This window comes from Bolinopsis microptera, chromosome 1 (genome assembly GCF_026151205.1).
Source record: "Bolinopsis microptera isolate Bmic1 chromosome 1, MBARI_Bmic_1.0, whole genome shotgun sequence".
Lineage (NCBI taxonomy): Eukaryota > Metazoa > Ctenophora > Tentaculata > Lobata > Bolinopsidae > Bolinopsis > Bolinopsis microptera.
The window spans coordinates 13,035,161-13,096,108 of record NC_087072.1 but is presented as its reverse complement, the minus strand read 5'-3'; the positions used below and the strand labels follow the sequence as shown (position 1 = coordinate 13,096,108).

At 38.4% G+C, this 60,948-nt stretch overlaps 4 protein-coding genes and 1 long non-coding RNA gene across 6 annotated transcripts; 2 read left to right on the top strand and 3 right to left on the bottom strand.

Annotated features, from left to right (window-relative positions):
* Positions 1 to 4,508: 4,508 nt before the first annotated feature.
* On the bottom strand, positions 4,509 to 34,455 carry LOC134826112 (dynein axonemal heavy chain 7-like). 2 transcript variants are annotated; one of them, XM_063838387.1, is made up of 50 exons: positions 34,236 to 34,449; positions 33,869 to 34,016; positions 33,566 to 33,656; positions 33,156 to 33,412; positions 31,356 to 31,481; positions 31,052 to 31,171; positions 30,739 to 30,910; positions 30,418 to 30,597; positions 30,120 to 30,275; positions 29,661 to 29,902; positions 29,449 to 29,527; positions 29,096 to 29,320; positions 28,829 to 28,975; positions 28,584 to 28,720; positions 28,308 to 28,443; positions 28,150 to 28,185; positions 27,683 to 27,811; positions 27,416 to 27,550; positions 27,174 to 27,254; positions 26,904 to 27,052; positions 26,656 to 26,787; positions 25,230 to 25,478; positions 24,999 to 25,098; positions 24,764 to 24,862; positions 24,198 to 24,495; positions 23,925 to 24,090; positions 23,543 to 23,814; positions 19,871 to 20,310; positions 19,498 to 19,632; positions 19,168 to 19,281; positions 18,774 to 18,923; positions 18,443 to 18,625; positions 17,985 to 18,296; positions 17,656 to 17,877; positions 17,276 to 17,473; positions 17,006 to 17,161; positions 15,854 to 16,683; positions 15,564 to 15,705; positions 15,192 to 15,424; positions 13,282 to 15,052; positions 12,135 to 12,927; positions 11,862 to 11,983; positions 8,420 to 8,758; positions 8,039 to 8,235; positions 7,390 to 7,717; positions 6,832 to 7,161; positions 6,463 to 6,690; positions 6,093 to 6,318; positions 5,847 to 5,954; positions 4,509 to 5,480 (listed from the first exon to the last, which is right to left on the bottom strand). In XM_063838387.1, the coding sequence occupies exons 1-50, from the start codon at positions 34,423 to 34,425 to the stop codon at positions 5,170 to 5,172; spliced, it is 12,120 nt and encodes a 4,039-aa protein (XP_063694457.1). In that variant the 5' UTR covers positions 34,426 to 34,449; the 3' UTR covers positions 4,509 to 5,169. The 2 variants fall into 2 exon arrangements, with proteins under 2 accessions (XP_063694457.1, XP_063694458.1); XM_063838388.1 differs by lacking the exon at positions 27,174 to 27,254 and having other exon boundaries at positions 34,236 to 34,455.
* Positions 34,456 to 34,781: 326 nt separating this feature from the next.
* Positions 34,782 to 35,988, bottom strand: LOC134826114 (ubiquitin-conjugating enzyme E2 U-like). Its single transcript, XM_063838390.1, has one exon. The coding sequence runs from the start codon at positions 35,888 to 35,890 to the stop codon at positions 34,880 to 34,882; it is 1,011 nt and encodes a 336-aa protein (XP_063694460.1). The 5' UTR covers positions 35,891 to 35,988; the 3' UTR covers positions 34,782 to 34,879.
* A 1,576-nt stretch (positions 35,989 to 37,564) lies between these two features.
* Positions 37,565 to 39,541, top strand: LOC134826113 (basal body-orientation factor 1-like). Its single transcript, XM_063838389.1, has one exon. The coding sequence runs from the start codon at positions 37,626 to 37,628 to the stop codon at positions 39,183 to 39,185; it is 1,560 nt and encodes a 519-aa protein (XP_063694459.1). The 5' UTR covers positions 37,565 to 37,625; the 3' UTR covers positions 39,186 to 39,541.
* Positions 39,542 to 39,656: 115 nt separating this feature from the next.
* LOC134826115 (enkurin-like) lies at positions 39,657 to 48,204 on the top strand. Its single transcript, XM_063838391.1, has 7 exons — positions 39,657 to 39,742; positions 39,845 to 39,914; positions 40,075 to 40,150; positions 46,743 to 46,936; positions 47,167 to 47,333; positions 47,505 to 47,603; positions 47,721 to 48,204. Exons 1-7 carry the CDS (start codon positions 39,678 to 39,680, stop codon positions 47,812 to 47,814), a joined length of 765 nt encoding a protein of 254 aa, XP_063694461.1. The 5' UTR covers positions 39,657 to 39,677; the 3' UTR covers positions 47,815 to 48,204.
* Positions 48,205 to 50,714: 2,510 nt separating this feature from the next.
* On the bottom strand, positions 50,715 to 51,565 carry LOC134821556 (uncharacterized). Its single transcript, XR_010161026.1, has 2 exons — positions 51,410 to 51,565; positions 50,715 to 50,988 (listed from the first exon to the last, which is right to left on the bottom strand). It is a non-coding gene; the product is annotated as an uncharacterized LOC134821556 (long non-coding RNA).
* Positions 51,566 to 60,948: the final 9,383 nt, after the last annotated feature.

Here is a 60,948-nt window from a genome sequence, read left to right as displayed (position 1 = left end):
CGAGTTACTTGTTTTAAAATACAGCAAATCCATCTTCTCTACGAACTGGGCCCAAGTTACTTGTTTTAAAATACAGCAAATCCATCTTCTCTACGAACTGGGGCCGAGTTACTTGTTTTAAAATACAGCAAATCCATCTTCTCTACGAACTGGGCCCGAGTTACTTGTTTTAAAATACAGCAAATCCATCTTCTCTACGAACTGGGCCCGAGTTACTTGTTTTAAAATACAGCAAATCCATCTTCTCTACGAACTGGGCCCGAGTTACTTGTTTTAAAATACAGCAAATCCATCTTCTCTACGAACTGGGCCCGAGTTACTTGTTTTAAAATACAGCAAATCCATCTTCTCTACGAACTGGGCCCGAGTTACTTGTTTTAAAATACAGCAAATCCATCTTCTCTACGAACTGGGCCCAAGTTACTTGTTTTAAAATACAGCAAATCCATCTTCTCTACGAACTGGGCCCGAGTTACTTGTTTTAAAATACAGCAAATCCATCTTCTCTACGAACTGGGCCCGAGTTACTTGTTTTAAAATACAGCAAATCCATCTTCTCTACGAACTGGGCCCGAGTTACTTGTTTTAAAATACAGCAAATCCATCTTCTCTACGAACTGGGCCCGAGTTACTTGTTTTAAAATACAGCAAATCCATCTTCTCTACGAACTGGGCCCGAGTTACTTGTTTTAAAATACAGCAAATCCATCTTCTCTACGAACTGGGCCCGAGTTACTTGTTTTAAAATACAGCAAATCCATCTTCTCTACGAACTGGGCCCAAGTTACTTGTTTTAAAATACAGCAAATCCATCTTCTCTACGAACTGGGGCCGAGTTACTTGTTTTAAAATACAGCAAATCCATCTTCTCTACGAACTGGGCCCGAGTTACTTGTTTTAAAATACAGCAAATCCATCTTCTCTACGAACTGGGCCCGAGTTACTTGTTTTAAAATACAGCAAATCCATCTTCTCTACGAACTGGGCCCGAGTTACTTGTTTTAAAATACAGCAAATCCATCTTCTCTACGAACTGGGCCCGAGTTACTTGTTTTAAAATACAGCAAATCCATCTTCTCTACGAACTGGGCCCGAGTTACTTGTTTTAAAATACAGCAAATCCATCTTCTCTACGAACTGGGCCCAAGTTACTTGTTTTAAAATACAGCAAATCCATCTTCTCTACGAACTGGGCCCGAGTTACTTGTTTTAAAATACAGCAAATCCATCTTCTCTACGAACTGGGCCCGAGTTACTTGTTTTAAAATACGACAAAGTTAACTGCTGAATGTTCCCGGTCAAAAATTAATTATAGTTTATATTAAAATATTGTCTATTGTCTATGTTTTACTATAATGCTGGGAGCCTTGTTGTAAATAATAGGGTACATACCATTCCTTGAAAGTCGTTATTTCGGAGTGAGCAATCATTTTGTTGACTAGCGAATCTAAATTGAAATAGTCGAATATCACTCAATTTCAGTTGCAGGTCGACATCCTTAAAATTAGAGAGCAAATAATTTTATTTTGTACTCTACTTCAGTCAATATAAATAGAAATTACAGCAATTTGAAGTAACAGCATATCAAGCTATATCATACATAATTATGAAAGCCTCGCAGAGATCTCGATTAAATCTGTAAACGTACATTTAACGGTAAGATATATATATAGATAGCGCGCAATATATATGCGCACGCATAAAACCAATATGGCTGCCACACAAAGCTACAAACTGGAACAAGAAATGAAAATTGTGAATTCAACAAGCTTGGATACTATTATCCAACGCGACATTGGTTTAAGCGCATTATCGACACGTTTTAAATGCGCGGAATATTTTTGTGCGCGGCACTAGCATTTTAAATTTTCAAAATTCAAATCATAGCCAGAGTTATGGTTATTTTTCAAGACAAATTTTGAGGCAAATTTTACGTGTAAATTATTCATTTTTCATTCATGATCACTCATAATTTGAACAATTTACCTTGGATTGAATTGAACTCTTCAGTATTCGATGATTAAAACAATTGTTTTAAGAACAGAGTAGTTTTAAAGCTAAACATTCGCAATTTGTCTTAACAGGAGTCTTGGGAGAATTATAAAAATGAAATTTAAACGTTTTAGCGGCGCATGAAGCCCGCGGCGTTCGCTGGGGTGCTTACTAGATCGTACTGGATCGGCAAAATGCGCTACTAGGCCTCGCCTTAAATTACTGGGCCGCGCTCAGCCTGTCATTCCGCCGAATCTCTATTCTTCTATGTTTATGAACATAATAGCCTGAGGTCCCCCTGTCCCCAGGTAAAATTTTCGGAGTGATTTAGTACAGCGAGTGATTTAGTTCAGCGAATTTTCGGATTCGTTACTGGTTACTGTCTAGACTCGTAGTCGTCAGTATATAGTTAACAATTTTTGTGTTTTTCCATTTTTGTCTACATTAAGAGAAATCAAACAAAAAATATTGCTATAATGAAAAGTTCTATGCATGATAATTTGATGTCAAAAAATGTTTAATATTCCACAAAAAATTAAGCGAGCAAAAAAGCTAAAATCTAATTTACTATTTTTATAGTCACTACTAGTGTTAGGGGGTGCACCATAAAAATAAACATGCTCGGATTTTAAAAATTTTTGTACCATTGTTTTCTAGAGACTGTGAGAATTTTCACAATACCAAATTTGTCATACCTTTTTGGAAAGATCAGTGAGTTTCGCCTAGGTGCCAAATTTGATGGTGCGCGGCTTTTGGAGCAAAATTAGCTGTGAAAGTCGCGTAATTTGACCAAATTTGACCAAATTCGTTGATTTTTGTCGTGTTATTTGGATATATCTTCAGTTCCTTGAATGAGATCATTCTGAAAATTGGCGACGACCTTTCAATAGGGCTTTCACATCTGTCCGAAAAATTTGGTGGATATCGGAGTTGGTATAGTGATCAAAATGGGGCAAAATACGCTGCTTTTAGCTGTAACATAATGTCTGATGGTTGGATATGCTTTAAACTTTTCGGACACTTTCCTTGTAAGTCTATGAGTAAGCATACTAATTTTTGTTGCAATCGGAGGTCGGGAAGGATACTTAATATCTATTTGTTTGAAGAAAATTGTGCTGGCCGAAATTAGCGCTAAAAACCATCCTACAGTCGGCACGCGCGGCTCACTGTCGATGGCGCACTACCTACTAGTGTTAGATTAATTATCGGCGCTAACATGGCATTAAGCTTTCCTGCAACAACAAAAGCGATAGTAATAATTATCGGTGTCGTCATTTTTGAACACGTCACCTCCTCCCGCCTTCACCTCGTCAAACATCACGTTCGTGTTCCCAGGAGTTCCACACCCGTAGTTGTAGAAGTGTCCCAGTCTCTGCGAGTAAGACAGAGCTTGTCCAATGTAACCACTGATGGAGATGTCAGCGTCACACGCGGTATCTCCACAGACTTGATCACAGCTTTTCGTGTTTTCCTTTGCCAAGACAATGTTTGCATGTGGTCCAGAACCTCCAGTAGGAGTGCTTCCTCTGCAAGCAGCAGCTGCTGCCATGTGGAGAGCTTGCCAGGCGTGTGCTTGATCCAGTTCCACTCGTTCTGCCTCCATTGTGTTCATTCGGGCTGTTACTGAGGAGAAAGCGCTTTTAATTTCAGACTTGCAATCTCATCTTTAAGTTTCGATAGCTTGCCTTTGCCTCCTGCAGTCACCGCGCTGAGAAGTACCACGAAGAAAACTACGCTGAAGACCTTCATCGTTCAAGAAATTAAATTGGGAAATAATTATGAAAAGTGAAGAGAGCTCACTTCGTTTCGGACAGGAAAAATATAAATGACTTGTTTTGATGTTTCCAACTCTTATCCTTTGCTATAATTCTTATCCACAATCCAGATGACAATAAAACTTGTGACGTCAAACTTAGGAACGTTTTTTCATGTTGCGTTAATGTAAGTTGTTTAACACCTTCTCTTATATGCAATTGTTGTTCGCATAAAATTTACTGGGCGTCGCTCAGCCTGCCATTCCGCTGAATGTTTAACTTTATGGACATTATAGCCTGAGGTCCCCAGGTAATATTTGTCACCGCGCGTCTCCCCCCTGTATCGTTGAAACTCTACTATAGTGAAACGACGATGGGGGTCACGGCGTGATACAAGGTAACATAAGATCAGAACCTCATCAAGTTACTCACTAAACACTACATGTATCGACTACTGCAGTAAACGATTGATATTTAAAACTTAGAGGAGCTGGAGAAGACAATGAACTTTGACAATATTGCTCCTCAAAACTTAAGTAATTTACTGAAAGTTAGTTTTTGAGCTTAATTTTTCAACGGCTGTACACAACGATAATAATATATTACATATAAGATGTGTTTATGTTAATGATAATGGTATATTAAAGTATCATAATGACACTCACTGCACACATATCATTTACAAATTAACTCAATTAATATCGGTTCTGAATCTAATGTTAAAATTAGTATGATTTGATTTTAAAGAAGCAAGACAAGGAGTTAGAAATCACAATGATAAAGTTGTTAACTCATAACAAATCTTAATCGTATTTATATAAATCCGTTGAAATCTTTTCAATTCCGCCTCAGACATGCATTTATACATAGAATTTTCATACTTGCACCAAAAAGTTAGCGATTTACTTACTCTAAATTTAACATAAAATCGAAATCTTTAAGTGATCTGTGGTTAGCTATTATCTCTCATAGAAATCTGAGTATCATGTGACATGTCCATGTAGCGATGTTTAGCATCAAAGTCACAAGCAAACCATTTTGTTAAAAGTTGTGTTCATAAGTAGGATATAAATTAGTATTGCAAACTGCAAACTGCAAGAAATGTGATCTTTTTAGTTCTGATTCTAAGGGTCAAATCAATCGCACCAAGCGATCTTCCGAACAAAAGATCACAATGAATCTTGGAGGGCATTAAGATTTAAGGCCTGTCGATCACAAATTGTTAATTTATTGGCGCAGAAAAACTTTTGTACTAACAACTAATGGGTTGAAAGTTTTCAATCCGAATCATTTAGATAAAAACTATAGAACGAGTTTTATGTACACGCATGCGAGACTTTTTAAATGATATTTACAAAACTCAACAAATATACAACCGGCCATCACTGATTTTAATGAATAGAAGTCCTATTATGAAAGGTTATTAATCATCAAGCTGGCACAACAGAGCCAGTCCTCTCAACACCCAATGCATTTCAGGCATGTCCGAGCTGATCCTCATATCGATAACGAAGTTGGTGGAATGACCCGTGGTTGATAACACTCCTCGCCTCTCGCTCGTCTTATACACAGGACACCAGTATATCGGGCGATCGGGGATATCCAGTTTTTTCATCGGCTTCATTTGGATCATCGGCATCGTGTCGAACAGCACCTTTGGAGTCGACTCCGCGAAAACGTTTTTGGCTCTGTCCCAGCGGGCACCATCCACAAAGAGACCATTCACGTACGCACCTGCAAGAAAAGTTGTTAGTGAGTTTCGGATTTGATACAATACCAGATTAAAGGGTGCCTTACTTTAAAAGAAATTAACGTATATTGGTAAAATGTAAATAAATAAAAGCAAAAATGTACGCATTTCAATAATCTTACATTTTCCAGAAAAATCAGTTTTGCTAACAATGGCAAGCTTAGTATGTATGCTAGATGAATGAGACAATGAAATTTGTAAGCAGAAAAACGAACGCCGATGCAGCCGCTCTAAAAATTGATATGCATAGTGTGAATTCGTGAGCCGTGTGCTTGATATCTGTATCACAATTTAACAAATTCTGCAAACTAAAATCAAACTAAACCGAAAATTCACGAATGAATACATACCGTCATCAGGAGGTTTTGAAGTGTCGCAATCTTCAGCCATAACGTCATAGTCAAATGCGAGGGTATCAATGGGTATGGTGTACTTTCTCGCAAAGTTCTGTTTCACACCTATAAAACAGAAAATAATGCATAACTTATAAGTAGAATATAACAAACTAATATGGATATCATATTCATGGATATTGGCATAGTAATAACTAACTGTTCGATAAAATTGTTAAATTGAAATGATATGACCATACGTACCAGTGATGAAAGCTTGGGTGAAGTAGAAGCCAGAAACCCAAAAGACATTAGGAACGCCATCATCATACCAGTCTTGTAGGAACGTAAGACGTTGTATCAGATCGTTGACATACGATCCCATAGGTTTTAGGGAGGGGTAAGATTTTCCCATCCACAGTTCGGGAATTTTACCGTTCATAACAGCAGAAGCCACCTCCTCGAGCTCTTGTGACATCACCACCAATCCCTGGAGACAGTTGATTGATTACTTTCTTAACATTTTGTGTCAAAATATAAAATAGATTCACCATTATAATTAAGAAGATCGGGAGGTATTTTGTTCATCAATCTGATCACGAAGAACTAAAATCAACGATTAAATTTATCCTACCTTGATGGCTTTTTGTAAGTTAATCAGAGAAGATCTGACACACTCTGTAAGGACGTTAAACCTTCCCATCTCTTGGACTAGCACAGTGTTCATGCTCTGTTTGTAGGCTGTCGGGTATTTTCGTAACGCTGCCTCCGTGTCAAAGTTTTTGGGTAGTTTAGCTATGATTCCACCAGAAACCTCGCACAACATTTCATCCTTGTCAACACCTCCACCACCTCCTCCACCCTGGGTGTTATGTTTAATGTTTATAAATTGCACATACCTCCTCTAGTCCTCTCCATATAATACAGGGCATATAAATTAGAACATTTTTCATTAATTTTCAGGGCTTCTTAAAAAACAAAGCTATAGGATCAGCGAACTTACAGTTCCTTCAGTTAGCAAAATGCTATCGAATAGCTGATTTGTTTCCTTCTGATCCTTGGTGATATCTGCGTTGGAGTGCATGTTGAACACTTCCGGTTTGGTCAGAATTGGCAAACTCTTGATGTACTCCAGATACGAATCATAGTCGCCATCCTTGGGGGCATAATATTTGCCACTTTCAGAGAACTTGTAGTCAGGATCGTTTACAATCTCATGGTTGTAAAACTTCTCCAGGATTCCGATGATGACACGTCTGTCGTGACTGTCCGTTACTCTGCCGCCGTAGTTACACTCGCCAGTTAGGTAGCTGATGGCATCGACAGGCAGTTCCTGTAAAAAAGACGGAGATTGGTTAGTGCTTTTGACATTTTATTAAAAAGGTTGTTTTATTTGTTGTTTTACTTTAATATAGCTAATATATTATATATATTTATATATATTTAAGCTATAATGCGAAGAAAAGTAGCGAAGCATTAAATTGAACAATTATAAAAGCAATATATATTCGCTACCTCGCTTGCAGAAAGGGAAGGTTATATGATGACCTATTAAATTTACCTCGTATTGGTTGAGGAACATGCTAAGCTGCTGGACACTGATACGAAGATCAGTTTCGTTGAACTCATATGGAATATTCCATCCTAATGGACCAAATTGTCTCCTCTCTTGAACGGTGGCATGGAAGAAACACAGTCCGAACAATAGCTTCCTGAACGCTTGGGGTTGCTTGCAAGAGGTGAAGAACTCAGTATCACATATCGGATCAGCCAAGTAAGATCGGACCAGATTCATCTTGAGACCTTTAGGAGGTTCGTTGGTCATCTTAACACCGTTTTGTAGGATTGGCACGGGGAAATGAGGTGATGGATAACTTGTTAACCACAACCTGAACAAATTTGGGTCGTAGAAATAGATCTGTGGTTCATTTGCTTATTAATGTCAAAATACATGGACGAAACTTCTCAGAATTTGTAATCTAACTTTTAAACTAAATAAATAATAATGACGCTGTAACCACAGAGAAATCTATCAATTAAAATTTCTCAAGTCATTTCTCCAACTACTTGGATCTCACTAACGTATAATTATATCATACCCGACGCAATATGGTCGAAGAATGTTTAAATTGAAAATATTATAAATTTTTGTTAAGAATAAACCAGATATAATTATAAGAACGATAGAATGTTAAGAATTGAATCTGAACCTGAAATCAGAATGAGTGCTATCGGGAAGAAGATCGGAAGTAATTTTCTCAAGCGTTGGCATCCACGAGACAGATAAATGGCAGTTCTGTAGGACCACCCATGTTCCTTGTTTGACAGCATTCTCCAACATTTTCACAGCAATAGGTCCTTGACCTTGACCCAGTGAGAGTGATGCCATTTTTGATCCTCCAAAACCCTGACGAGATTTATTTGATGGAGATGTACACATGAAAGCAAAATTGTTGTGAAACTAACTAAAATGACACACTATCATGTTATAAGCAATCGATGATTTTGATACATGATGCAATGATTTCCTACAATTCACGGCACAACAAATAAATTGTGCTTGCCAATAGTTGCTATGACTACGAACTAACTTGATCTTCCGCAAACTTCATCAGAGCCACCAGAGGATCCGCACCGGGGGACAACACAAAGATGAGTGGTGTTACATTAGTGGAATCATTGTACGATCCGGGAAGATCAAACGGTGGAGGCTCAACGTACACCTGTCCTAGGTTATTCTTAACGAAACTCTGAACGAAGGGAGTTATCTTATCGGGTCGGAGACATCTTCCAAGGACCATCTTCTGGAACTCTGACAGATGGTCCTCCCATTTGTCGGGAAGTGGCACTTCCATAGGGTCGGAACTATCGTACAGCTTCTTCCATCCTTCTTCGTGTGCTGCTACATGTTGTCGCAACCCATCAAATGCCTGAAATGAATTGATATCAAATAAAATTGTATTCTGAAATCCGTCATTTAAAGGATGCAGGCCGTTTGCGCCAATATTTTTAGCTACCAAAAATGTTTGCCACTCTATCGCACGCAGTACCATTATACTGAATAATTTATTGTGAATAGATTTGACCTATAAGATCACAGTGGACCAGAATAGGGGCCGGCAATAGGCAGACTATATATGAGACATGTTAGTACCATCCAAATATGCTGAAAATTTGCTGAAAATTGGGTTAAAAATCAGGTGCATGTAAAAAACCTGCTAAATTAGATAAGATAGTAAGTATTTTCTATTAATAAAGCTTAGAGAGTTGTTTATAAATGCATACGACTCAGTTTAAGACATATTGAATTATAGATGCGGAATAAGTGCCGTTTTCATTGTCAAAAAGCAAAACATTGGGAACTTCGTCGCCGCGCCACGGTTGTACAGTATGAATTTTATATTTTAGTTCTTTGCATCCTGTGTTGAACAACTTTTCCTGTCAAATCATTTTAAACAGATATAAAACTGGGGAACTCAAGTTTGAGCCTAAGATAGCCTGGTGACACACTATGAAGATGGAGTCCACACAATTTTGCGGGGAGCTGCAATCAGGTCGTTTCTTCGTAAATGCATCGCACTACTATGTCGGATGCATCACAATAGATTCGAATACAAAAGGTTTTCGCGGAACCTTAGATTCAATTCCCTTTTAAAGATGGCTACATTGATTCTTGAGTCATTAAAAATAGCTTGAAAAGTTGCAGTGAGTTTCAATTGGCGAATATTTTCTACCACATCAATATTCATTGCCAATCCATTATAATGTCATGTGATCACCGTCTGAGAGGGGAGTGAGTAAGTAGGACCACTCGGGAGAGAGGTTTCATTTTTGTAGTCTCCAATATTCTCCGTTATCTGAGCCACTATTTGGAACCAACACATGTGTGGACTTCAAACTAACGTATGGCCCGAACTTTATAGATCACTAGGTTTTATCCAAACTGTGTTTAGTCGTCACAGACGATGATTTTCAATCATATCTTCCTTGTTTTAATAAATCATTTTTACCGCATTAAAGGAATAAGTTTTACAAAAAAATATGTTATAGATGTGGAGAGAGTGTCTTACAAAAGACTAACAGAAGGAACATCCCGGTTTGATCTTTCTGAACTATGCATCTTATATCGGTATAGTATTGTTTTCTATTTATTACATATTGTTACTTTTCTATCTTTGCTAGTTAATCAGGTTTTTGGGTGCCGGGCCATCCTGGTTACCCTGCTATGGGCCGTTCCCCTGGCTTATGCAGGTCCAGTTTACCCATATATATACACGATATAGTATTTGGTGAACAAATCTGATATTCAATTGCTTGATTTGGACATCAAAACTATAAATATAAACACATAAAATTATAAAAACTGTCATGGAAATCTGTTATGGGGGAGAGAGCGAGAGTGGGAGAAAACGTGAGACACTTTAGTATCACATTTGGGTCACAAAATGATCAGTTAAACCACTTACTACCGACCGATTTAAAACAAAACCTTAATCATTTGGCTTCGTCAGAGTTTTTCGGCACTATACCGAAAAAAACAGTCCCACATCTCTTACCGTTTTCTTGATTTAACGATTCGTAAATTACAAACACATACATTTATTGAGATTATTAGTATAGATAATACAGATTCGTGGTAAGATTGCTGCCCAAATTATGTGGCACAAGTATTTGATGACAGACTTGACAGTCCGTCGATAAATTTGTCGCGTCGGCGATAAAGTTCATGCTATTAATCCCTTATCTTGATAAAGTTTTCGTATGTGCGCGGAAACAAATGTTACATGGCTTCCAGCTTCGAATGATAATAAATATTTCGAACATTTTCGTCATGATAATGGATCTTTGTGATACGATAATTAGGCCTATTATGGGTATCACTATTTTTATAAAAGAATGACTAACGCGAAGGGTGAAAGTGGCACGTACCCGCGTATTATGGTGAAATTTTGTCTGAATTTGTCTGAATCTTTGTTCGAAGCCGGAAGCAGTACATTTGTTTCTGCGCACAAACTCTATCAAGACTCTGATTGCCTCACTCAACCGTTTTGGGACCAACACACGATGTGCAATGTTAGTGAGCACTGAGAAGTTTCAAACTAACATATGGCTGCTTCTTTTAGATTACTAGGTTTTACCCAGGCCATGTTTACTGTTTACTGTTTACTGTTTAGTTGTCACAGAAGAAGACTTAAGATCACATATGGCTCGTTTTCACTTTTCATAAATGGTTTTTACTGCACCGAGAGGCAGAAGTGTGCGAAAAATGGGCATACATTTTGTTGATAAAGAGTAAGACGTGAGCGTTGAGATTTGGTATGAAGTTCGGGGTGAAAAAATCTGATGTTTGAAACTTGCTAGCACCGAACCGATACGTCTGATATTCGGTCATTTAGTGGCAGTCTGAGTCAGTTGATGAAATGGTCGTAGTCTGTGATTCGGTAAATTTCAGTACTTTCGGACGTAAAGAAATACAAATTTGACGAGTCTGAATCATTATTTCATAGGATTTTTGTGCCAAGGCCCAAGATAAGTTATTTCGGATACGGCAATAACGCCCGAAATGGGCAAAGAAAGAAAATATTTAAATAATATATATTAAATAATAATAAAGAAAATATATCAAATAATTCTAAATGATGAGTATATAATAATAAGTTATTCTTGTATTTTTAATACGACAATTTTGCCAAAAATGGATAAGACTGTGAAGTGTAAGCGATGTTTCTAATATATATTAAATCCGTTTAATAGTACATATATTATATTTATAGGTTGGCTTTGGGTCAGTGGTCTATTCATGAAATGGCATTGCTGCGAAAGTTTTTGTGACTTCGCTCATGAAGACTTTCGCGTTTCCCGAGATTGTCCTTTTATACCATTTCATTTTAATTGTTTTTAACATATCTAATTCAAAGTTTGACAAGGTATTGATTTGTCGAACACTGCCAATTAACAACTAGCTATTTTTCCAACGCACAAAGAACGGGGAACATAGAGTTAGAATGCTGTGTCCTATCAATTCATGCTAACCTTGATATCAGAAAGTCGAGTAATCTCGTCCCAAGCCTTGATAGGCATCCAAGAATAAGGTTTCTTGTGAGGATTGTCCAGTCCAACACCTCCAGTCAGGAGGAACCTCCATTCTTCGTCATCTGAAATAAGGGGTCATCAATTTTTAGGTGAACTAATCATATCTTATCTATTAGCAAGGTCATGTTATTTGAATAAGTTTATTAGTTATAACGGTTGTTTTTCCTAACAAAAAAGGTTTAGAAAACAAAAAAATGTACATATCACACATACTCATGTTTCCTTTGTTCTTCATGATGTTGCAGCACATAAGGAAGGAGAAGAGCAGCTTGTCCTTCTCAAAGAGAGATCTGCAGATGTTTCTGTAGAGCAGCTCAGTAAAGTAATCAGTCAAGATCACCAAACGTTTTGCAATGTCATCGTTAGGCTCCGAGTTGTCGATAGCGTTAATAAACAAGTTAATGTACCAGGGAAGGGAGTACTGGTACATGGGGTCTATCGCTGCCAGGTCTGAGATGGTGAAGAATAGTACCGAAGAGTGGATGGCGATTGGTAGGTACTCTTGACGAGTCTCGTTGATCTTTTTCTCGGTCTCAGCAGCAATTTCTTGCTTTTCAGATATCTCATTAGACAGCACTTTAGACGAACTCAGAACTTGGATGGCAGTTTCATCCTCAAGGATGTTTCCCTCAGAACTGGACAACACCTCCAAGATCTTGTCCTCAATTTCTTTCAGCTGTTTCTGGTTGTTTGCCGATTGAACGATCAGCTCGTTTCTCTCTTCCTCGAGCTCCGGCTTCTCTCTTGCTACCACAATACCCAGCAGCTGATCTTCCAAACCTTCAGGAGTGATCATGAAGTTGAGAAGAGTGACTTTAACTGAAGTCTCTGGGAGGTAATGAGGATTCCTTAGTTTTGTAGTAACGTAAAACCTGAAGTCCTTTGAGTACTCTATGGTGGCATCGCCAAGTCTGATGCAGATAGCACCTCCTTGTTTGAAGGTCTGCTTTAGTAAAATGGGTTCCAGAAGTGGATCCAGTTCTTCACCAACATCTTCTAGCAGAACCTAAGAGGTTTTAAGGTGAGCAAATGCTAGAGAGAATATGCTAAAAGTATTCATAAATGTTAAAACTTAAAAGTATTTATATATTCGTGTCTGATCGACGTATGTTACTCTATTCGAAAAACACTTAGCAAATTTATGGTAAAATATTTTTTTTCTTAGCATAAATGGATGACTAGCAACAGGTAAATGTTACTTTAGAAACAGTATTTGCAGTTCATAAATCTCTGTTACGCATTTGCCATTCATCCATTTATGTTAAGGAAAGAAACATCGTACAGCAAAATAAAATATGTTAATGAACGTAAACATAATGCTTGTAAGAGAGCATACAGCAATTACAAATTATGTATTTACCGGGGTACCGAATTGGATGCAGTTCTCAAGAGTTCTGACATAGTCAGAATCTGAAAGTTTGATGGTGTGGAGGTTTGATGCCTTCTCCATATTCTTGATCCACTTGTTGGCTTGACCTTGAGGATCGATCATGAGTGGCCACCGTCGTGAATTTGTGATGACGATTGCATTTTCCACTGAGAAGTTATCAGTTGGTAGAGCAAATATGTTCCAAGATCGGATCTGTACAGGATCTCCAAGTGTGTTGATAACGGAGAAATCATCACCACACGGTAGGTTGATTTTCTTGCACGATTCCAACCATTCTTGAACCTGAACCTCTCTGTAAACAGAAGTAAAAGCTCCAAGGTAAGCGACAACACCGGAAGACACCAGAACATCACCAGTCAGATTGATGTACTGTGCAGCCAGTACCTTTGCAGCTGTCTGCCAACGATCCTGCTCACCTCCCAAACCGCCGATAAGTTTTTCAGCACGATTTAATTTCTTGGTACACATGTCTACTTGGACCTCTAGATCCTCCTTCTTTTTAGTGTTCTCTTCAAATTTGTCTCTTAAACTCTGTAGCTTGTCCTGGACGTCCTTCAGCATGGCACGTTTAGCGTTCAGTGATTTCTGAGCCTCAGCAAACTTACTCTCGGCAATGGCAAGAGCAGCTTTCTTTGGTGCAACAACCTTAGCCACCCTGTCGTAAGCTTCAATAGCACACACCCACTTACACAAGCCCTCTGCAGCATTTGAAGCCTGTCTGATCTTATCGGGTACAAAGTCAGGGTTGGGAATGTAGGTATTCCTGATCTTTTTGATGATTGGAGGCGATACATTGTCCTTATCGTATTCTCGCAAGCTCTGCAGGAACTTCATATCTCCGAGCACTTTCTGAGATGGCTTCCAGTAATCATCCATCTTTTTACCAGTTGCTGGATCGTTGACTCTCTCTGGTTTGATTCCCTTGAGAATGCAGATAGCTTCCATGACAAGTCTCACACCAGGCGGCGGTGACTTCATACTCTTGACAATGGTGATGTCAGAGGGAGTCAGGGTGTTAAGAGCTGACAGGGCTGCTTCCAAAATCGGGATAGCTTCTGCCAAATCAGCATCACACTCGTCTTTTATTCCTTTAGCGACGGCAGCTTGCTCATTTGCCACCACTTCTTCTGCCTTGACAATCTTCTCGGTTTTTGCTACTTCGATGGAGTCTCTTTCAATAACGATCATGATTTCGTCGACTTCTTTACTCGCCACCACAAGTTGAGGCTGTAAAGCTTGGAGGTCGCCTTGCATCTGAGATACCTGAGACCTGGCAGAATCGAGCTTCTCCAAACCGACAGTGTACCTCTTCTTCTGGTACGCTACCTTGTCACGACATTTACCAAGCAAGTTCTTGTAAGTGTAAATAAGTTCCAGATACGACGTTGGGGTTACATAGTTGTGACGATTCAACTCATTGACAAACCTATCGGATAACATTCTGGTACTTTCGTGGAAGTTTTTACAAATTTCAACCACTCCATTCCTGTGCTCATTTGAAAGTTCGACGTCCTCCAAGAATCTCTGAGCCACGATCTCCAAGGCGTCTTCGGGCCACGCTTGGAACCAATCGATAGTACAACAATTGACAAGTGAAGGGAACTTCCTTAGTCTAGTTCTGAAGGCTCCTCCAATAGGACTCATGGCGAGCACGATGTGAAGTTGATCTCGAACTCTATCAATGAACATGTTGAAGAGACCCAGGGGTGTTCCGTCTGTCTGCTTGGACTTGTCTCTTGTCCTGAAATTTATCATTTAACCACCAATTATGAAGGAGTACTTAACGAGGCAGATTTATAAAATTTGAATATCTACAAGTAACAGTTCAAAGCGCCGGTAACTATTTTTAAGATCTACAAATAGTGAAATGTGCAACGAACTTGTCGATCTTTCGCATAGCATCTTGGATTTCTTGCTTTTCGTCCTGGGGGAAGACATTTGGAACTTCGCCAGCGTTTAGCAAGTTGTTGATGTCTTCAAGGAAGCTCTCTTCTTTGATCTGCGTGTCAGTGAAGAGGAAACAGGAATGTGTTTCACTTTCAGCGCTCTTCCTCAGAATCCTCTTCAAATCTTCCCTCCACTCGAATGATGTGTAACCTTTACCTATTTCCACCTGTATATAGACAAAATGAATTAAACTTTCACATTCGTGACCCTGCTGGGAAACTCGCTTGATAAAATCTAAAAAACGCTCCATGGCAGACTATATCATAGTCTTATGAATATGTTTTAACACCGTAACCATAGTGTACCTGGAATAGGACATAGTCGGCCATGTAAGCAGCAAGTCTAGTTAAGGATTGTCTGCCAGAACCACCAACACCGACCAATAGAGCATGAGATCGGGGCTGCTTCAAAATACGTGATATACGGGACACGTGCTCGATAGCGAACCTGAGCACAATGATATCAATAATTGCATCTAAAACAAATCAGTGCAAAAACAGAAAATAAAAGTTTGCCAAAAGGAGAAACCTGGTTTCACGCTTAAAAAAAGTTAAACATCTTATATGTTTTTTAAATTCACCCCAACAAGTCTCACCTGAACATAACAAGATCCATGGGTTTCTTGCTCATGTTATTGAATTCCTCGAGCTGACTCTCCACCAAGATCCTGAGTTTCTCAATGTTCTTCACCTCAAGATAGGGTTTAGGGAACTCTGCTTTAGGATTGGAGAAATCGCAGAACATCAGAGACCTGAGGTTGTCTTCCACGACAGGCTTACCGTCTTCAGCGAGGGAGGAGAACAGAACGTCAAAATCTCGCTGCAAGCACCGCTGAGTGACCTCCTTTGTGAAGGTAAACAACCAATCCCTGTCGGAGTCAGCTACTAACCTGTCGTAGAACACCCTGAACACTTCGTGGACCCACAGACGTCTGAAGGCATCAGTGTCCTCGATGGAGGTGGTGTTGGAAAGACAACATCCCTGGATTACCCTGGAGAAATCTCGGAGATTGAATAGGTAGTGACTTTTCTCTGGGGTTGGGAGCAGGTTCTTGATGGCTCCTTTGTAGACCTGCAAAGTGGCGTTGACCACAGATTGTCCAAGCGTGTTGAACTCAGGTGGGAAGGCCTTGATGCCCAAATGCCAGGTTACAATTGAGTTGTAGATTGTAGACATAGTGGTATCGTCAAACTCGTTGATTGACACCAAGTTAAGATGTCTGAGGAATCTTGGTGAAATCTTGTTTCTACCACCTCCTGCAGGACCCATAGATCCGATGAATATAGTGTCGACAAGTTTGATGGAGGTGCAATCTTTGAGATCGTACCAAGTCCAATGATCTAGCCACTGTCGGAGTAATTCAATAGGCGGTTGTGCACCGTACGTCTCTAACAAGGGCATGTTCAGATCGTCCACGTATATTACCTAAAAAGAGTAAATGGTAGCGATACTTCTTACAAGACAGATTTTCTTGGAAACACGTGCGTCGTGTACATGCAAGAATTGTTTGGAAGCAGCCATGGGCTATTGTGAAACATTTGACCGGTCCAATATGGCTATTGAATATTGATGATCAACTCATTATATATATTCGGCTACATCAAAGGTAAGATCATTCAGAATTCAGATTCACCATTAGATAATGCTTTTGAAGCCATTATATTGTATCGGTGCTACATTCATTGCATTGGTTGATGCAAAATATTGACATAACGTCATGATTTGAGAAATATATATATTGGCTCACCATTTTTTGACCGAATGGAGGTCCGAATACTCCTTTACGTCGCTTGTCCAGTTTGCCCATAATAATATCCTGTGTCTGCTTAGCTGTCGTTTGAGCTGAGAAGTTGATGACAACCGGCTTAAATTTGGTCTGATCCACTTGGGTCAACAAATAATCCTGCAGGGTTTAAGCGTTATTTGTTGATCTAAGTTTTGTTATATTTTCATCAAGTTTCAGTACATGGTAACTTGAAGGAGATAAAATTTTATTAATACACGTTTTTAAACTGACCGAGATGTAGACGGATTTTCCTGTTCCAGTAGGTCCAACAAAGAGACAAGGTTTGCCATGGTCCAGGAACATTTTCATGAGAGTCGTGTATCGTATCGTGTTCAGAGTAGGCACAATAATTTGATTAAACTCTGCGTCTGAAGCAATTGGAGGTAATCCTTTGAGAGAGTCGGCCCATGGCACCCAGCTACCATTACCCTGAATACAGTTTACATTAGCACCTATTATCATAAAACAACGCTATAAAAATTTGAAAATCCTTGACGGCCTCTTATAGTTAACAAACAAAGTGTGCTGTTTTGCTAAACGTTTTAAAAGTAAAATTTGAAACATCTGAAGAAAACAACTGTCTATGTAGTTTTTAAATGGGCGTGTTTTACCTCGCTGACAAATTGATACTCGAAGACAGAGCCGTCCTCAGGAACAGGTGTAGCATGTTGTTTAGTTGGAGCGTCCACCATGATAAGGATCTTATATCGTCGCTTACTCTCAAGAGAAAGTCCGTTCGCCATGAGCTCTCTGAACAGAGAGTTGAAGTGTTTTCTGCCCTTTGAGTCGAGAGAAGCACCCAGAGACCAGGTGCACGCAAACATGAAGTAACACTGGGGAGATGATATTGTTAGAACAGGCCACCAAACAAACTATTTGGTTATATAAATTATACAGAGTTATAGAGTCATGATGAAGGTCAAGTCGAGTAAAAACTAACCTCAATCCATGTTGCTATCTGCTCAGGCTTCACACTGGCGATCTGAGTTGGATCTGCAATAATACTCAGCTGACAGTCGATCAGGTTCATACAGCTGTTGACAAGATTAGCATCACTTGTCGGAGAGTTCTCAGAAAAGCCTCCCTTTCTTACAAAGTTTAGGAGGCACGGGCAATATCTTGTAAACAGGTCCTTCAGTAAAGTCTTGTTTTCATCTACGATAGTTTCTGGCAGGGTGTTCAGCCAAGATTCGAGGATTGGTTCCCAGCCGAGGAGGTGAGGTTCCATGTAGACCATACCGCATCGAGACACCTGTACATTTCAGAGAATTGTCTTATAGCTCGATTGTAAAAATATTGAAGTAATCGAACCGGACATTACTTTAAGAACAAATATAGTTTCATCGCATTGAAAGGCCCAGAGCTTCGTATCAAATAAGTGTTCAAAAGTTAGCTTACCGTAGCTGGCGAAGCGACAGCGAGATCCATGGGCTCGAATATCAAGTTAGTGGTGTTGGCAAGCTGGATAATCTCACCACTCATCAAACACAACTTCTTGTTATCATCCAGTACTGTGTTCATGTTCTCAATCCAGATAGCATCTACTGGTCCGTCAAATATTAGCCATTTTCGATCAGGGGTCTGAAGCAAATCAGCATTTAGACGGACATGTTGATTGCACAATTGTAATCTCAAAACCATCGCACTCATCCAGAAAGAACATCAGATTTGACACAATTTTTGAAAATATCAATGAAGATGAATAAAAGAATTCTATTCAAATAATTACCGTAGATGAAGCGAAGTTTCGGTAGGAAACAGCCAAGATACCATCTGACCACTCGTGGGAGACAGGATCGAAGGAACCATACAACTCACCCATGGTTATAGATTTAGGATTGATGACCGTTATTTGGACAACGTTTTCTTCCATCAGACCCTGATTCGGTAGGGAGAAGGGCTTGGAGGTGAGCGTGAGTTCGAGACATGACAAAGTTTCATCCTAGTTAACTCGTGCAATGCTTATTTTAAGAGAGAGAGGTTGCAGAGAGAAAGAGAAATAAAGACATATTTTTTTAAGGCAAAACATTCGCATGAGTATCGAGGTTTTTTGAAGGTAAAATCTTTCTAGAGAGTAAAAAGTTCAGAAGTAAGGTAAAGATAATCAGTGGTATCTTACTCACCTTCTCAGCAATATCACCGAGTGCCTTAGCGAGGACTCTGTAAGACGAGGTTTTACCACCAAACGGCTCACCAACTATCATGAAACCGTGCCTCACCAACATCATCTCGTATACCTGTTGGGATGTAAATTAAGCCTCCTTGACATAGCTAGTATAATATTAGTGGCATGAAAGTAAAGAAAATGGACTTTATTTCTCAAAAAGACATAATGCAAAGATAATCTTAAATTAGATGATGAACCATCAAGGATCCAAAACTTGCAGTATTCTTTTAAACCTGCAGTATTTTCATACCTGCAATATTTTTCAAACCTGCAATAATTTCTATACCTGCAGTATTTTGTCTAAGAAAGACTTGGTCATCTGGAGGTTCATTTCTTTACAGTTCTTCTCAATAGCCTCAGTCAAGATACCGTAGTCCGGTTCAGGTAGAGTGATTCCAGGGAAGAGATCTGATGTGATACCCTGCAGCAAAAAGAGAATGAGCTATATTTTTAGATATAGCTGGCTCATGCATAATGAATATATGGAAATATATTTATAATAGATATATTATAAATATATGTATGGAGCATCAAATAGAAAATTGAGATCATCAGCAGCTATTTTATTCCGTGATATCACGCTGACAAAGAAAAGGAATGGAGATGTGAAGGGTTATATAAGGGTTATATATTAACTTGAAAATAACCGCAAATCATACCGCAAATAGAGGCAGATCGTGTCCCAAGAACTTTGGCAGGTTAACATCGTTAATGGACCGCAACATGAGAATAGCTTCATCCGCATCAGGGTATTTGAGTTTCAGATTAGCAGCTGCAGTCAGTACAGACTTGACAGCCCTCATACCATAATCGTAATGCGCTTGCGAAGACAGCTGCTCGGAACAAAGCGTGTAGGTTGCGACAATCTTGACGGAAAGTGGACGGGCGTTGACGAACCCAGATGAGTAAAGCATGATCTCGGCGATCATAGCATAATCCGGCACCATCATTGCCACTGTCCGGAAAAGAGCCTTGAGATTGTCGGGCAAATCAGAGCGACCAGCGTAACCGGGGTTCATTGTGATAAACACTGCACAGGAGGGGTTGATGTTCAGTTCTGTTCCCTCAAACACGAACGTTTCCGCTCCACTACCAATAGCTGAAAAGAGATATGATGTTATCGGTTACAAAAAGAGAAGACAGTTACATGATTACGTATACAAAGAGAAAGATATTTATGTTACTGTTAGGAGAAATTCTATTCAAAAATGGATAACCTCTATCCGTTTACCGTGAATGTTATTGTTACCATTAATATTATAATTCAATAATTCGGATGGCTGGCCGCACGTTATTTTCTACTTCAACCAGTAGAGTATGTACCGACAGGCACAGTGCACACTGTGCACACACTGTGCACTGCACAGTGTGTGCACAGTGTGTGCACAGTGCACACCTGTACAGTGTACTTCGACATATAAGTTCAATAGTTTGTTCTTTGTAACGTTGTATACAAATTCTATATTAAGCATAATAGAGCGTGTGCAAATTCATAGCACACCTCTTTCAAAACAATTTCTTCTACGAAAATCAACCCATTTGGTCATGTTGCTCCAACCTCAGTGAGACAATGCATTGTCTTGCAATTCTGCAATGGTGCAGAATTATCACATGTTACAAATTAGCCGCGTCAAACTTTTGCAACAGGTTCGCCACCACGTACAAAAATATTTTTTTATCAATTGTGTTCACAAGTTAGAGGGAAGGGGGAACTGAAATAATAAAAACTGCTTTTATTTGGTGACCAGACGAACTACTACAGGGTGGGCCAAAAGTCAGTACCCATACGTTGGCCTTAATAGCTCCGCCGTGTTTTATATTTGAGAGCTGTTGCTTTGCAGATGGCATACTGTACTTACTGGTTCGAGGATTCCGTCGTCAAAATTTGAAAATTCGAATATTTTAGACCACGCCCATTCAATATTAAAACACCTATATTGTTTTCTCTGAACATGCTGAACGCCTAATTTTTTCAGAGACGGTAGATTATCAAATGTTGCATATGATCTGAAAACATAAGGCAAAACGGATTAGAAATGACGAAGTTATCAAGCATTTTCTGTATCTCGTTAACAAAATTGACTGGGTGATTATGTGACACCGTGACACGACACCTTAATTGGGCACCCTTAACAATTCCCATAATGTTTAACGGGGTAGTTATCACGTGATTAGGTAAACCAATCACCTGATCACACGTAATGAATAAACTCGTTATGCTTCATATCTCGGTCATCTGAGAAGCTACAGTTCTAATTCTTTCAGGACAAACGTAATTCGAATGGCCAAACACAATTCAATAACATTTAGCTTGATCCGACTATCCAAACTATCAAATAAATGTGAAAATGAACCTCCATTTGAAAAAAAATGAACGCGAATATTTTTCGAGTTGACAAAGTCCTCGAACCAGTGGTGGTACTAAGTCATACCAGAAAGAAGTATTTAAATTGGGCACTCAGTGACTGAGCTATAAAGGCCAACGTATGGGTACTGACTTTTGGCCCACCCTGTATAATTCTGGATGATGAAGTTCGCTATTCATTCAATTCAATCAATTGTTCTGTTCTTGACCTGACATGCGTTATTTTATAAACTTAACTTAGTCCACTTTTGCTAAAAGTGCTTTTTAAAACCAAGTTAACTTTCTACAGTTCAAACCTCAATTCCAATATTTAGCAATTTTTTTCATTTTGAATAAACTAACACTATAAATCTACCAGAATGTTATTAGGATAGAATGGAGTTTCACAATACGGTAAAAGAAGCAGCACCTTCGGCGCGATTAATAGTTCCTGGTCTGCCATACATCACCACCTCCTACCACGACTCCTTTACAACTCCTGAGCAAGATGGTAACGGATCAATTTCAACAGTCACAACCTTCGTAGCGTCTGATGTTCACAAATATTCGAAAAATGTGAGAAGTAACCCGGGGATTTCACCTTACTTTCTTGGCAGCATCTCTCTCGTAAACGTACTGTGTATCGTTATCTTCATTCCAGTCAATCTGACGATATTACGCAGATTCCGCCAAATATCAACCAGGGATCAACCAATGTTCCTTTTCTTTGCCGCTGTCCAGTGCGTATGTATTGTGGACTTGTTTATCTGTACTTCAGAGACGATAGTGCTATGGACAGCTGTCCCACAATGGACTTGTCAAGCTCTGGGTACTTTGAACTTATCGGTTTACTTCTTCTTATCTATCGTCATCGCCTTCATCTGTATTTACAGGTAAGCAGCTTGTAGAACCATCGTTTTAGTTATATGACATAACTATGATTGGGCTCAGGTGCAACTTTATTTTCACCATGACAATAATTTAACTTTTTTGTTACAACCAGGCCAACTCTCAACTTGTTTGACCTAACTATCTTCCTGTCGCTGTCCGATCATGATGTGCACTAGCTCCAGTTGTTAAGGATCATGTCCGCTAATACTTTATGACACCTGACTTAATGACACGTGATTAAATTCGTGACACGATTCGTTTGTCTTAAAACAAACAATATGACAATTTTATTGACTTCATAATTCATCAAGCATTCGTTTGTCATGACAAATAATTATTTCAGGATAGTTGCCGTGACGGTCCCGCACCAGTACAAACTGATTGCTCGAAAGATAACAATAAAATATCTGCTGGCTGGAATATTCGTAGTCTCACAAGTCATACCAATTGTACTTCAATTCAGCAACTTAATACACTTCCAACACATTCCTCTCCCAAGACGACTGGGTTGCACCCTGGTCCTCACCAAGAACTCTTACTACATCTACTTCTCCATCTTCTTCGTCATAACCTTCGGGATAAACTTGATATTCTTGGTAACGTACTTAGTGCTTCACCATAACTTCAAGTCCATCATCAACACCTCAGCCGAGGTGTCCACCCTCAAACGGGGGGCCCTGGTTATCACATCTCTGACTGCTGGGTCATATTTCTTCGGGTATTCCCCCCTTACTGCCGTCTACATTATCATGTGCAGCGCCCCCGAACTCATCTACAATATGTCACCTCCCTACAACTTGGCCCTGGACTTCCTGCTCCGGTTCATGCCCCATCTCAACTCCTGCATTATTCCCTTGTTTCTAGTGAGCGGCAAAACCATGGAGAGACTCAAACTGGCAGCTTACATCACCAACAAGTCCTTCCGACAGTACAACGTGCAAGTCAAGTATCTGTCAAACGGGAGCAACAAAACCGGGAGCAACGAAAACGGGAAATCCGTAGAGATCAAATTGGTAAGGCGAAAGTGATTAATTATTCTCTAAAGTATCTAATATTCGACCTGAAATCCAAGTTGGATTTATTGTTCTTAACATACCTGCTTGAATAGTTAGAATCTGTTGAGCGACCACTGACAACACCTCCAAGTCGATACGGTTAAACTCGTCGAAGCAAGACCAGGCACCACAAGAAGCGAGACCCTTGAAGAACTTTCCAAGGGCAAGATAATCTAAACCGTCGGAACAGTTGAACACAACGCACTGTTTGGCCACTGCTTTTGCCAAATCTTTGGTGGTTTCTGTTTTACCTGTTCCGGCTGGTCCCTCAGGGGCACCTCCCAAAAACAAGTTCAAGGCACTGAACAGCGTTCTGAAAGAGGCGTATAATTACTTTCATTCCAACACAACTAGGAACCAATACAAAAGATCCCATGAACATTTATAGGGAAGAATATTTTGTTGTGTCAGACAAGATGGTACCTGTAGCAACGATCAGTGAGAGGGGTGATGACGAGTCGGCCAGAGTTACCCAGGTATTCGTACCCATACTTCAACTCAGCGTTTATCATCCGGGTAGTCATGTTCTCCTCCTCCCAGTAATAACGCAGCTGACTCAGCCATTGGAAATCGTTCGCCCCCGACATTCCTGAACCCTCTTTGGTAAACAAATGTGAATATTCTGCTAGTTATTATTACTTCAGATTAGCTTTTGATCAGGATAGAAAACCCTTAAAATTAAAATGATTTCCGAACCTTTTTCACACAAATCTTTAAGCACGTCCCTAGCGTGGACATCAAGTACAACCAGAGCTCCGAGAGTCACACGGTTCTGCATGTTCAGCTTTCCTCGGACCAGCTCCACAATATCATCGATCTGTTTGTTGTTGAGCTCGTAGTACTCGTAGAGAGCTTCAGGACTGGTGGTGATGGCTTGAGTCACGTATTCCGTCCAGTAGAGCTGTGAAACACACAGGACTGCTTGACCAGTATGCGCTCGTACCCAATCTATACGTCTCGTCTTTGTGTACTCATCCTTTGACTTGATAATCACCTGACGAATAAAAATCTTACAGGCTGCATATTTTGTTGTTTTTAATTTAGTTCTGTTCAAATTTCTTTCCATTTCATAATTTTTGCTGCGTATCAGCTGCTTGATTTTCTATAACATTATATCTGTACCATAATATAATGTTTGTATATTGTAGATCATAAGCGGATCCAGACCCATCCAGACCATACTTTATTTCTGAAACATTTGATTATATTTTTTAAATTGTCCAAAATGCCAAACTCATTCATATCCAACTCTTCAATTTTACCTCGCGAATGGATCGGAGCATGATACCCTCTAGCTCTAAAAGCCACTTTTCAACAGCTCCACGAGCTTTTGCAGTTGATATAGTCTCCAGCAGGGGAACCTGGAATAATACAATCAATATCATACCAACATACCAACATACCAACATACCAACATACCAACATACCAACATACCAACATACCAACATACCAACAAAATCTCAATTCCTCAAACAGACAAAGAAATAAATACGCACGTTTTCACCCTCCGAACTGTTCATATGGGTGATATCCATTATGTCGGTGAACTTTAAAGTGGCGATGCCCTCGAAACACTTCTTCAAATGTGGTTGTACTCTGAAATGTTGGATGTTTTAGTATTCTTATGAATATCTACGCTACGAATAACTTTTCTGCATGTCTTAAACTTTCCCTAAATTAAAGCTGACTGATAAATATGAAGCTAATATAATCGTAAATGGTCTTACCTTGTAGGGTCTTTGGTCTCTGATAAGATTTCTAGCAACTCATCGTTAGACAAGAAGAAGAATCGAGGGAAATAGAGCCTCTTCTTTTCCAGATACTCATTAAGACCCTTCAAGATCAACTCTAAGAGCTCGTTACTCTTCTTCAGCCTATCCAATATCTTGTCTATCTCCAGTACAGCCAGCACGTGCCGGTCTTGTGTCACTGCTTTCATGATATCTCTCCAGTTCTTATCCACAGCGTTAAATCGCCTGTCAAAATTATTCCAGTTTTAACATTTGAAGTGCCCTCACATCAACTATTAATTTAAATATTTTGGGCGCTTATTCGACGGTTATCTCAGCATAGCAGTTCAGCAAATTTAGGCCCAATAATGCAAACAGGAGAGGGATGCTTGATCTTGAGCTAAATGATGCGGTGGTTAAATAACAAATATCTATTCACTCTCCCTTGTTGCCTTTGATGTACCCAAATTTTACGAGCAGGAACAATGATCTTTAAAGTTCAGCGACATTTTTGGTCTTGAGTCAGCGCATTTTCTTTACAGTCTATGATTTCATGTAAATATCACCACTGTGTGATACGATTGTAGCAGACACCGAATAAGGAAAGGTGGGACATTATAAACTAGCCTCACACAGGGACAAAAGGATTTCGCGATTATTTTGGCCAAATTTCGCGGTACCGCGAAATTTAACAGGCTATACATTAAACTACACATAAAATTTGTCGCGGAGAATGGGAAATTTCGCGATTTCGTACATGCCGCGAAATCCTTTTGTCCCTGGCCTCACAGCACCTCATCAAAACAACACTTTTAGGACAATAGAGCTGCGAGAATCATCATTGCTCAATACTTATTACTTATAGGGCATAATAATATTGGCTATGATCTCGATAAAGAGTTGAAATAAGATTTCTATCAAAACCTTGATAAGGAGCCATTAGTCTCGCATGGCTGGACCATTTTCGGTTTTTTTATTAAATTTAACGAAAAAAAGCATTATGTAGCACATTAACCCGCGAGTAGAGAATTCGAAACCTGCTCGGTACGTATCAGCAACATATGCTATCTAGCGGACCAGGGGGTACCTAGCAATCTGGGACCCTAGATATACCATACGACTGAAGTGGCTGCTAAATTTATGGCAACGACACTTCATAGGGTAGCACGCTCTGCACTCCAGAAACACACTGTCCCTAGATAAAAATTAAACTTTAATTCAAATTGACATAAAAGGTTATCTTGTGTTTATGTGGCTGGAATCTATGTAAAATATGGGTAAAAATATATTGGAGGAACACATTTTCATTCCTAACCATCAGTTCAAATGAAAGCTGGTTTGGACTAATACACGAGATCTCATAATAACCAATCCATTTAAACCAATCCATAACCGAACAGACAGACTAGAGAAGATCACGCACCTTCCTTCTTCGGGCATTTGTGCCATGATGTCAGGAGAGGAGAAGATAGGCTCCAAGTAGAGCCATGTAGCCTGGACTTTCAGCCACTCGTCTATGATCTCCTGTAGCATTATCAGCTTTTCCTCCCAATCCCTGAGAAAAATCAGTTAAAATTACTCGATTCAAAGGTGTCCATTTATAAAAAAATAAAAAGCAACGTGCGCTTTCCGACCACCATGCTTGCTACGAAGTGAAGTATTTAAACTTGCCTGATCTCGCCTTCGAAAGGTTTGATGAAAGGTGAGCCCCGCATAGTTTGAGTTTTGACGATCTGATCGTCTAGAATGTTCTGAACATCATCAACAGAAGACAGGATGTACGTTCCAGTTTCACGATAAGGCAGTATCATGAACTCCATCTGAAACAGATCATGAAAATTCGGTTAGAAAGAATGTTCGGTTATATGGAAGGATCTTAAAAATGAAAATGAAGTTGAAAGTGAATGTGACAGTGAAATGAAAAAGGAAATGAAATTGAACCCCTGTGCTTTGAGTCGCTCCCTCTTCGCCTTCTCCCGTTTCCTCTAGGCCTGGTGGCGTTGGGCTACTTCCTTTTGACGGCTATTTAGGATTGTGTGTATGATGTGTGATCAAGGTGTGTTATTGTAGTTTAAGAGGATGGATAAATTATCAATAAATCAATAAATTAACTGAGCAGGTTAACATGTATAGTTACAGAGAAACAATCAAAGATAAGATATAAATGCCCAAAAATCACTTACATCGGTCCATTCCTCCACCATCTTAGCCATAGCCTTCTCCAGACCGAACTCTTTGGTTGCAGCTTCACTGATACCTTCAAACTTCTCCAAATATGGTTCCAGATTCAGGTCTATCATCTTTCTCAAAGTGGTGTCCTGCAAATATCATGAAGTGGTTTACGTTATACCAAGTTGTCTCGCTTTGCTTTGGTAATAATAATATTACAAACTATAAGTATAATAGTATACAAACCTTGACAAAAAATGGAAAATGGATGTATAACTTACATTGTCAGGTTTGATGCTGAACTCTACTATCTTGGACATTTGCTCCCAATGACGATCCCGCATACCCTTGTTACAGATGCATTGGATCAGCGGAAGGTTCTCCTTGAAGTCAGTTACCTTTCCTTTCATCTGGGAGAGAAAAGTTTGGTAAATTAATCTGATTTAATTTAGAAATTTAGTTAATTATAAACTCACACAAACAAAGATACAACAAGGCTATTTTATTTCAAATCGGACGCACAGTATGCTTCACTTTGACACTTACTAATACTTGTATCGCTTATAGTTGTTTTAATGGTAAAAAAACGAAGCAATTTGTCTTAAATGAACGTCACAGGCAATTACGCAATAAAAAGCTTTACAGTACAGTTATGGTTATGGTGCTCAGTGTTAAAATGGAAATGTTCAAAATTGGCTCTTTCACGAATACAGCTGCACCTGAACTAAATATCCCGAACACAACAAACCTTGGCAGCAATATTTTTACCGGCCACGCCTTTGTCCTACAAAGTGAAAGGTTGAAATATCTAAAAGTAATTCCGTAACTTTTAATCTGGTCGTTAAAGCCCAGCAGGAGCAGCAAGCTCTGCTTGATTGATATTTGTCAGAAGTAATCATCACTTACTTTTAAGGCCATGTTCTCAGGGTTGGCCTGGTTTGCAAAGGTCTTCTCTAGTTTGTACAGAGTCCTCCAGTAGTTACCAACTTCCGCATCAACATCGTCTGGATCTATTCCGTCAAATGAACCATCCATCCAATCCCTAAAACAGTATCATGTACTCATGATGCAGAAACTTTAAATTGTAATCCGAATGATTAAACAACATCAAATTTCCTATTTAAAATCATATGATTAATGAAGTTGAAATTTTAATGTCGATTGAATCGTAACCGAACGCACTTGTATTTAGTTTGAAACTCGACAGTCGTCTCGTATAGTTTGTGGTATGGTGTAAGGACGTCCATGACCTTCTTACGAAGAGGATACTTAGTGGTCTCCCATTCGAAGGCTTCCTCTTCCAGGTTGAACTGTTCAATCTGAGACGAGATGTTATATTACCAACCTACACTTTTGGTAATCTGTTAAACAAGATATGTAGAAACAAGGGGAAGTTAGAAAGTAAACGATGTATTCAGTTGAAATACCTTTTCTTGAGCAGCTTCAAGCCGGGTGGTGAGGGTCTGGGCTTTTTTGAGGTACCTGTTAACCTCAGCAACATCTCCAAAGGTTTCGAACTCTTCCAACTGTTTGTGATATCCTTCGAGTTCCTCCACAAACCTTTCTCTTCGTAGCTGTGGTATTTGGGGTTTTTAATATTCGTCCATTCGATTTCTTTGGACTGCTAATCATTATTTAAAATCTTTTCAGATTGTAAAACTTAAGCTGCGAAAGGGTTCGTAGCAACTACCGACCTTGAGAGCATTTTCAGCTTGTCGTTTGCTGGCGTTGATGATTTCATCGTGCTCCTCAAATATAGGAGGCATACGGCTGTGCCAGTTAAACGCCTCAGAATTCAGCCTCATCTCGGCAGGACTCATTGAAGTGTAGTCAACTAAAAATTCTAGACGTTTCTTTGCTTGGATAATACGTTCTTCAAGCCCAAATATTCGCTCTTCTCGAACGTTTATGATGTAATTCTGAAACAAAATCGCAAAATGAACATAAGCATGATAAGGATAGATAATTCAAATTATTGAATGATTAATATTAAAAACCAAACACTAAAATATCTTCTGATAAAATTGTAACATCACGATTTGTTCACCTTTAAGTCCATGAGCTGCTCGGTATTAGCAGGGGTAGCCAGAGCTTTACTAGCAATCGCTTCGTATTCCTCGCACAAGCTGCAGAAAATAGTAGATCAGACACAAATGGGGATTAAGAATAGTTTCTCTGACCTATCTCTAAAATAAATCTGAGCAGAAGTTGCTGAATTCAAAATTCAAAATGAATTATTTATTTCCAACTAAAACCAACCCTTTGTTGAGATCCATGTTAGTTTTGGACATTTTGATGAGGATTTTAGCACAGAGACTGTCAGCCCTCTTGGACAATGCCCTGACCAACTCATCGCAATGCAGCTCAAACATTCCCAGTCGGATAACTTTGCGGGAATTGTAGACAATGTCGTCGGCTAACTCCTTGAACCTTACAACTTCAGCTTTCATGTCGTCGAACTGTTGGTCCTCCGAAAGGAACTCCTCAACAAACTTATCTCCCTGAAAATTTTAGAGTTGTCAATAATTTCGTCATTATCGTTAGTTAATACTCTACTTATGAATAGCATTAATATAGCTCAATTAGTTAAAACTTAAAGTAGATGAATTTAAAGGATAGGACTTTAAATGGGGAGTAAAACGTGGTTAGATGAAATGATTATCTGCTGCAGCTTTATTCCGAATAACGGAGCGAGCGAAGTTGTCGAAGTCGTAGTACCTCTTTGTTGATAAGAAATCTGTACTTCTCGAACACTTTGGTATGTTCTTGTGCCGGGACAAATTCTGTCTGAATAACCTTCTGAACAGACTCCTTCATCGCTACGATGTGGTTTTCAGCAATCACAGGTTTTAGTGTCGCTTTTGATCTGGCTCCCTGGAGAACAGCTAATTTATAACGCAAGTTTCGAGCTAAATCATAAATTTCAGGTCCCAGGGGATTGCTTTCATTAAAAGTTAAACTTACTAAGTAACCACAATTTTAACAAATTTCCACCTAGAGTGATCTCAGATCTTACCTCTACAGGGTAAAGTTTAGTCTCGACACGAGGAACCATGCTGACAGCCTTGATAAACACGTCGAACACATTCAGCAGAACTGTTTCAAAATCAGCAAGGGAAGGCTCAAACTTAATCTCCACACCTTCTAGCACAAGCCGGACTATGAATCCTTGGAAGTCACTCTTTCTAACTACATCCTGAGGTAGAATAGTATTGATAAGATACTTGGTTACAACAATTCAATGCCATTTTGACAAAAAGTTAGATATTATTATGATTCAAGCAAAATACGGACGTGGTCGTTAAAATAATAAGCAATGGGTTGTCAGGTTTCTTACTGGAGGAGGGCAATAAAGCTGCTGGTAATCCAAGATGGAGTCCATACAAAGAGACCTGAGCTGTGAAGTCATCAACACTCCCACAGAGTTGAAGAAGGCATCGAGGTGGGTGTGGGTGATCTGCTTGCTCTTGTTCCCTTGGTAGAATATGTTCTGTACCTCAGGGAACCATCTACAAGAATTCGTGGTTATTTTAAAGTAACGCTTTTTAAAGGAACCAATACAATACAAATTTCTTTAAGAAACATCCATTCGAATAGTTTCACTGTCAAAAAAACTTAAACACTAAACAGTGAACTTGGCGGGCACTTACTTCTTTAGCAAAGTGTCTTTAGCTGCCTCAACGTGTCTCATGCAAAGGCTTTGGAAGTTGTTCAGTTCGAAACTCTCTGTCCTCATCAGGATCTCCTCGACTTCTATCAGTCGAAAACCACTGTACGAGAAGGTCTTATCAAATACAGATGTACAAACCGATGCTGTTAACTTATACATGTTCTAGTTCGTTGGGAACTACAGGGGGGGGGGGGGGGGGGGGGGGGAGGGCCAAAACTATATAGCCTTGATATCATTACAATTCAAATCGTCAGGCGTCAGCATGATCATTATTCGTTGCTTACCCGAAACTGTGGTTCCAGGAGTCAAGGACAGAGCACATGGTGGGATTCGTTATGTACAGAATCTTTTGCATGGATCCCTTAGCTGCTATGAACGATTTCGCCCATGGTTTAGGGACAACTCTCAGCCTGAAAAGAGAGATTTGATCATTTAAAAATAATAATAAAATTAAAAAAGAAAATGATAGTTCGTGAAGCGTGTGTAATAGTCTTGTTTAGATTCACTTATCTAAGCCACATTGAATAAACGAATATTTAAAATTTGGTACAAATCTTTCTGTCTCATACAACTTCCCCATTTGCCTACAGTTGTCTATTTTTAAACAATTGCCGCAAATATCAAGAACGCCGACTGCCAACACTCGGTATCGATCTTATAACATGTTACGATTCGAAGAGAAGTGAATAACAGCATTTCGAATGCAAGAATTTTAAGTGTGCACGTTAAAGAACATCATGAAGTGTGTACGAAATTTACTCTTGATGTTAAGTCGACCAAAATATGTACGAGCGTGCCATTCAAATGATGCACTCGCTGCGCGCAATCTTGGCTTAGCAACTAGTCAACTTTTTAGCGCCACACGTAAATCTTACTAAGTAGACCTCCACTCCTATTGAGTCTTCTCGAATTGTTCCAAAATGAGGTTGTCGAGAAGATGTTACTCTTTACAACCAGACGAAAAGTTACAGATTGTAAGTATTACTTCTAACGTGATTGATCATGTAAATTTATCAAAATGTCTAACGTTTTTTTAAAAATCATATATCGAAGATTGCCGCACGAGCCACAATGTGAGTTGTGTAATTTTGGAATTTAATACTTCTAAATGCAATATAAGTTATAGTAAAATTGGATGAACTAGGGTGACATTGTTATTCAATTATCGTCAAAACAAAAGAATGATGCTTGTAATTCAACGGGCAAATCGTTAGGTGATAATTGTTTTATTAAAAGGTGAATATTGCTAGGTCCTCATAGCCATGAATTCGAATCTGTGGCTCGAGCAAGTTATAGGTTGTAACAAAATTTGGTTTTAAGATCAAAACATTCTTAAGTCACTATTTTATAGTGTGGTTTAAACCATGCTTGATTTAAGGACCTCTTTCAAGCAAATACCACAGTCCACAGACCTCCTTCAAATTCATTATATTTATATGAGGACGGGGGAGAAAAGATCACACCCATCCAGCTTGATGGAAAATGGACCAATACTCGATCCTATGAAACACCTTACCGTGCCCTGCATGTTTCATTGAAATGTAGCAGAATACAAAGCGAGCATTTTCAACGTTACCATTCCAGAAGTTATGTACTTGCTAAATTTTCTTATTTTGCGTGTTAACTTCTTTTCGGATAGCCACATCAATGAATAACATAAGCACAGTGTCCCTACACTTGTTATTACTCCTGATTCGTGAAGCCTCGGTACCAATTCAACCTATCGGCTGTCAGTGAAATCGATTACCCCAAGGGAAGCAATGATGTAATTGGATACTTAACTAGGACATAGGCCGTAATGGATTCGGTGGGCCACTGGCAGTGGCCACATCGAGTGTTACTTATTTGTTAATTAAGCAAATTTGGAACCGTTCACTGGGGCTAATTGAATTGTTGAGATTGATTTATTTTAATAAAGACCTTTAGTAGCCCTCTTTCTAAAGTATGATGTAGTTTGGTAGTCCGCATTTTGACAACAGGAGTTATTCTTTATTGTTGCCTCGTGTTTACAAAGACAGAAAGATAGACTAAGAGAAGCTGCACTGATATTATGAATACCAATGTTTATAAAATCAGATACTTACTCTTTCATGATGGGTGTAAGATTTTTATCCTCTGCGTCTTCCTTTTCCCGGGGATCTCTCAACACAAAGTCCACAATAGCTTTCTTGACACTTAGAAGATAGTCCTCCCTCATTTCGTCAGATAACAGCTCGATGTAGTCTGCTAGTCCGTCCTTCAGTTTGTTGGGAACCAGACTCAGAACGTTGTCCAGCCAGATGTCCTCCATCGGAGCAACATGTTCTGTGTCTATTCCATTTTGTATGTAGTAGTAGTACCTCTGAAATGTTTATGTCATGATAACTCAGTATAATCGTATAAAATAACACTTGTACTCCGTTTGAGGCAAAGAAAAATTTAAATCTATAAAATGGAAAGATAAAAGTCTAGAGCAAAAAGGATTTAAGAGAAGCTGAATAATTCCGAAACGTACAAGAATATCTTTCTCCTGCGAGGAAGGACCGTCAAGTTCACCGGGCAGGACAATGTCATCAGGAGGAAGAGTCATATCGCTCTCACTTTGCCTGAATAAGTGGGATCATTATGAACTTTGTAACTGTCTAATTCAGTAACTTTAACTGTTAATTACTCGTTTCCATAACTTCAAAGGGGTTTTATTTCAATCATAAAATTGGACTATCCGCAGTAAAATGGACATCGACTGAAATAAAGTTTTGCTCAACTTTCTTATATCCCCACTTTAAATAAAAAATTAAAGATTCAATTAGGAACGTACATGAGGATGTTAATAAGCGCCTGTCGGAAGTTCTCTCTATCTTTCTTTGGTTTTTGAAAGGCGGCAGTACGTCTGGCAGATGCATCATTCTGACCTTGTTCCGACCTCTTTCTCTGATTCTCAAACTTCTTCCGTCTAAATGCATCATCTGAAAACAGTGATATTAGTTTAAGGTAAGAGATGATGAACTGGCCCATCAAGGTTTAAGGTTTACCTGTATCTACTGGTTAAACTTAAACTTAAAAAGCTCTCCTGAACGTAACCTAAACTTTTGGGAAAGAAACTTATGTAACAGAATTTTGAATTGAGGGAAGATTGAGCGCAAATGTAGGCACATTAACAAAACTATCTAGATGAACAATCTCACCAGGAGGGGAGCCCCCGGGAGGATGAGGGGTGATATCGAACAAGACTCCATCTGTTTTGAAAGGGGGTGTTGACTTAGACCATACTGGTTTAGCTCTCTTTTCAGGGAGTTGAGGCAGGAATCGTATTGGATTCTCTTTAGCAGTTGCGCTGAGACTGCCCGGTGAGGGCCGGGGTTGAAATGTTGCCATGGAAATTCACCATAGGCTTTACATTAAACTATTGTAAATAGAGACGTATGAGAGCAAATAGAAACCAACAATAGCAATATGATTATTCGATTCAATAGTCACTAACTTTAGAAGTGATTAACACAACATCGAAAATAGTGATGAAGGCTAAAGAGAAACAATGAAAAAGTCAAAAGCTGTATAATGGTATTCATAAAACTGGTAAAAACATTTTAATAAGAGACAATACAATAATCATTAATAAATTATTTCTTGATCTGACGACTGATGAAAAGAAGCCGCATTTAGCATTTGCAAATCGAATTTTGATATCAACCACTGATTTGAAGTACCCAAATTATGAGTTGGAATGTGCAATGCACGAATAACAAACAATCAAAAGACATCAAACCAAGTGTCAGTATAACATTTATGATCAGGAAAGAAAAGATTCATGATGGCCGAGTTTTTCAGTTTATCCTGCATCAGTGATAGCACTGGAATGAGGCGGGACTCCACTTGGTTCATTCTGAAGCTCCATCAGAGCCTCCACATCCTCCTCTGGTTCCATGCCCTGAGTCCATGCTAACATTTCCAACAACTCAGCATCACCCGTAACCGGCCGTAAATTACCGTCTCCAGTATTATAATTTTGCATTGATTTTAGACGCTCGAATAACGCAGACTTTGGGTCGATTTCACAATCTTTGTCAACTAAGTTAACACCGTATATTAGTTTATGGTGGTTTTCCAGCTGCTTCTTGGCATCTCTCAATACCCTGTCACTGGAATCGATGTGTATGTCCTTGAAATGAGGGTCTTTCTGAAGCATCTTCATCAGTGGGTTAGGAGCAGTTCTAGAAATTTTAGTTGTTGCAATTCCATTCCAAATCGAAAGATAGTCATCATATGAAACTTTGTGGATGAGCTTCGTTTTAGATTTGTTTCTTGGGTCAATTGATTCTTTCGCAGGTTTAGTCTCAAGAGATTCATCGTCTTCATGCGGAGGTAATCCAGCGGCGATCCGCTTACTAGCAGTCACACAATCATACACCATCTGCCTATACATAGCAGGAGTCAGTTCCAAAGCATTGCATGCCTCCGTGTTCACAGCAATTTCAGTGTTGGGTGATGCTAACATATTCTGTATTGTCAGAAGAACATAAGACATTGAGAAATCCGGGTTCCAAAGGGTTACATCGTCAAGGAAGTCAATGCATGGTCTGCCATTTAGCATATCAACATTTGGGTGAAACGGAATCGTGAAGAAGTTTACTTCTGGGGGCTTATCATTGAATTGAGGTGAAAACCTGATAAGAAGTTTAAATATGCCACCCTCCCAAGGGGTTTCTACTGGTCCTAGCATGGTCACATCCCAATCTAGCAAACTTGCTTCATCTAATGGATTTATTTCTATGCCCCAGAGAGGTTCTTGTTTCAGCTTTATCAGCTCTCTGTTTAAGAGCAAATAGGACCGAGAATGCATACCACCAACGCCAAGTAAGTTTCAAATTTATGAAAAGTTTTGGTATCGAAAGCTAGAGGAATATTAGCAAACTTCTAAAGAGGTACATGGGTTCCACAAACTGCAACTGAACTTTTCCCGAGGGACTAGAATCTAAATACGTTTATCATCAAACAGACTACCTTTCACTATATCCTGAAAAAAACAGATTACGTTAATAAGAATTTTATAACATCAATATGTCCGCTCGTGTCTCAGCCTGAGTTCGTAGATCCAGAAATGGCTTCCAAAACCATGTATTATTTTAAGTCACGACTCACGATGGTTTTAGTTAATTTCATGGTGCTAAAATACCTTAATTTTCAAGCCAAAAACAATAAAGCTCAACTTCGTGATCATAGTAATAGAAGATCGATATCAATTATTGGAAGTATTTATCAAAAAAGCAGACGAGATAATCGAAAACTAAGACAACTTGTACACGGAGCGAGCGATATGTCGTTGCTAACTGAGAAATTAACATAGCAACGAATAAACATACGCTCGATTCCAAAATGACTATTTATGTACAGAAAAACTGCGGCGTTTGCGCGGCGCGTCAAACCTTTGAACTATATTAATCAATATTAAATTACTTTAAAATACAAGTTAAATTCGTTTTCAAATATTTTGTAAATAAATAAATAAAAATTTATTAATATGAAAAAGTTAATTATATTATTAAATACATTTTTTACTTATTTTAGATTGACATTTTTAAAGTATGAGCCAATAAAATAAGCCGCGCGTAAGGACGCTTTTGCTCGAATGATTGCGCCTTAAATTCACTCCGCAAAATCACAATGTTTGTACTACTCGATGTGCACCGCACTGGCTCACGATTGCAATGGATTTGTTTTTTATAATTAAGTTCAATTGTAACATGATTGGACGTTGTCGACGAATTTTGATTTATATAGATTGCTCGTTCGGTTTGACTTATGTAAAGAATGAAGTTCTAAGATAAAGGGACTGGTAAAATGTTCATTTCAACCCCACTATGCCTTGTTGATTTTTTCACCGTATTTGCTTGTAAATCTCGAATGACTTTTTGTCGAAGTTATTTTATCTTTACCTTCTGACATACTCATAAGAATAAGTCTGCTGCCTCGTACAGTTTATTAGAAGAAGAAAGTGACTGGTAGATGGTGGAAGAAGGGGTAATATGGGGCAATACTTGTATGCTATACTCGACTTGTAAATTTCATTTTTCTTCGTAGTATGGTCACGGTACTTTTGGTCCTGATTTTATAGTATGACGTAACATGCACATGCACTCGATTTAGTTATAGTAAAAACGGTGAAATTAAGGGCGTCTGGATCTTCATATAATACCGTCATTTGTATTAGAGGTTTAGGTTCTATAATTCTGTTGTTTCTGGCTGTTTTCTGTTCGAGCTTTGAAAAAGCTATATAGTCGATCGTTCGGATGGCATATGCTTTTATCTATCGGTATACAAATTTGTCAGATAATTTACAAATTATTTGTACGTTATTAACGGTAATGTCAGAGAATTTACAAATTATCAGTACGTTATTTAGGGTAATTAAGGGTAATTTCCCACCTGCCGTGTTTCTGTCCTTCAAATTCCGGAAATATTTTCTAATTGTGTTTTTTTGTAAAACATAATCATTTGGACACTGCCAATAACTTTTATTCTAAACAACATCTAAATCATTATTAAAGTTTTTATTAAGGTATATCACATTTTCAGTTATGGCAGCTAAAAAGAAGAAAGGAAAGAAAGAAAAAGGTAAGAAAAAGAGTAAAGGGAAGTCACAGAAAGGAAGTAAGTCGCCCAACAAATCACGTGATCTTGAGTTGGAAAATGTCACCAGACATCAGATATTGGAGTGTAAATTGGATGCTACCGAGAAGTCTCGCTCAGACTATAGAGACAAAGCTCGAAAATTGTTAGCAGAGAATGATCTCCTTCAAAACCAAATGTCTGCAACCGAGAGAGATACAATCGAAGTGATATCTTACCTAAAAAAGGAAGACCTTACGAAGGATCAAATGATTGAGCAGCTGCAGAATCAATTAAAGAACCTAAAACAGGAATCTAGAAAAGATCGCGAAGCTTTAATTGAAGATTTCACTTACCAGATAAATACACTCGAAAAACAACTGAGCGATAAGAAACGTGAGGCACAGCTCATGCAAGATGAACTCATGCAAATCAAGGAATTCCGTCGGAAGAAGAATGAAATGCAGCACGAACTGGACGAAATGCGAGACCTACTTTTCCAAGAACGGAAACAGGCACGTGAGGGTATCAACGGCATCGAGCACAAATATTTTGAGGAAAAACTCAGACTCCAGTCAGAGGCATCAAGACAGATAGCTGAACTAGCAGAACGAGCTCACAACGAGGCAGTTCAGAACTTGGACGAAACTACTAGAAACATCTACAGAGAGAATGTGAGACTGACTGAGTCTCTTTCTCTTCACATGAAAGAATCAGAAGAACTGAAGAAGACTCTTGCTGATCTGGAAAACAAAGTAGAAACATTGAGCGCTTCTCAGGAGATGAACGAGAGTATAACCAGAGAGAAAGTGCAGCAAGTTAAAAACCAGAGAAAGAGTTTGAAAGAGAAACAGGAACGGATTGAAGGGCTGGAGCGAAAACTTGCAGATATCGTTGAAGATTCAATTCAAGAACAGGAGAAGGTCATTCGGCAGTGTGATGCTCAGCTTTTTAACAGTAATGAGGACATTGATACACTTCAAAAAGCACTCCAACTGAAGGAACAAGAACTGAAGCACATCAAACGTCTTGGAAAACGAATTCTAGATCAGAGAACTGATACTGAATCGTTCTTCTTGACGGCTCTTGGTCAAGTAAAAGAGGAGATTGTGGCTAACAGAACACAGTATCGTAAAGATGCCGAAGTTGCATACCACAGCAGAATGTTGGAAGCTCAAAAAGGAAAAGCGCCCTTCCCAAGAACACGAACGTTCAGGAAGCTGCCACACAGCACAAACAGTGTGTATTCAGATTTGGAGGAGGCAGAGAGATTTGATACTATCGAGGAGTATCAAGATATTGGCGATCTCACTTGGGAACAAAAAGAGAAGGTACTTCGAGCATTGTTCGCTGAGATGAATGGACATGTTAAGCGCGGTAAAGACAAAACTCCATCTGCTTCAGAAGAGAACTCCGATTCTCTACCTCCGATACCGCAGGACCAACCTCTAGCGGGTTTTATTCCCAGATTAGAGGAAGTATCACAGACAAGACTTTCAGAAGAGAAACTTCTCGCTATTGACACTTGAAAACAGAATAAGGTTGATCAGCAGGGTCTTCAAAATGTGTGTATCGCCTTATCTTGTTAACTTAATTCAGAAATCAGTGCAGTGAGCTTATTTTATACGATCAAATGACTGGCATGAGGCCCAGAAGATGGATTCTGTGATTTATTTAAGTAAAATTGCTCAAATCGTTTAATTTGTGAGACGAAAAATTATTTTTTTGCCAAGCGTATTTTATTTGATTGCCTAAATCTTCAATATCATAAATATTCTATGAATGTTTTATGGTGAAGTGAGAATTTTGTTTGTGTGAAATACAAAATTTTACGTAGATTTTATCTATAGTTTCATTTAGTTAATTACATGTTCTTTTTATCAAATTTGCTTGTTTCATTGGTTCAAATGTTCAATCAATATAGAGAATGGGTACAGTCTCTATCAGATTTTTCTCGTTCATTTTAAGTTTTTGGATAACTAATGTTTTACATGATTTTTATCAAATAATATTATTAATAGATGGGTGAGGAGAGCATTTACAACCTGCTGCCTACAGTCAGGCAGCCAGAGGCTAAAAATCCTAGGTTTGTAGATTTGTTCAATAACATTATCGTATTATCTAATAAATGAAAATAACGATTTTGGTTTTACAATATTTGTTGAATTATTATCATAATTTTCTCCAGGTACAAATCAGTTTTCAATGAAACAGCAAAAGCAGAACTCAAAACAAACAAACAAGCTTCAAAAACAATGGTACGTTTCATAACATTACTTGAACAAGTTATAACCTTAAATACATATAATATAGAATGTATAACGTATATTGTATAACATAGTATGTATATTTCTTTAACGGGGTAATAGCAACGTTGCTATATTACACCATAACATAGTTCAACAATCAACATTTCAGGGTCCAGCTAAAGTTGCCACCAATGAACCTACTAGTTTCATGACTAAACACGCCAAGGAGCCGGTCCTGCCAGAAAGTAAGTTTATCGCTGATAACTAATGATTTATAATTGTTTAACTAGTAGAAGGTTATCACAGTTTTTGAGCTCACTTCAATTGTTACTGTACCATTTGGCCCATTAGTCTTCCTCCACATCCTCCCCCACTCTGTCCTCAGCGCCACCCTCTCTACTCCTGACTGCCTCCACCAGCTTTCGTTTAACAACACACATTGTAATAATAATGGTGGTTACTCCGAGGACAACACCGGATATTATCCCAATGACTGCATTTCTGTTTAAATCGCTCATCCATTCGATGACTTCTTGAAGGAGTGCTCTCGTGGATGTTCCGTTCACGATCTTCTCACGTAAAGTTTCAGTGATGAAAATCACTGTATCAGTAATTTCTGTTTTAATACCAGAAATCTCCGGTTCTGTTTTCGCTGGCAATATACTCTTTTTATTGGCATCCTTGTAATTTTCTGTTGTAGGAGCTTCTGTTTTAGTGATCTCTGTTCCACTAACTTCTGTTGAAGTAAGCTCTGTTATGGTTTCTTCAGTTGAAGTACGTTCCGTTTCTAGCCATGTTCCAGTTGTTCCTGTACTCTCTTCTGAGATTGTGCCGGTTATTTCTGTAGCAGGACCGTACACATTGCTTCGTGTAGGCACTTCTGTAAAACCTCCTGTAGACTTGCCTTTTCGAGCAGAGGATGTTGTAATTTTATTGCTTGTATCAGAAAGAGGCCAGGTATCTGTTATGTAAGTTTTTGGCGTTTCTGTCGAGGGGTTTGTGTGACGACGCCACACACAATCTGAAACAGTGGATATACTTTTGATTGTTAGTTTGAAAGCGTTCAGATCATTACATCGGACGAAATTATTGATTGAAATGGATTTGGGAATTTACGTTAAAAATATGTAAGAATCTATCAAACGATCTCTGCAACGTACCTCTGCATCCGAAGACGAAGAAAAACAGGCAAATAGAAAGCAACATTATTGAACAACTGGCCAGCAAAATAGTCTACATGTACCTGACTGCTGTATTTGAGGCAGGGATAGATCGAAAGTCGTGCACATTGCTTCGTAATTTACTTAGAACCCTCACATGGACAGTTGTGCTTTGATGGAGAAACATATTACGAAATGTCAACTCATGTGCTTTGAAAAAATTGTTGTTCTTAAAAATCGCAAATACGATGTCGAATCTTTACAATGGAACAGTTTCATTTATCTAGAGACCTTCCGTCACGTCTCCGGAAAACCTTAGTAGGAGTTTAATTCAATCTACAACCAACAATGATAAGCTCATAACAGTCTGCCTAATAGAGTTTCACCTGAGCTTGAGTAACAATAATCATAAATTGAAGTTTAATAACACCACTATTATTAGATAAAACTTATACTCAGCAGTGTTTAATCTGAACATCCCAGAAAATTACTTGATTAATATTTAATAGTTAAGGACTGGAAACGTATGCTTGAAAATATATCGTTAATACTAATTGTTAATATTAACAAGTAAAGTGGATTTTAGGTTTTAATTTGTGAATCGACCTTTGAAAAAGTTGCATCAGAACACATTTAAAACACAATACGTATTGATTTTGTTACAACTGCAGAGTAAAATTTGTCTTGTGACGTAAAGTGACATTGTTGCTGCAAAGGAGAAACTGTTCTTTTCAGGCCAATATTTTAATACAACTAACTACATAATCATGATAATAAATAAAACGGGTCGTTTGCCCGCCAATTTGAGTGTTTCTCTTTGTTTGAAATAATCATGATGATATTCATAAAAGAAACACCCTGCACCATTCACAACATATTTGTGTATGTCTGTCAAAACTTATCCCTTGAGTGTGTCCAGGATTCTGATCCGTACTGCAAAACCGATTCCCGTACCGCAATGACTAATCCAATCTTTAAGCTCCTAAATATGTAGTTTTGGTATCCAAATATTATTTTGCTTGTGTAAGGCTCTCCGTGCTTCTTCCTTTCTGTTCCTAATCTCCCTCTTTTTGCTCTCGATCAGAAACCTATGTACACAAAATCTTCCACCTTTCTATGGGTTTCCTGTTCAAAAGACAAAACCGGTGGTCGCTAAATAGATCCTCCATATTCAGTGTCATTACCTTGTTATTGTACACCTAATCCTATGTTGGATTGCTGGCTGCTGATTCTAATCTAATTCCTTAAAAACGTCCTTAAAAACATTCTTGGATCTGAAATGCATGTCATCTCTATTGATTACCTTACTTATATCATGGATGTATCATAAATTTAGACATTCATGCTATTAATCCTGTATCTGGTCAAAACCTGGCACAACTTAGCGAGTTTAGAAGGTTTGAGATGTTATTTGTGCTCCCTAGGGTCTCTACTTCAAAAAAATTTGGGTGGATAATTTTTTTATGTTTGTTTAAACCGTGACCACGCCCTTTTTTAAAGCGTGGGAAATTTTCCCAAAATTATTGAAATTTGCCTATAATATTTGATGGGGGTCTCTAAATGGCTTGATATGATGCCATCAGTATTACTAGAACAATATAAAATAAAATTTGGGTAAATAAAAGTGTAGTGGCACCCTTGACCACGCCCATTTACACAATTTTTGGCGGAAAATTCGGAAAATTCGAAGTTGTTTACTCTAGCAGCAGGGAGGTGTTTAGTTTGTATTTAAACTGCTGAATCGAGTTAAATATGTTATATAAGTAACCTTAATTCAATTAATTGGGCATGTTGAGCCATTAGTTCAGCCTTGGGAACCACGCCCATATTTCATATTAGGCGCGTATGTGAGGAAACTTTATCTCAGCTTCTGAAGACCGTAGAAACTTAAACTTTGGGCTTAAAATTACCGCAATATGTAGTTTATATTGACACCATTAAGGTGCTGAAGCTCTCCAGGACTTACTTTTGGATAAAAATGAGAAAAACTGATATAATTTACTGAAGCGCATTAACAAAAAAAACTTCCCTAGCAGCTAGGTTAAGTCAAGTAGGCACATCAATGTATAATGTTTTACTCGACACAGTGTCCTTCGTAAGGTCTAAAGGTCATTCTGGGCTAGAATAATTCGATTTTGGGTGCCCCACTTTTATTAGTAGTCCAACCCTGTCCTAGCTGTGGTAAAATTTCTAAACTGCCTCAGGCGTAAATATATGATTTTTCTATCCATCTCAGCTCTGAATATTGTATGACATTCAAGATAACCACAACAGCAGAATAGCCCTTATTTATATACATTATGCAAGCTATGAAGCAGTATGGGGTGCATGAAGCAGTATGGGGTGCATAGTTTTTGAGATATTTATTTTTAAAACATGATTTTTAAATGTATCTTGGGCTACCCGCATTTATCTTGGGCTACCGAATTTATGTACCAGCACCATCAGCTCATCTTAGAAATCACAAACAACCCGCCGGGCAGCTATCTCTAGTTAAGCTCATTTCAGTACCCGTTGACTATAATATACCCGTTGACTATAATATACATAAAACATAATCGATTTTTACAATCTACACACCTATTTTCAACCTACCCTGTATGCCCGCTTTTATGTCAGTACAACCTCATCTAGCAAAGTCCAGCTGAAGCTACTAACAGTTACCTCCAGCCCTATCCTATTATTACTTTTCCCTCCAATCCTAGCTCTTTCCACCGACCTCAATCTCATTTAGGAAACTCCAGCACTAGCTAACTGCAGCTCTAGCTATCTTCTGCTATTATCCTTTCCCTCCAATATTAGCTCTTTCCACTGACCTCAATCTCATCAAGTAAATTCCGGTTTTAGCAACTAACCTTCAGTTATCTCTAGGCTCCAACTCTACCCTGTTGCTGCCCTCTTCAACTAATTGTAGCTTCTAGCCTGCTAGCTATCACCAGTATCCTACAAATCTAAATTTTATAGCAACCTTTTGGAGGTCTTTCACATTATATTAAGTAATCATTTTTGGAACATTTTAAAAGAGCTTTAATTGTAGGATGTTGATGCTATTACATGGATAGAGTAAATTGCAACAGTCGTTGCTGGAAAATGATAAAGTTACTTGAAGAACACAAATGGATGGAGCAGGAAGTTATTGGCAGAAGAACTGGAATAGTAGGCTTCCAGTGGCAGCTGGATAGAGCAGAGGGTAAGAAACTGACCGGTCAAAGGTTTTGGCCACCGGACCGGAAAAGACAGGATATTTCGGTTTGCCGCATTTTGCCGGACCGGAACCGGGTAATGTCGGCCAATCACTAAGATTCACACTCCCTGGCTCGTAGGACTAACCCCCTACAACTAGTATACGAGTATAGTGCCTTGGCACAGAGTGCAAGTGGGTTAGGGTTACTGAAAAGGATATAAGCATCTCAGGCCATCCCAATACCGGAAGAGAACTGGGGGTCACAATGGTGAACAATTGTGAAAATGGTGAAATTTTACAATGGAAACAAAATCATTCACTTGAAAAAATTAGAATGGAGTTGAAGTCACTGGAAAGAGCTAGAATTGGAGGGAAAAGTAATATTAGGATAGGGCTGGAGGTAACTGTTAGTAGCTTCAGCGGCTGCACGACTTCCAGGCCCCCACCAGCTATGATTTACAGAACATGTGATTTGAGTCATTACAACAAGTCAGTAATGACTTGCTGCTCTTTAATAATTCCTAAGGGATATGCAGGGAGCAGCCTCACCTCACTGTCCACAATGACTGACCCAAGGTAAGTCTTCTCGAAATAATCAACTATAGATTAGACATTAGCTTAGGCAAGTTTGTCTGTATATAGTACGTTATTTCAGAGAATACTTGCTCGACATCAGATCGGCTCACTCCTGTTGCATGCCTTTGGCACGTACGTCTGACATCCCTAGATACGAGACCCCCCCCCCCCCCCCCCCCCCCCCCCCCCCCCTTAGCTTTAGCAAGAGCTCCCGTCCCTTATGTGATATACGAGTCGAGCGGTCAAATCTTAAAGATCATCAGATCATGTTTACTTCTTAATGCACAGCTATGATACATACAGAGTTAACATGTGAACTCTACCCTGTATCTCGCCCATTTCTAGGTCAATTAAATTCTACCGATGGATCACATCACTAATTATACGTCACTGATTAGTGACATGATCTGATCTCCATGGGACCCCTAATAATGGGGGGACCTGGAAGTCGGCCTCCTGCTTCAGCTGGACTTTGCTAGATGAGGTTGTACTGACATAAAAGTGGGCATATATTATAGTCAACGGGTACTGAAATGAGCTTAACTAGAGATAGCTGCCCGGCGGGTTGTTTGTGATTTCTAAGATGAGCTGATGGTGCTGGTACATAAATGCGGTAGTGTTGAACCTTTGTTGTATTTTTAAGCGCAAGATATATTTAAAAATCATGTTTTAAAAATAAATATCTCAAAAACTATGCACTATAGACCCCATACTGCTTCATAGCTTGTATATAAATATCAATATGGCCATTCTGCTGTTGTGGTTATCTTGAAAGTCCTACAATATTCAGGAGCTGAGATGGATAGAAAAATCTTATATTTGCGCCTGAGGGCAATGTAGAAATTTTACTACCTAGGCCAGGGTTGGACTACTGATAAACGTGGGCACCCAAAATCAAATTATTCTAGCCCAGAATGACCTTAAGACCTTACGAATTTTACTCGACCGTGTCGAGTAAAACTTTATACATTGATTTGCCTACTTGACTTAACCTAGCTGCTAGGGAAGTTTTTTTTTGTTAATGCGCTTCAGTAAATTATATCAGTTTTTCTCATTTTTATCCAAAAGTAAGTCCTGGAGAGCTTCAGCACCTTAATAGTGTCAATATAAACTTACATATTGCGGTAATTTTAAGCCCAAAGTTAAGTTTCTACGGTCTTCAGAAGCTGAGATAAAAATTTCTCACATACGCGCCTAATATGAAATATGGGCGTGGTTCCCCAAGGCTAAACTAATGGCTCAACATGCCCAATTAATTGAATTAAGTTACTTATATAACCTATTTAACTCGATTCAGCAGTTTAAATACAAACTAAACACCTCCCTGCTGCTAGAGTAAACAACTTCGAATTTTCCGAATTTTGGGCGTGGTCAGGGTGCCACTACACTTTTATTTACCCAAATTTTATTTTATTATGTTCTAGTAATACTGATGGCATCATATCAAGCCATTTAGAGACCCCCATCAAATATTATAGGCAAATTTCAATAATTTTGGGAAAGTTTTCCCACGCTTTAAAAAGGGCGTGGTCACGGGTTTAAACAAACATAAAAAATTATCCACCCAAATTTTTTTTGAAGTAGAGACCCTAGGGAGCACAAATAACATCTCAAACCTTCTAAACTCGCTAAGTTGTGCCAGGTTTTGACCAGATACTTTATTATATGTCCTACTGTGACATTGACATCTCTAACTAAAATGAAAGGTCTACAGAATAGTAAAAGCGGAACGCGCGAAAACGTTCGCGCAATATCAAAGACGCAATTTATTCGCTTTAAATGCGCGTCTCCATGGTAACCTTAGTATTGTTTTGATGTTCAAACTGCATGGCCGGCCGAAGCAGGATTATTCGATACAATTCAAAGAAAACTGTAAATTTATTCTGATTCCTATCATTAATTCGCCTATAACTTCAGAAGCCGCCTTCGCAAGACCAAATGCTGACGGTAAGCGACCAGCCGTGCCCAAGAGAGACGAAAAGCCGGTCATGGGGCTAAAGTCGAACAAGAACTTCCTTCATACTAATGCCGTAGAGAACATCATGTCAGTTGCCAAGAAACCCCAGCCTAAATATGTGGATACACCCGGTGGAACCACAAACGCCTTGGAGGTTTGACATCTATATTACCGCAGAAATCTGTGTATGTTAGATGTCAAAAGTAATTACCTATTGAAACTTTTGCGAGTTCAATAAATAAGTAAATTGTAAATATGTTGATTGTTGCGTGTATATTTTGCGTCTGATCGGGGTTTTTTTCTCGACTGACAATTATACCCATTATCTGTAACAAAAAAATGTATTAATTTCTGTATTTCCAGTGATTATCATGATATTTTTAGGACTCCGGTTTGGTACCCAAATTCGTAAAGAAGGACAATTACGGTACAGTACCTAAATATTTGGAAGCAAGGAAGAAGCAGATGGCCGAACATCAGGCAAACTATGAACAGTACATTCAACAGAGATTACAGAAAGGCGCCCTGAACCAAGTTACCGCTCCTGAAAGGTACAGAAAGTTAACTTTTGATCATATTTATTTCAATATCAATCATGATCGACATTCGACAAATATGCATCAGTATAATTCTGATGCAGCAATATTTTATACTCTGTTTTTGATTGATTGTTAATGGAATGCTCTTTTAAAGAATTCAGTTTAACGACAGTAACAATTCAGGCAAAAGACACTGGATGGTCTAAAGAAGAACTGGGAGGAGTTACATTTACAATATCAGGGTCTGTCTGTTGTCACGGACACTGCTCCAAAGAAAGCCAGGTAATCTTATTCCTCCCCTGACGAGAATATTTGTCTGCCGTTTTTGATCATTAATGGGAGAATAATCATAACGAGTTCCAATGGCGAATCTTAATTATAACCGCATTATCTTCTCAGGAAAGAAAGAATGGAAGCTGAGATGAAACAACTGGAGAAAGATATTGATACGATCGAAAAGCACAAAATCATCTACGTTACCGACAACTTTTAATCATATATTGCACGTGGTTCTCTTGGTCACTTTCTTTTATTCTTGAGAATAAAGTGGAAAACATCTAATTTCGGGATTTAATTCAGTGATATTTTTGCAAAGACCAAAATTTGAATGTTGAGGGTTAAATCGAACAAATTTCCCAGATTACCAGAGTATTTGAAAATAGGTAAAATATTCGGGTTGCCTAATCTGCACATTATAACATTTTCATATGTAAATATAGCTGGATTACTATTCATGTCAGGTGTCAGATGTCGCTGATTTTATCACTAAAGTTATGAGCTACGGATTTGAGATGCTATGTATTTTGCAGATGTATTCTTTTTCATGTGTACAATTTTGATGTCCTGTTTTTCATGTATAGTATGAAGCTAGCTGAACTCAGAATTTTGCCTATATTTTCGTATCCATGATGTTACCCCATGATATCATGTGCGTGTAAATTGAAAATCACACATAATGTGGTAATTATCTAATCAATCAGCTCACGTGTCCTAATTAGACTAGTAGTCAGTGTCTAATGCTATTAATAGGTCACATTTAATAAGGATCTATATGTATAACCGCATTAAGGGGAGATACACCAAAAACGTTTTTGCTCCGAACATCGATTTTATTTTATATTATGGTTAAATAGACAAAAAGAATAAGATTGCACACCTTCAAAATTTTCTAAAAATATTCCCTCATCGAGAAAAAAAATATTTTTCTTTTTCGAAAATTTTTAAAATTTGGAGAAGTCTGTCACTGTAATATCGATAGTTCGGCCATTTTAAAAGTTTTTTGGCTGATTTTTTTACTGAAGATTACTTACACTCCGTACAAGACAACCCTTTAAAGGATTATTTAATTAAACAATAAATGACCAAGTTACAGACCGAACAAGGTGAAAAAAGAAAAGTTGGGATTTTTGCCTACCAACAAAGTTGTACATTTTACCACTCGCCCAGGTCATCAGATATCGCTTCAAAAATTCTTGTGAGTGTAGCTGATGATAATATGAAACTTTTTGGAACAGGATTTCTTTCAGTTGTGAGTTTTAAGGTATGAAATGTGGCCTAAACGACTTAGTAAAATTCATCGTAAAAAAGGGCCAAACATGGCAGATTTAAGGCTTAAAATGCCTATAACTCAAAAAGTATCAGTTTTTTAGAAATAATTTTTACAGGATCGTAATCAGCTTGGTAAGACGAATCTTTTAGTACCAAATTTATAATAGTTAAAGACACAAAATTTGTAAAAAAATGTGTACAATTTGTACAAAATTTATACAAGGGGGGACCCTTGTGTTCGAGCTAGAAAATTATTTAAGACAATTTGTCTTCTAAAATCACCTATTTGGTACTAAAAGATTCGTCTTTTCAAGCTGATTACGATTCTGTAAAAATTATTTCAAAAAAATTGATACTTTTTGAGTTATAGGCATTTTAAGCCTTAAATCTGCCATGTTTGGCCCTTTTTTACGATGAATTTTACTAAGTCGTTTGAGGCCACATTTCATACCTTAAAACTCAAAACTGAGAGAAATCCTGTTCCAAAAAGTTTGATATTTTCATCAGCTACACTCACAAGAATTTTTGAAGCGATATCTGATGACCTGGGCGAGTGGTAAAATGTACAACTTTGGTGGTAGGCAAAAATCCCAACTTTTCTTTTTTCACCTTGTTCGGTCTGTAACTTGGTCATTTATTGTTTAATTAAATAATCCTTTAAAGGGTTGTCTTGTACAGAGTGTAAGTAATCTTCAGTAAAAAAATCAGCCAAAAAACTTTTAGAATGGCCGAACTATCGATATTACAGTGACAGACTTCTCCAAATTTTAAAAATTTTCGAAAAAGAAAAATATTTTTTTTCTCGATGAGGGAATATTTTTAGAAAATTTTGAAGGTGTGCAATCTTATTCTTTTTGTCTATTTAACCATAATATAAAATAAAATCGATGTTCGGAGCAAAAACGTTTTTGGTGTATCTCCCCTTAAGAAAAGCTGGAATATCACAATTCTTAACCACAAAATTTTAAAACAATAATCAAGGTATGATAGCTGCTTCCACACCACTTTTTGCCTGTAGCTAGGTGAAGTTTAACCATTAGCATTGTAGACAGATTACACCACGAAATGTGTTTGATACTTCCAGTAATACCCCAAACCCTCCCTATAAACTCATAAGAACTAGTGATATAAGCAAAATAGCAAATTAATTTGTAATTATCAAATGCCGAAACGAATTGACAGTCAATGAGTCAATTGTTCTGGACATATTTTGAACTAATTGCTACTATAATGGCGCAGGAGGGTCAACCTGAAAAGAACATTGCTTGACCCTCCTGCCCCACCGCATGGATCAGGAGGTTCATTTCAGAAAAAACAGTGCTTGACCCTCCTGCCCCACCACATGGATCAGGAGGTTCATTTCAGAAAAAACAGTGCTTGACCCTCCTGCCCCACCACATGGATCAGGAGGTTCATTTCAGAAAAAACAGTGCTTGACCCTCCTGCCCCACCACATGGATTACGGGGGTCATTTGAACCCACGTGGGTTCAAGACCATGTGCACTTATTTCTACATCGCGCGCGATACGTGTGTGCGTGATTACATGAAATCTTACCGCGCCCTACGCCAAGTAGACGAAAAGCGTGGTCGAAGAGCGAGAGTCGGTACAATAAATAAAACGAGAGTTGGTACATTTAACTGGCATTTTTTAACCGTGGTACAATCAGAATTGCATACAGCCGACACAGGATGAGGGGGGGGGGGCAATGACTACTGATGGAGACTTTGAGCACCAATGGGGACGAAAATCATAGGGACTGAAGGTCAAATCGCTGGTGAAATTTTCCATTTGTCCCCATAAGTACCCAAAGTTTTGGCGAGTTTTATGTAGTTTTGATATTATCTTTTATTAAATGACTTCTAAAGGAGACTTTTGGGTACCAATGGGGGCTAAAAATCTTGGAGACTTGAGGTTAAATTGCTGGCGAAATTCTGCACTTGTCCCCAAAGTACCCAAAGTCATTGGCTCCCCCCCCCCTCCCCCGGGTGAGGTGACGGAGAAAAATAAACTGAGCTCAAGGCTACATTTCCAGATATCCCGCCAGGGCACCGTCGCTCATGCTGCAAAGTGTGTTGAGAGATGCCCACGTCATCACACGTAAACTGTGTCACGAATACCTGAAATGCAGACGTGCATCAAGAACAAACATAACTCTGATCTATATTTTTCATAAAACTTTCAGGATTTGCCAATGAGGGAAAAGACAGCACTGTCCGAGAAGCTAGAAATGCATGAATCATAGGTGACATGGATAGGGGTAAGAAGTTTTTAAAAAACATGAAAATTGTGAAAGGAAAAGAAGTAGAAATGAGAAAGGGTAGATTTAAAATGTTTGAGAATCGATTTTGTGCTGAAGAACTCCGTCCGCAGGACGGGCTTCCGGCTACTTATGATAATTCGAATAAATTTGAGATTCAAACAAGCTACGAATACGAATGCTTATAGCAGTGGCAAGCTCGTGGCAAGCTCTTGTTTGCTGCGCATTGGCTGCAATGTATAACCGCAGTATGAACTGTCAAAATATTTGAATTTGCTTACCTAGTGGCTTTGTTTGATAAAGCATACATACTTTATATACCGATAAATCAATAACTCCTTTTGATTCTTCGGTTTGAGAATTGTGCGGTCACACATCTCTGCAATGTCTGAAAAGGTGGCAGGGAAGTATTGAAACTTACTTAACACTATATTTACAGTTAAATCTTGAACTACTATAACTAGGGCAGTAGGAAACGCCAAAAAGTAGATCATCTGACTAAAACAACTTAACTTCATTCAAGAGTCTAGTTAGCAGCATTGTAGCGATAAGATACCACCATAGTTTGAGCTGTCGACACTGAAATAAAACAAACAATTTACTTTTCACTACTGCAGGGGAATGCATGTAACATATAAAGAATAAAGATATAATATATTGTATGTTTTTCATCGTGGCCTCAGGGGAGAAGGGCAGCTCGAAAAACCGAAAAAAGTCTAAAAAACCGTGTTGGAGCTGGTGAGTTAAAGCTACCGATCTCGATCGTGAGAGTCAGATGATCAGATCGCATGTAACGTGAGTTTCGCCCGCCTGAATAAGGCAACATGAAATCATATTGCTGGTGACAGGTCTCGACCAAGATGTAAAATAAAGATACCCCAAATTTGTTATTTTTAAGCCGATTCACATCGACCCAAGTCTCTGCTTTGACCCTAAATGCTCAAACTTCGTTAATAGATTGGAAAATCGTGTTATGCTTGTTACTAATAACTGTTGTTTGTGAGTTGTCCAAAGGAAGAAATGGGAGTATCATCGCATGGGCATTGATATGTCCAGTGCGTTTGACACGATCAAACGCACTACGATTCTTGAACTCCTGAAACTGTGTGGCTGTACTGAGGATGAGCTGAGGATTGTCCGGTTGTTGTTGTCCAACACAAAGCTACGGGTGAAGGTAAATGGAGTTCTTTCAGCTGAGTTTTTAAGTCTCCTTGGAGCTTTCCAAGGTGACTGTCTATCCGGCTGTCTGTTCACCCTTGTCTTGGCTGGTGCTTTGAATGAACTTAGATGGACTATAACAATCAGTTTAGATAGGCCGATCCCCCCGATTACTATTGCTGGCCTTCCACTTGACACTGAATATGCTGATGATGTTGACTTCAATGATGAAGAGGAAGACAACTTGAGAGCTATTTTGCCCCAGGCAACAGCTATACTCGAGAAATGGAACCTCTTTGTCAATGAAGACAAAACGGACTTCACTCATGTTTATTTAGCTAGTACGGGTGAAGTCGACAGTGATGGAAAATTAGTGTCGGGGAATGAAGCATGGAGGAAAAGTATCACTCTAGGGTCCGTCTTGTGTAGCAAAGCTGATATTCAGCGTCGCATAAACCTGGGATATGCTGCCTTTAACAATTACAAGAAGGCCTGGAGTGATAAACTGCCCCTAAACAAACGTCTAATACTGTATAATGCTTTAGTCGTATCGGTTCTTATGTACAACTCATCCTGTTGGGCCGTCCCCAAAATATTCCTTGAAAAACTAGATGTTGTTCACCGCAGACATCTTCGCACTATTTTGAATATAAGGTATCCAGGAGTCATCTCCAACAAAAACTTGTATAAACGCTGCAATGCTGAACCATTGTCAGAAAGAGTGGCCCGTAGTCGGTGGAGAATGTTAGGACATGTTTTGCGGGGTCCTATTGACGGACCAGCGTTTTCTTCCCTCATTTTTGCCATCAATACACTGGACTTACCAGGGAGAAGAGGAAGACCCCAAAGCAATCTATTCTCACTGATTGTGCATGATTTATGTAAAAGAAATCTTTATTTGAATAATATCTTTGACCTGCATTATCTCCGTAATTTGAGTTATGACAAGAGATATTGGCGGAATTTGCAATGAAGTTTTTAATTTTTAGTTTTTGTTTTAGGGAAAGATTAGACTTGGGCGTTGTTTTTTTAACTATCCCTTGTTTAGAACTTTGATTTAATAATTAATAATGTGAGAGGACATCTCGATTTCCCGGATCAGAGGATCACACCAATGAGGGGTTGATTGTGCATGTGTGAACTTGACTAAATTTTCAAATTGCCCGATTTTTTTTCAGTAGGTCACATTACTCGTGACGTGCAAATGTATCTTTTGTCTTTTAATAGGTCAAGCTTAGAGCTTTAAAGCTTTAAAGACTTCTCCGTGACAAAGACGGCCGACATATATCTTTACTCCAGGAAAAGTCAGAACTCTTTCCACACCACATTCTTAAATGTACACGACAGCAGAACGACGATGTAGCCCCACGCCGCAGTAAACTTTAAATTTCTGACCCGGAACGAGCCCAGCAACTGTAGACAGCTGCGTGAGCTATGTACGGTTAGCAGATTTAAGAGCTTATGCAATAAGCAGTCACCGTTCACTCTCATTTTTGACTTTTCTTCTTTTGAACAACAAATGTCCATTGAATGATGCCAAGCTAAGCGATTATGATTAGAAAAGTACCGTGATTTACACTGATGGCTCATACAAGGACTTGTTGGACTTCGTGAATTTGGAGGACCTGCAGCTGTAATCAGTACTTCACTACCAGATGTGCGAGGCCGAGGTTCCCGTTTGACAACATTACAAGTGGACCACCCAGGCCGGGATGATCACGCGCTAGTTGACATGAGATCTGATTCTCCCGGGAAAATTGGGCGAGATGACCGGTGTCCTGTCAGAGGTCACAGATACAAGGATACAAAAATATAAATATTTTATTGTACAATTACAATAGTCGTATAAACTTGACAAATTCGCCTACCATCACGTGACCCTCGTCAACGAGCAAGTGAAAAATGTGTTCACAGCATTTATATTATACGGTAACTACACCATAGATTGACAAGCTAAGCGTACAGAAAAACGTCCAACTCCGGACTATAATAAAACTCCGGTATAATAGCGTTTTTGACGGAGCAATTTAATGGCCTGGAGTAGGAAACTTTGTTGACCGGAATAAATTGATCCGAAAGGCGAAAGATACATATGAGAGGCCATCATAAGATGGTACCAAAATATCTCTGTGAAAAGTCCTTTTTACTTTTTTAAGCGTCAAAAGTCGGTGCACTTACTTTATCCATCGAAAAAAGGCATCCCCTGGTGGCTCGTAAAGTATCGATTTTAGCTGTCTAGTAGCCATCTTCTGTGCTCTCTGGCAGTCTAAGAAGAAACATTATATACGACTCTATACAAATAATCTTATTATAAAACAGGATCATACATAGTTAATAGAACTCCATTAAGAAAACATCTTAACTACGTAATCTGTGCCTAGTACAACAGTTTCCAACACTTCCTACAGCTAGCAATATCCCTTATTTCATTTAAATCACTCAAATTTCTAAGTTCTAAGTTTCTATATTTAAGGTCATCAACAAGCATATTTGATATAAGTTTGTATTAGGTCTACCAACACGCCCTTTAAATTTACCACTACTATTTAACACAAATTTCTCTTTGTGATGAAAAAGTTTAAAGAAGCTTTACAACTTAACTCAAACTAATGCTTCTGTCTGTCTGCTGCATTTGAGTTTATTTCTAAATGATTCGCAGCTTTCGGTAGCTCCATGTTCAGCCCACCATGCCTGAAAAAATTTGGTTCACAATAACTTTGGTTCCCATAAATATTATGGTTACCATAATATAAGTCACAAATTTTGTTAATTTCAAGTCAACAACAATATTAGTCGTATTTTTAAGACCATTTTTCCATATCATTTAATTTTTTTAAATTTATTCAGCTAGCTTTTTTGACTAAAATATTTTCGATCTGGGAAATTATTTAAAGACGAGTCAACATTACATACATCAATTACATAGCATCACATACATTTACCTATAACACGCAGTAGCGACTTGTATAAATTTAACGATACTTAAATTCGTTAAATCATATATCATGTATATGCTCTGCTGAAATTTTAGTCTCCTTTAAAATAAGTCCTCCCATGAAATTTAGTTTACAACAATTTTAGGCAATTGTTTGACTTAATTTATGGTATAATAGATTTTTCGTTCCTGAGGAAAGGGAATTTCGGCGGATATAGTAACACCAGAAAATATTGGTTTATGTAAATTGAGTTTACGTTGTTTATCAATGATTCGAGGGCACTGCAACGAGAATTAGAACAATTAATCAAAAATTACTGCCTAAACATTTAATGAGCAAAACCTAACGAGCTTAACCTCTGTCACTCTTTTTCGGAGATTCAATATCATTTGACACAACTCTATGGATTAACTATATGATTTTTTAAAATAGGAAAACTAATCTGGTTGTATCCTAGCAGAACTGATTATTATATACGTTAAGAACAGTGTCAGCTGGAATATTCAAGTAAGGTCATTTGTGTGCTTTCTTTTACAACAGAAACAAGGAATTGAAATATCATTGTAAACTAAAACTGACAAGGGTAATCATAACATAACATTGTGCTCACAGTGTCACTCCATTCCTGAAAAAAGCCCATTTTCTTCCAATAAGACAACAAATAGAGTATAAGATTGCTCTAACCGTGTTCAAATGTGTCAACAACGTAGCTCCAAATTATATCACCAAATGCATCAACATTAAGAGTCAACCTGTACGTGTACTACGGACTGAACAAGACTATTTCCTCCTAAATGTTCCTACTGTTTCAAATTATAGTAAAACTGAGAGAAGCTTTAGTTACTGTGGACCCTTTGTTTGGAATCAGCTTCCTTAGCAATTGAGAACATTAACCGATATCGTCTTGTTTAAAAAGAGAATAAATACGCATCTCTTTGAAAAAGCATTCATATAAGTAGCATATAATAACTTTCTCATAAAACCCAAACTTCATAAAAATAAGTTCTAATGTACATATTCATGAGTCGCTTTAGATGGCTTGAACTGAATCTTTACTTAGCTGTCATTAGTTTAGTGCTCAGTGTCAACAAGAATTGTCATTATATTTTCCCTGTGATAATATTCAATTTCAAGTCAATATATCATAGTTATTGAATGCCTATATATATCCTGAAGTTAGGACTATGATTTGACCTGCCCATCCCCTAATTTTGGAAGTTTATATGCTCCTATCGTGAAAATGAGGTTAATTGAATGAAGGCTTTCATGTTATTCTGTATTATCACGTCATCTTACATCACATTATCAGGTCCAGTATATCCATAATTAAGACACCAATTGAATAATGAATGTGAATTTGTTTAGAGAATAAAATTAAGGTCGAAAATTTTGATCCTTCCCCCCCCCCCCCCGCCCCCCTCTGGCCTTATTTCATTAAATCCATAACACCTGATCTTGAAGTTACTCACAAGGCGAGGAACATCCTAGCCTGTCCAGCATCTGGGAGGTCTACACAGGAAACAGTAGCTCATTTAGCTCTAGGTCACCAGGCTGTGACAGTAGTCTTGATGTCCATTGTCCAACCAGTTCTGCGATTTACAGGTAACATCTAGGTAAATGAAATGAAATAATGAAATGAAATAAGAATAAGATTAAGTTGAATGTGCTTATGATGGGACCCCGGAGGGCAAGATCAGGTTATAATACTTGAATGACAACCCAAAAATAGGAAGAGATCAAGAGGCAGGTCTATAGGAAGAGCTTAAATGTAGTAGAAATGTTACCTACCCTCCGAAGATGTATAAGTAAAGTAATAAAACAGCTCGCGCAGACTAATCTTTTTGGATGGAGATCTCGCTAGAGTAACATGTTACTTGGTTCAATCCAATAACATATAAAATTAAAGAGTTTAAGAGTCCAAAATAGGAATTTAACACAAATATATATTAAATTCATTCACTGCAACAATCACTCCATAAAATCATGTAGGAGTATTGATAAGATTGAGTTCCAGATCACCTATATTGCTGTGGATGCTAAAATCCTGACACCTCTATAACCCCTAAAAGAAACTATACATGTCATGGGTAATGGATATCATTAGTAGGTAGTTATTGCAAACAGAGTGCTACCAAGTGCCACGTCTTATGATTTTCTAGAAATCAGAAACAAAAAGTAAAACTCTAATCAAAATGCTGAGCAGGATGAAGCAAAGACTTGAAGAAAAACTAAGAGACAACCAGAATGGCTTCAGACCTGGTTGCTCTACAACTTCGCACATTCTTGTTCTGTGAAGAATTATATAGGGTCTAAAGGCCATGAGTGTGAAGGCCACTATGATGTTTATAGATTTTAATAAAGCCTTTGACAGTGTACATAAAGGTTTGCTTATTAAGACCAGCCATGACTTATGTTGATAGCCTACGAGCTGACACGGGTCTCAACGACACTGGAGAAATGGGCGGACTTATGGCGGATAGAGTTTTATGGAGACAGCGCATCAATACTCGGACGCTGAAGCCGCCTTAAGTCAAGTAAGTCAGAGTTATTAAGATACTTAAAGCAAATGGTATACCAGAATAGATGGTATTACAGGGGTCTTCGAAGTCCTGGTAGGATCAGGATTCGGGAGTACTGCAAAGAGACACCTCATACTTGTTCATCATCGTGATTGACTATATCATGACAGTGGCTATAGATGATGACTCAGACTTTGGGTTCACTCTTAAGCCTGCACAGGGTGTAGATGGATTTGTGCTGAAAATATCGCATATGTCAAATTCTCAGATGATGGTGCCCTTATCACTGATATAATTGAATGGGGCAAAACTACTCCTGGACAGGCTATAGGAAGCAGCAAAAAGTGTGGGGTTAGTCTTGAACAACTCTAAAACAAATCTCATGACTCTAAACACTACAGAGGAAAGTAGACTTTAAAGCTGTTCTGGAAACCAGCTGGAAAACGTACCTTGGGGGCATAGATATCAACAACTGAGAGAGACTTTAGAGAGACTTTTCAAGAGCAACTATGAAGATCCAAGAGCGTAGGATGCAACTAGCTTTGCCATATACACTGGCACCTTGAACTAGTTGCTAAGTGTGGGGTACTTAATGAACCTAACCATGGTGTGCTGAGCAGGGGAAGAACAGTCATAACTTATGTTGATAGCTTAAGGGCTGATACGGGTTTGAGTAACACTGGAGAAATCACGGGACTTATGGAGGATAGAAATCTATCGAGACAGTGCATCAATACTCGGACGCTGAAGCCTAAATTAAGAGAAGTTTAAAAGTTCACAATCATAATTATTATTTAAAATTGCCTCTAATAGCTACTGATAATCAGCTTGATAGTCGTCTTCCAGCCAGTTTATCAGAAATAAATAAAATGCAGAACCTAACAAAAGGACTAAAATAACTCCAAGATATATTTCATGAAAATTACTAAATTTGCATTGGCGCTCGATTCCAAAGAATTTTTGTTAATGATGCGTTGACAAAATGCGCGGCGCGCAAAAATTATCATTTGAAATTGTTTGTTGTTCAAACATATTTCATAAAATAATCTGTAATATATAGTTCTAATAGTGTATAAAAAAGAATAATCTCAAAATATAACACTAAACAGAGCAAAAACGAGGATCGCGCAAAAATTATATCTATTTTGACAATTTCCGCGATTTTAAATAGGAACCATTTAAATATATGTAAACAAAATACGCAAACCATTAAAATCTTGATCCATAAATTTTTAATTGTAGAGTCCCCGGTCAATAGTTTGCAAAAATAATTTTATATACGAAAATATAAAGAATTTAAAAATTTATGGATCAATAAATTAACGGTTTGAGTATTTTGTTAATTATACTATATGTATAAACATGGTTCCTGTTCAAAATCCCGGAAATTGTCAAAATAGATATGATTTTTGCGCGATCCTCGTTTTTGCTCTGTTTAGTGTTATATTTTGAGATTATTCTTTTTTATACACTATTAGAACTATATATTACAGATTATTTTATGAAATATGTTTGAACAACAAACAATTTCAAATGATAATTTTTGCGCGCCGCGCATTTTGTCAACGCATCATTAACAAAAATCCTTTGGAATCGAGCGCCAATGCAAATTTAGTAATTTTCATGAAATATATCTTGGAGTTATTTTAGTCCTTTTGTTAGGTTCTGCATTTTATTTATTTCTGATAAACTGGCTGGAAGACGACTATCAAGCTGATTATCAGTAGCTATTAGAGGCAATTTTAAATAATAATTATGATTGTGAACTTTTAAACTTCTCTTAATTTAGGCTTCAGCGTCCGAGTATTGATGCACTGTCTCGATAGATTTCTATCCTCCATAAGTCCCGTGATTTCTCCAGTGTTACTCAAACCCGTATCAGCCCTTAGGCTATCAACATAAGTTATGACTGTTCTTCCCCTGCTCAGCACACCATGGTTAGGTTCATTAAGTACCCCACACTTAGCAACTAGTTCAAGGTGGCAGTGTATATGGCAAAGCTAGTTGCATCCTACGCTCTTGGATCTTCATAGTTGCTCTTGAAAAGTCTCTCTAAAGTCTCTCTCAGTTGTTGATATCTATGCCCCCAAGGTACGTTTTCCAGCTGGTTTCCAGAACAGCTTTAAAGTCTACTTTCCTCTGTAGTGTTTAGAGTCATGAGATTTGTTTTAGAGTTGTTCAAGACTAACCCCACACTTTTTGCTGCTTCCTATAGCCTGTCCAGGAGTAGTTTTGCCCCATTCAATTATATCAGTGATAAGGGCACCATCATCTGAGAATTTGACATATGCGATATTTTCAGCACAAATCCATCTACACCCTGTGCAGGCTTAAGAGTGAACCCAGAGTCTGAGTCATCATCTATAGCCACTGTCATGATATAGTCAATCACGATGATGAACAAGTATGAGGTGTCTCTTTGCAGTACTCCCGAATCCTGATCCTACCAGGACTTCGAAGACCCCTGTAATACCATCTGCAGTTGTGATTACTTAAGCCACTGTGTTTGTGTAGATCAATCGCACTATGTATTCTGGTATACCATTTGCTTTAAGTATCTTAATAAGCAAACCTTTATGTACACTGTCAAAGGCTTTATTAAAATCTATAAACATCATAGTGGCCTTCACACTCTTTAGACCCTATATAATTCTTCACAGAACAAGAATGTGCGAAGTTGTAGAGCAACCAGGTCTGAAGCCATTCTGGTTGTCTCTTAGTTTTTCTTCAAGTCTTTGCTTCATCCTGCTCAGCATTTTGATTAGAGTTTTACTTTTTGTTTCTGATTTCTAGAAAATCATAAGACGTGGCACTTGGTAGCACTCTGTTTGCAATAACTACCTACTAATGATATCCATTACCCATGACATGTATAGTTTCTTTTAGGGGTTATAGAGGTGTCAGGATTTTAGCATCCACAGCAATATAGGTGATCTGGAACTCAATCTTATCAATACTCCTACATGATTTTATGGAGTGATTGTTGCAGTGAATGAATTTAATATATATTTGTGTTAAATTCCTATTTTGGACTCTTAAACTCTTTAATTTTATATGTTATTGGATTGAACCAAGTAACATGTTACTCTAGCGAGATCTCCATCCAAAAAGATTAGTCTGCGCGAGCTGTTTTATTACTTTACTTATACATCTTCGGAGGGTAGGTAACATTTCTACTACATTTAAGCTCTTCCTATAGACCTGCCT

Coding starts and splice junctions, on each gene's coding strand:
- LOC134826114 (XM_063838390.1), bottom strand. CDS start 35,890: ATGCATTCTCGGTCCTATTTGCTCTTAAACAGAGAGCTGATAAAGCTG.
- LOC134826112 (XM_063838387.1), bottom strand. CDS start 34,425: ATGGCAACATTTCAACCCCGGCCCTCACCGGGCAGTCTCAGCGCAACT. Junction 24,091..24,197: donor TAAAGATTTGTGTGAAAAAG/GTTCGGAAATCA, acceptor AAGAGGGTTCAG/GAATGTCGGGGGCGAACGAT. Junction 5,481..5,846: donor TTCAAAACCTCCTGATGACG/GTATGTATTCAT, acceptor CTTTTCTTGCAG/GTGCGTACGTGAATGGTCTC.
- LOC134826115 (XM_063838391.1), top strand. CDS start 39,678: ATGGGTGAGGAGAGCATTTACAACCTGCTGCCTACAGTCAGGCAGCCA. Junction 46,937..47,166: donor GAACCACAAACGCCTTGGAG/GTTTGACATCTA, acceptor TGATATTTTTAG/GACTCCGGTTTGGTACCCAA. Junction 47,604..47,720: donor ACTGCTCCAAAGAAAGCCAG/GTAATCTTATTC, acceptor TTATCTTCTCAG/GAAAGAAAGAATGGAAGCTG.
- LOC134826113 (XM_063838389.1), top strand. CDS start 37,626: ATGGCAGCTAAAAAGAAGAAAGGAAAGAAAGAAAAAGGTAAGAAAAAG.